Source organism: Periophthalmus magnuspinnatus, chromosome 1, assembly GCF_009829125.3.
Source record: "Periophthalmus magnuspinnatus isolate fPerMag1 chromosome 1, fPerMag1.2.pri, whole genome shotgun sequence".
NCBI classification, from domain to species: Eukaryota; Metazoa; Chordata; class Actinopteri; order Gobiiformes; family Gobiidae; genus Periophthalmus; species Periophthalmus magnuspinnatus.
Genome location: NC_047126.1, coordinates 13717601 through 13789689, shown reverse-complemented (window position 1 = coordinate 13789689; position 72089 = coordinate 13717601). Strand labels below are relative to the sequence as shown.

Sequence of the window (72089 nt, the reverse complement as noted above, 5' to 3'; positions counted from 1 at the left end):
ACAAATTCACTTGTCTGTGTAATCCTGCAGTTATCCAGGCAGATTCTATCACAAGAAACCCAGAACTGAAGAAACTAATTGGTGAATGGTGAAATCTATTAACTTTTTTTGCAGTTGACACAATTACATTTTCTTCATTTACCCTACAAAAGTATGTCAAGTTAGCTGTGTTACATTTACTTGACAAATTTGATTCATAAACAGCCCAAAATATGCAACATTCATGACACAGATGCACAGACTTAATCATCATAAACGGACATAGCTAACCCACTGTTGTTCCAAATAAGAAGTGAGCACGGGCGCACTTCTGGCTCCATCGACCCCTCTCTCTGTAACTGCTGCTGTCACGCTCGTTATTTTGGTCTCAAATGTTTGTATTAACCCGCTCTACATGATTCTGGTATTTTTATGTTGCTCCTGTGTCCTTAAATTAAAGTAACGACATTAACAACAGACAAGTCAGCGTTAGCAACAGGTTTGATTGACAGCGTTGCTAAGTGCCCGCTTCCTGCTAAACCAGCGATGCAGGCAGGAAGGACTGTTACCTTAAACAACCTGGCTCCAAATATGGAACTTGGCTCTAAATTGGCCCCTATAACTGCTATCCCCGACGAGCTTCATTTGACTGGAGCAGAACGCTATGGGTGACGCCACACTCGGTTAGTCCACTTCTTTATACAGTCCATGCACGTAAGCCTCTTTCTCGGCACTCAAGTGTACAACTATTGTTCTGCATAACTACCACAAAATACACATAACACATGCCAAAGTACATACTGGTACTCTCAAAGAAAGTTGCAATGGGGAATAGGGTTTAACTTTTAGGGAAAGATTAAGTATCAATGGGAAACCTATGCTGACACAAGAGCTTTCAAAATCTACAAAGAGGCGCTAACCAGACTGTCCAGAAATCAAAGCAAACTTTTGTCCACTGTGTCATGTCAGCAGCTCAAGAAAAGAAAAGATCCCTACCCAGAGAGATCTTGTATTCATTCAATTATAGGTGTTTTTATTGCTGAAAAAAAAATAATCTTAAATGAGCAGAGCTGAGGTACAGATTTTTCCACAGATCTGACCTACAAATGGGCCTAGTGCCGTTGTCTCCATTGAGATAGATACATAGCTTTAAGGTCACACTGTGGAAAACTTCAACATATCAATTACATATCCAAACAAGCAGATCGTCGACCCTGCACTACAAAAGTTAAAGGTCCTATATTATGCAAAATGTATTCTTCTAAGCTTTAATGCAGTTAAAAAAGATACTTACTGTTGTGTTTTGTTTCAGTCACACGTATTTGAGTAACACTTTATTATTAGTTTATCTACATCTTCAGAACTCAAAATGCTCAACTACCTTTTACCTTTTGCTCAGTAGAGATTGGTATTTCCAGGGCTGAAATTATCCATATGATTCTACTGTAGGTGTACGGAGTTTAAAAACACAGTGGAGCACTTCCTGTATTATCACATGACAGGAAACAACATTATTACATAGTACAGAAAACATCATAACATAGGCTCTTTAATGTCATACAATATAATGGCGAAAACTAGTCTGTTGAATAATATTGGTATTGTATTTTCCCTTATCATAGTTGTATCCTTATGATGTCTTTTCCTTTGTCATAGTTCCAGAACAATAGTGGCTAAATATCAGAGAGATTAACAAATTAAACACAATTCCGATGAAACCCTGTCCTGGCTTTGATTTCCTATTGGCAGTTTTTATTATGACATACTTTGCCAATAAAAAAATGCTTGTTTAATGGCCATGTCCCTGTTACCTCTGTGTGAATATTACTCTATCAAAGGCTCTCTGGCGACTCACTGAGAAGGAGCAAAAGAGCCCAAAGCCAAAAGCCTGGAAACCCACCAGGGAGAAAGCGCTAGTGTTTACCAGCCGTGTACGTGCTGTTGTTCGCTGTGTTCAGTTTGTGTAGACATTCGAGGGAAAATTGCGAAGGAAAGACAATTTGCGGTGCCAATACAAAATGAGAATTCAGTTAGATTTGGTGGAATGCGCTTGAAAGATTCGCATATTTAAATGACAAATGTTTCTGGTGAAAAAGGGACGGGTGAGATTGTGAATAGCGTCGTTTCCAAGGGCTCCTGCAGGGAGGGTTCGTAAGGTGAAGAGGAAGCCACCCACATTCCCGCCATATGCACAGTGTCAGCTCGGAGCCAGAAAAGTGACTGCACAGCCGTAGCCAGATGTACAATGATAATGATGAATAAGCCCCATCGGAAAGGGTTGCATGTTAGTAACCAACCACTTGAGTAGGTTTCATAATTACCGATTGGGTTTTTAGTATTTCAATAAATCAAGTTGTGCTTAATTAGTTCTCAAGGTTCCTCTAATTATTTTTTAATGGATTTTCGTTTTCCTTAAAACTTTTGAATATACCGACCTATTGGAAACACTGAAGACGTTAATGAATATTTATTATAAACACATACTTAATGGATTTTGTAGACTCAAAAGTAATTCTGCTTGTTAAAAAAGTTATATTGCCTGATAATTTACAACTATTAGGAGACCCAACGTTGTACGGCTCAGTACAAGATGATGAGAAAGTTTCTGCAAAAAAAACAACAACTAAATAATATGGATCTTTAGCGCTGCAGGATGTAACAGAGTCTTCCCCACCTGTTTGTCTCCACTGAGGTGTCTTTGCTTTTCCAGGAATGTTCCAAATAATGGCATTTTTGCTTCCACACAGATATGACCCACGTCTGGTTGCGCCACCTTGTTTCCACGAAGATGGTTATACGCCGTACCATGGAACATTCCTGGCAAATCAAGCGCATCCATGGAGATTAGAAACATGATATCAAAGGGTACATAGTTGTCAAAGAATCCTCAACTCCTTCTTCCTCGTGGTGTTTTGTATAATGAAGACACACACATCAGCATAAATTTTAGATGTCATGTTACATCAGTTCACCCTATCGTCAAAAACACCAGTCTGGTTTGGATAACTGAACTTTCATCACACTGCACTGCTAACAAAAGTTCAGACACTTCTTCCATTTGACTTTGATCACTGTTGTAAATCATAGCGATAATGACAGGCTGGTTGAACGAATAATCCCATGTGATCCAATGAGACTCAATACATCCATTAGAAGGAATCAATGATGACACAAGCGGAGAGAAGTGAAAGAGGAGCAAAAAATGTGCACTCAGGAAGGAATTTTGCTCCTAATAAAAATAAATTGGATAAGAAAAAAATAAATCATCCAAATTACTCAACTTACTCTGTGTTAAGTGATTTCTCAATAGAGACAGCGGCTGAGCGTTCTCCCACAAATCCATGCAAAACCTATGCATACATTTGTTGGGTTGGGTTTTATGGTAAAAGTTAATATCCCAATTTTCCACAACACAATTTTATCACAATTCACATGTAGACTGTATATATAATTATACATAACTAACACAGTAGCCGCTGCGTTCTGAATAGGAAGTGATTATCGACGCACTTCTGGCTCCAATTCACTTTACATTGAAAAACTGTCACCCCTCTTGCCGTCATTTTGGTCTCAAAGTGTACGTATTAACCCGCTCTACGTGATCCTGTTGTTTTTATTTTGCTATTTTGTACGTACATCAAGATATGAGCATTAATAACAGACAAACCCAAACTCCAAAACCCAGCCTGGCTCCGGATTGGCTCTTTGGTTGCTATGATACTCGCGGTCGGATTTCCAAATATGGAACTTGTCACCAAATTTGCCCCTCTAACTGCCAACCTGAACGAGCTTCATTTGGCTGGAGCTAAATGCTATGGGTGACGTCACGCTTCCCACTTTTGTATACAGTCTATGGATTCATGTATATATTGTAATTTGATGTTGTGTTTAGGACATATAAACGTTCACAATTCACTGTGATCGGTTAAATCCAGATGTCTTTCACTAAAACTCTTCCAGAGGCTAATCAGTAGGAGAAGTGGGAGGGGAAAAGTGTCTGTGTTTGATCAGACAGCTGCATTAATAAAGAAATAGTGAATCATGACATGAAAATTTCTCCAGAATACCAAGTCGGCAAAGGAATCAGATCATTATTAAACTCTCCTTCTCAGTTCTCATCTCATTGTGCAACCCTATTTGTGTCCTTTAGCAACAAGGATGAGAGAGACTCCATCCCACTTGCCTCCAGTGTCTCTGTACTCAGGTGTGCTGGCTACAGTGTGTTGAATGTCTCATCCATGTTCATTATTGTCAAAACAAAAAACAAATCATGCCGAGGAGGTTTCAGAGGTAGTCATCTGGACACTGTTATTGTGCAATAAAACAACTCTCATAATGTAGAAGCAACAGAGTAAACACACTAACCATCCTCTGGTGTTTATCCAGATTGTTTGGAGAAATATTCCCAAGAAACTGTGTCAGTGGCACAAATTTGAATAAAAGTGCTTGGTTTTGCTGCAGTTTCTTGCTAATCAGGAGTTTTGTGTTGCATCATAATTTTCGTCTGACGTTCTCAGCCTCATTATCCAGTTTTGATTGCAATCAACAGAAAATATCAGTGTAAGGCATTTGTGTTTTTGTCGCACACAATCTGGAGACAAGATGTACACATTCAAAGCAAAGTGGGCAGACAGAGGATATGTCACACAGCCTAATTCTTATTTACAAGTCAAATTATGTTGTGTTTTGGGCAGTGACTTAGGCTCTGGACAGAATGGGAGAAAGCGCAGGTTGTTTTGTCATGACCAACATTATGCTAGAACTTCTCACTGTACCCAAAGGTTTAGCCGGGGGCAAGACTTGAAGTGTGAGTGATTGACAACAATCTCAACACTGCAATGCGCCGAACCTTCCTCACATAGCAAAGACATTCTTAGAGATTTGACGTAAAATGAATCTGCCAGTTGGTGGAGGGATGGCGTTTTAAACTGTTTTAATTTTCATGTTTGCATTTCATTTTTTCCTTTTGCATGCGTTTGACTTTTGTATTTTATGAAGGGACATCACAGACTGTAGAAAGACGTGAACTAAGGGAGCGGCTACAGTCAAATGAAGCTCATCGAGGCTAGCAGTTATAGCACCGAATTCTGACCAAGAGTGTTATAGCAACCAAAGAGCCAATCCAGAGCGAGGCTGTTGAAGGTAATTCCGGGCAGGAAGTGGCAGGGAGCGGGCAGTTAGCAACGCTGTCAATCAAACCTGTTGCTAATGCCAGTGGGAGTGACCTCGAGGAAAGAAGGCGCCTGAGTTGTCTGTTATTGATGTTCACAACTTGATTTACAGACAAAATAGCTTAATAAAAACACAGGTTAATGCAAACACTTTAAGATCAAAATGGCAAGACTCACTGCAGCAGTTACAGAGAGAGGAGTGACAATTTTTCAGCGTAAAGTGAATTGGAGTCGACGGGACCGAAAGCACGCCCAAGACGCCTATAACGGCTAGTGTGTTAGCTATGTCCATTTATATATACAGTCTATGATGGACATGAAGATCCTCCCCCGTTACCAGGACGACCCACATGACTCTTTTAGCCAATCCCTGCAGGTGAGTAATCAACGCACCTGTCCTTGGCACGAAATTGAAAGATTTAAATGCAGAAAAATGGGCACGAATACAGGATGGATTGGAGGAAAAGGGGTGTGGGGGTGAGCCCGGGACATGGCGCGAGCAGTTTTCACCTTGTTTAGTCTCTTGATACTGGCTTCAGCTCTGTGCCCTAAGTTGCCCTGTGGAGGATAGGGCTGTCCAGTCAGCACCTTGCCTCAGCATCAGTTTTAGCTTTTTTTTTTTTATCTTAACCCATTTTAGTTTTAGGTTTTATCCAATTTTAGTACAGCTTTTATTTCCTATGGGCTTGTTTTACTGTTTTATTTTATTGTTTTTATTGTAATTGTTAATAATTGTAATTGTCTTTTGAGTTTTATTGGTAGTATCATTTTAGCTCCGACTTCGATTTTATTTTATTTTATTCTTAATTTATAATTTTAATTCGGACACGGTCAGTTCACCAGTACAATAACCACATTTTAACCAGTGACAAATTTGCTCTTAAATTTTCTACCACTTTATAAAAGCCTTATTAAAGCATGAGCAAAAACTTAACTAAAAACTCAAAATTCAAACTGAACACTGAACAATTTATTAAGAGTTATTCAGGATTAGTAAGTAGCTGGTTAGGGTTAGGGTAATAATTATTAATGAAGCGAATTTGGCCGATTCAGACATGTTTCAAATTATGACTTGATTTGGTGGGATAGTACCTGTGGTTACGTGTCAGTTTGTGAAGAAAAGTAGAAAACACAAAGGTCTAAAACACTATATCTTTACCTATGGCATGAAGTGACATCAGTTCCATCCAAAATGCAGATACAATTTACACACAAGGAATGCATTTTTCTGATTGTCTAAACCAGGGGTGTCCAAACTATGGCCCGGGGACCAAATGCGGCCCTCAGACCAGTTTTTATTAGCCTTTTGCTGAACCAGCCCAACTGATCATAAGCAATACTTTTAACAGCAAATTAAATTATTTCTGCCACTATAACCTCAAACATCACGTTGCACTGTGATACAGATCTAAAATGAATCTGTTTCAAATATTATTAATACACAGCGGCTGCATTGATCACCGGTCTGTGGCCCTCCGCTTCGAATATGTTTTGAGATGTAGCCCTTGATGAAAAAGGTTTGGGCACCTCTGGTTTAAACATTGATTTAACAAAATAGAGGTGTTGTCATTTTTCTTTGTCTAATCATAACTATTGTAATTTAGACAGGTTTTAGCCCTTGTTCACATTATGGCTTCTAGATAAGATACCTCTACGTACAGTATATTCTATCTGCTGCCAATGTCCTTCCAGGAAGTAAAATCTTCACCAAAATTGCAAAACTAGAAAAGACTAGGGCCGTGTCGGAATGTCCACACTATTCCCTACTTAGCGTTTTATTTAGGGGTCACGCCATTTTAGTGGTGTTTGAATGGCTCGTTGGTGAAAAAGTAGTGCACATCGGTGGTTAATTTAGACCACAATGCATTGAGAGAGTCAGAAAAACAACAGCGGACAGTGACATGTCTTTAACCGGACACAACACGACTGAAATCAAAGGAAAGAAATCACGTTTTATCAGAGTTTAGCTGAATTTTTTCACCCAGACGCCAGAGTCACGTGATCCGAAAGTAGTGAGCTGTGTCCGAATTGCTGAGTGAATGAGTGCACTATGGAGTCTGCTAAAGAGTGCAGGGCTGTGTAGTGAATGAGGGGTTAGGGTTTAGAGGAGACATTCAGACACAGCCGAGGTAAGACAGTCAAATCTTAAATATAATTGTGTTAACTGTTTTAGAGAAATGAGTAGTCTAACCTGACATATGCACTTTAACATTACAGGATACATTTACTATGCTTAACTGAAGAGATTCTGGTGAAAAAAACATTGCACTCTGTTGCTTTAAACAATATATGCACAGGTTGGCAGGTGTTGGTTCAGGAGTACATTTATAGCCTGTGTGTGTGTGCGGTTCATAGTACATGCGTGTCTGGAGGCCTCTGTCCTCTCCTGCCCATCTCCCCAGGCAGGAGACCCCTGTCTAGCCTGCCATTTCTCAGTCTGACAGCTGAGAGCCAGACAGCGGAACGGGAGAGGAAGGAACGGAGCGCATGGTGAATTTGAGAGAGGTAGACATAGACAAGAGGTGGCTACTGCGATCTGTAGCCCTCCTCTCTTTGGGGACCAGGTGTTCTGTTTCCGAGGGGGCATGACTGGGGGAGTGGAAAAAACCCAACAGCTTCCCCGCGTGTCTCACTTGGCATCTGTGCACCTGTATCTGCGACCTGCAAAGGTAAAGAGGTTAGAGACAAGGCGTCAGAGGAGGTCGGTCTCCGGAGGCCATGTGCTTTGTTGGTACACCACCCTACAGCAGACCCTGATGCCCTCCCAGCCTCGTGCTCCTGACACATCTCCTTGAAAACAATGCCAGGCGTTTGAGTCAGCAGCTCCCGTATTTCCCTGCACTGTGCGCATCTCTGGGTCTTTCATCTATTCTCTACTCAGCTTTTAGTGCTTTTAGCAAAAATAAATATAAACTTTTTTTGTATACTGTTACACCACCAGAAAAAAAGCACCTTGGCCCCTCTACAGTATACGTTACCAGTAAATGAAGCGAGCTGCTCCATTAATTATGGAAGGCTTTAGCAGCTAATTACAACCTGTCCATTTTTCTTACTGTATATAGTAACATTATATATTCACACACTATAATTTGTAGAGACTGGCACGACAAAACCTTGCTGTGGCTACAATACTAAGGAGTAAATAACAATATTTCTAAAACATAGCATAACCTACCTACTCCAGTGGTTGAGCCAAAAGGAGGAAGACATATGGAAGACACCTGGATGTCTCCTCAAGGTGCTTTGGGACATAGAATCCACTAGGGAAGAGCTGAGACGCACCACAGGGACTGCCCCAGAATTCCTCAGTATAAATTTGAAAAAGATGTATGCAAGTCGTGACAAAAAACTAGCAAGAGACGGAGAAGAGATTTTAAAGCAGCTCTGCTTGTGTACAAGTCTCTCCATGGCCCAGCACCAAAATACATCTCTGACATGTTAGTGCCATATGAACCATCTCACACTCTGGGGACTTCAGGGACCGGCCTCCGGCTGGTGCCCAGAGTCAGGACTAAACATGGGGAGTCAGTGTTTCAGTTTTATACAGCTAAAACCTGGAAAAATGTTGTTTCCAGGCTCAAAACTGTTCTGTTTAGCTGTGCATATGACTTAAAGATTTTTATTCTACACTCTTGTCTTTTAATGCTAACTTTATGATGTTTTGATTTGTTTGTATTGTGATTTTAATGCCGTTCTTATTCTGTAAAGCACTTTGAATTACTGTGCGTACAAAATAAACCTGCCTTGCCTTGCTTTATATGATATTTTATTAATGCAATATCTAAACCCTTTTGTATAATTATGTTTTAATCACCTTTTCACCCTTGCTTCAAAAGAGCTGACCCGTCGCTTCCCTCCTGGCCTGTTCCCTGCTATTACTCTCAGTAACGGTTGCTCTTTTTTCACCGTCATCCCTGCTCGGCGGTTAGCCTGTTTGTCTCTGTCAGGCGCGTTGTGTTAGCGCAGCGCTGCCGGCTGAGCTCTGTCCTCCACTGGGTTGTTCCCCCTCGAGGTCAGGGAGTGAGTCAGAGGCCTGATTCCGTCACCGCGGGTTACCGACGCACGAATCCCGCCTAGAATATCAGATGAGAGGGAATGGTGTCCGGGGGCGAAGGTTTCAGGCCTGGTGTGTCCGCGCTGTGCCTGTGCTGTGTGTAGTGGTGCATGTGTGTCGCATTGTGGGGCAGTTGTGATATTTGTCCTGATAATGCAATGACACATCCTATCTCTGTTTTCAGCTTTTTGTCTACTGCCTGGTAAAGATCATACACACTCATGAATAAATAAAATACTGGTCAAAATGTATGTTTTTTTATACAAACTAGCAAGTATGCAAATTTATTTCTGAAAGACGACAAATTTGGTGGATCCGTCAGTTTTTAAAGCGATTGTGACACGAAAGACATTAGTTAAGAGCAGTGGTGGAAGGTAACAAAGTAAAATTAGTAAAGAACTGTACTTAAGTAGAACTTTTAGGTATCTGTACTGTAAGAAAAGTTTGTTTGTGGTGTAAGTGTCGAAGAGGACCAAGAGACTGACGCATAAAGTCAGAGGGGTTTAATGAGTTCCACACAGGTAAAGTGAACAATGAAGCAACAAACTCTCAGGAAAGGATAGAAGAGAGTCCTGAGATGTGCATGTTGACAGCTTTTATAGTGTCTTCCAATGTGTGTGTTTGTGAGGCGTTCTTCTTTTTTTGCCTGGCGTTACACATTAAGAAACTTTAGGTGACTGTTTTGTAACCCTCTCAAAGTGGGGATCACACATTCCTTAGTCAAAGAAGTGGCTTTAACCAAAAGACCAGAACGTAGGTGTTATCTTATTGTCCACATGTTCTTATAATCCCCCACGCTGCTCTGCATTTGATATAGTGCTTCATTGCTAAAAAAATACTTTACAGTACATTACTTAAGTACATTTTACAGTGGATACTTCTTACTTTTACTTCACTACATTTGAGAGCGGTATCTGTACTTTCTACTCCACTACATTTTTTAACAAGACTGATAAGTAAAAAGTACTTTTCATATGATTTGAGGAATTATTTTTTACTATGTTCATGGTAACAACCTGACTAAAGTTCAGGCTTCAGCTTTGAGCAAACAAATATAACTTTTCTTATGAATTTTGTGTATTTAAGACATTGATTTGTATTGTTACTCTTGACCAAAATATGCATCATTTTGTCTGTGTAATCCCTCAGTCGTCCAAGTGTGATCCATAATAAAAGCCAAAAGTAAAATCTCCTTCTCCTTGACTCCTACAACTTTTTGTCCAGTTGACAGATTTTACTTTTGGCAACATTTTGAATCTTTATCGCTACATTTAACACTTAAAAAATGAACAACACTTGTGAAATACTTTTACTTTTTACTCTTTTAGTACATTTTAAATTTCAATAAGTACAATTTTTCATGCGATGCTTTTACTTGAGTAACTTTTTGACCTCTATAACTGTACTTTTACTTAAGTAACAAGCATCCCCCACTGGTTAAGAGCCTTAGATTTTGCTCAATCTACATATTGATAGAGATTATTTATACAAACTCTCTCTAGCCTACTTCCTATATCATTCACCTTTTCTCAAATTGCCACTATACTGAGGTCAAACTCCCTTAAATAAACTTCACGTTAACTGTGCCGTGATGTGATCCAGCTCCTGTTAGAGTAAAGTTCGTAGTGATAGTATTGATTTAATGTTAGTGACTTAAACAAGAGCCAGCTACTGAGGTAAGCCACATTTGTAACTTCTTATACGACATTGCGCAAACAAATCAATTAGCCTTTAACTTGTATGCTAATGAAGCGATAATTCAGTATGCTAATTGCTACATGAATTAAAAAACGACATCAATAAACTCGCTAATGTTTTCTAACAGGGTTCTAATGATATAAGGAAGCAGGCTTTTTCGATTGGTTTCAGATTTGCAGATACTTTTTTTTTTTTTTTTTTTACGTCAACCCAAATGCAACTTATCTCCAAGAAAATATATAATAACGCTGGAAACCTCGTACGGTATTATAATTTGGCCCGTCAATCTGTTGCGTCCTCATTTGTTTACCATATGTGTAAATATGTATCAGAAACGTGGCGCTCCGCAACAGTGTCGTTTTAAGTAGTCATTATCCCGTCTATTTATCCATGCCGTAAACGTAGGCCACCATTAGCATTCATTTATCTAGAGCCGTGTTCTAGTTGACCTGATTAATGAAATGCACTTCCCCTTTGTATTTTCACTTTCTCAGCCTCATTATTTAGCAGGACTTTATTCAAATTCACCGCTATGTTTAGTATTGGCAAACTTTACCTACTCTTTCTACACAGGCAGTTTCCTTTATCAACCACGCAGCAGCCTTAGATAAGATGAATTAAACAATTTAGTGTGGACTTAAGTGTAAAGTTTGCGGCCATTAATCTACTACAATGCGCTACAAAACACTGTAAAGGAACAAGTCACGCCGTAAGCACTTGACTCCACGTGTGTTCATTTGCGATCTCAAATGGAAAAAAATTGTATTATCAAAGCCAGACATATGAATAAAACTCATTTTTATAAGTGATTAATATAGATAGCAGTACCTGTGGCCTCGGTGGCTGAACGAAGGTCATCTTGGGGAAAACTCACGAGTACCTGTCTCCTTTCATTCCGAGGAGCTGATAAGAAAAGTGCGGATGAAGGTAATTTTGGCCAGGATGGTTTTTCTTGGTCTGGGAGTTATCAGACTGTAAAACATGCTGTCAACTGCATCTTTAATCGGATGGGCCACAACTACAGAACTGGAGCTGAAGCTTTGGTTATGTTATTTTGCAATTTTTTGATAACTAAGATTGCATTTATGGTGACGGTGAAAAGGATGGATAGGCTGGATGGGCTGGATAGGCTGGGGAGGCTCATGGTTCTGCTACTGCTTTGGAGAAGGGCCAGATGGATGACAGTGGAGAGACAGAATACGTTTACTGTTGTTGTTGTTCTTTTTGAGCCATAAGATTGAAGGTGAGATTAGCTGACAGTGACAGACAGGTGACAGAAGCTAGTATTGACCTCATTCTGAAAGTTGCCATGGGAGCTTCATCACGATCATTCAGGTATGACTTTGCGTGGGTCTGCTCATCTCAAGACAACACAGACTACAAAGCCGTTGGCATACTACCAGAGAAAGAGAAAGCATTGTTAATTTGTTGTTTCGCATAAACATCAAACATTTTACATAAATCAACCTACTCTATTATGTCTAAGTACCAAGGCTTTAACTAGGTTTTTCTCTAGTTTTCTATTGAAATGAATTGGATTCCTGGGAGCGCGGCTGCTAAATGGCTGACGCCTCACAACAAGAAGGTTCCAAGTCCAACTCTCAGATCCAGAATACACGCTTCGTCTATATTTTACGAAGATGTGAGTCTGGTCACTGTTGAATCTCCCTGTTTTCAAATAGGTGTGATTGAAATCGGGGACAGGCATGGTCTGTCTGTATCAGAAAAAATTAAGGGAAAAAAAAATAATATCACAGGGGTCAAAACATCACGGATTTCTGCAGAATCAATGAGCAAAGCACTAAACTCTGTTAATCTGAGGCGACATAAATTTGATTTTATTTGTAAATCATAAATGACCTTTGTTTCCCATGTATCATAGAAAAGAACACATCTGATTGGACGATCACGTTTGACGGGGTTGAGACACAACAGTAGACGTGGGGACCAGACTGATATCCTTCTGTATAAAAAATACAGAGAGATGTCACTCTGGATTTGCCAGGCAAGCAACTCCCGAGCCACCCAGATCTTTCTGTGCTGAGTTTTCATGTTTCCGCAGTGTGACACACTGTAATAGCATGTAATTACATTGTACTTGTCTTGGAGTTTGAGAGCTTGGTTAGTGCATTATATTATTTTTAATGGGGTAGAATGTATTAAGTGAAATGTTTGGGGGTTTTTTTGGTTTTTTTTTATAGTTTTCTCATATTTACCAGTATGCTGTTATCCAAGGGTGTTTACCATTACAAAGTAGGACCAACACCTTCTTTGCTGTGCGGAGTCTACCTTTTACAATCTGTCATCCCTTTCTGTCCAGTCAAGTCATTAATTAATTAGCCAATATGCTTAATCAAACACTAATGATTAAACATGTTTTGTCCTGACAGCGGAGTCATTTGTGGAGGGATGTAATTAATTTTTTTTTTTTTTTTAATCTACGTGTGATACTTCATTTTGTATTGCACACTACACTTTGAAAACCAATAGTTATGTGGCTGCAATTGTGCCTTGCCATCCCTGATTAGAGTCCACTATAAACTGAAACTGATTCATTCTGACAAGTCATTACTCCTCTGTAGTATGTTGACACTGTGGCATCACCCAGGCATCTATTTGGCACAGGTAGTGAACACAATGTCAAACATACCTTACCTGGAGGTGAGATGAATAAAAGGAGCAGTAATAAGATGGAAGTTAGTGCGGGGAAAGCTTGCAGGCTTAGCGGTACATTGAGTGAGCGCTGGTCGTCGGGGGCAACAGGGGTAGGTCTCAGGTCAATAGATAGTTGCAGACCAAGCGGCGGGCAGGAGATAAGGAGAGAGATGGGAGGAAAAATGGGCATCAGAGCACACACTGTAATAGCTGTCTGCCTGGCCCTGATGAGGCGGCCTGGGAATAGACCCCGGGCAGCAGCAGAGGAGACTTCTGTGTGTAACCAACAGAGGAATGAGCAGAAGGAAAAGTGGAGCAAATACTGAGTGCTTGGTAGTTTTTGCCTAACAAACAGCTCGGCATACGGGTTCTACTCAGGCCCTGGTCTACGGTGGTGCAGAAGCGTACACTGCAACCTGATTTAAATGTGTTTACACCCTTGTTTTTGGCAGGTAAAAAAATGACATTTAATGGAGAGGATTGTATTTGCACACATTTAGAACTTGGATATAACCTCTGTCAGTTTAGTCTGGACCCAGGCCTGTTTCTGTTAACACAATTATACATATATTATTCAGCATATTTCATTAAAGATGAAGCAATGAACTATTTTTCTTTCTAAACTAGCAAATTTTCTATTGTAAAACCATACCTTTGCAGCAATAATCCAACCTCTGCATGCTGACGTCATTAGAAAACACACATCTTTTCTATCTATAGCTACTTTTGGGATGAGAGCTGAGCAGATGCCCTCTGCTTCACCCGCTTCCCTTCTTCACTTGAAAAGGATGTCCTAAAGCAGTGTCAACACAATAAATGCACGTGAATATGAACGATGTGCCAAAGTGTTTGTGAAACCAGCATGTAGTGTGGGCCCATCCAGATGGTTGTCCCAAGGGCCCACAATTTCCAGCTACACGTCTGTTGTTAATTGACTTTTTGCATGTGTCACGTTGGAGGTGAAAAGGCATTGGGTTTTTCTAACATTTCTGGACACAAATATTGCATTACATTACCGCGTTTCATACATAACCTACGTGGATGATGCACCTAAGGACAAAATGGCAAGTATACAGTGGCCGGAGCGGGAACTTCTGTCTACGACCAGAGCTACTGCGGCTAAATAAATCAACCATTCCCAGAAATCCTTTAGATGTCATATTTTGTCTGGCTATATTTCCTTGTTCTTCCTCAGATTACATCCAGGGGAAAAAAGGCCATATCAGAAACAGAGCATTGTCTCACTTCCACTCTGTCTCCCAATCCGTCTGTGTCCGTGGCGTTTAGGTGAGATGAAGAATGTGTCGCTGTCGGCGGTGTAAGATACAGCCCTCACCAGCGAAAGGTGATAGGGCCGGCCTGTGTAAACGCCGGGCTGATGTGCTCTCTCCTCAAAGTCTATTTAGCCAGAGTAATGAAGTGAATCTGCCGTCAGTACGAATATGAGGTTCACAGACACAGCCAGTCACCTCGATTCAACCCTGAACCGAGAGCCAGAGATGGACAAGATGATTCAGCGCTAATCACTCCCCCGTTTGTACCTTGAAGGACACCCCGAGCACGCCAGGTCAAAGCAGCTGATGAGTGTCGGCAGAGCACCTATGGTCAGTGTGTCTGCCCCCTGCACCCGCGTCACTCGTTATCTCCGGATGGATAGATGTTAGATACATTGTTAAGCTATGATGACTTCTGAGGTCAGGTTAAAGAGAATGTATTATGCTAACAATATTTTATCTTCACTCCAAAAAAAGTAAGATTGATGGGGTTCAGATGACATCACAGCATTCTACAGGCCAGCAATATTTTATACAGATGGTTAAAATGCAGGTTTGTGTTGTAACATAGCGAGTTATAGAGTCCAGTCAACAAAAGAAATGATCAGGCTCAGCAATTTTTTACCAATTTACCTTTGGATAATTCTTATTCTGGACGTCAGTAGGTTTACATGTGAAGAAACAGGCCCATAGATTAAGGATACATCTGGCTTAAACTGATTTAAAATTATATTATTATTATTATTATTATTATTATTATTATTATTATTATTATTATTATTATTATTATTATTATTATTATTATTATTATTATTATTATTATTATTATTATTATTATAGCTTAATTAATTTATACAATAATAATAATAATAATAATAATAATAATAATAATAATAATTATTATTATTATTATTATTATTATTATTATTATTATTTATTTTATTTTATTTATTTATTTTTTATTCCCATCATTAATGCCTAAAGACGAGGATTCAAAAGTCGTGATCAGACAATGTAACCCTGGACAACAGACAGCAACATGGCAGTAAGACCTTCCATTTTGTTTTTTGTAGTTTTTTGTTGTTGTTTTTTTTTTTTGCTAATCTGGATAAACCAGTATACTCAGCCACTCCTGTTTGAGCCATCCGAGTGCCCTAATGACAAGGGGAGTTCAAACACACTGATGGATGTCAGCGCCACCTATGGGTCATCACCTTTGCTCTAATCACACAAACCGCTTATCTTTGGATGAATGGGTTTCAGATATTTTTAAATAAACACTTCTCGTTTGAGTTCTGGCCTTGAGAAGCATTTACAAGTTAGAACTAGGGCTTTTGGTGGTGACCTATTTAAATCAAGGTTATATATGCACACATAATTTTGTTAAAAGAAAATAACTTTCCAATCTTTGGCCTTGTTCTTTGCTATTTTTAAAACATCTTTAAACTGAGTAATGCTTCTTGCACAATCATAATAGACTGGCTTAATGCGATGCAGGATTTAGAGTGTAGAATTGGCTAGAGCGAGCACAATGCAGTACCATACTAATAGTCAATAGTTATATTTATTTGATCACTAGTTATATTTATTTACCCCCTATTATTTGAATATGTCTGTCTTTTAATGTTTTATTCAAATGGCATGATTATTTAGCATTACACATAATAACATTGCCAGCAACAATTGTAAAAACAGATATGAGCATGTCATTTTAATAGAGAAAAACATGAATACTTGGGGCTATATATTCAAATAATTGGGCTAACCATCAGCACATTGTAAAACGGCCTTATTATGACCTGAATGAAGCTCATTATTTGCAGCGACATTTACAGTTCTGAAAAAAAAAACAGATTGTAATATTTGCCTCGGAGAAGAAAGTGCTAAAAGGAACAGCTGCCTTTATTTTTTTTGACCTCATTTTGCTGCTTATAAATAAATAGTCCTGATAGTTTATGAGAAGAGATCTGAATCAGTCCCCCCAAAGGGCACGTATCCAGCGCGGCATCATCTCGTCTGTCACATGCTTTAGCCTTGTGGAGATTTCTTTGTAAAGTGACCCTATCCCATGACAGCCGCCAACAGACCATCACTGTATTTAGGGCGATAAACGCATTCTTCATGACCTCCCACTTTTTCCATTCAAATTTCAAACTCTTTTAATTTTTATTTCATATTTATTTATTTATTTACTGTGTTAGTTAGTTATTTTTGGACTATGAAAAGACACCAGACACCATCAATATTTGGAGTCAACTTTAAAGATTGAGATGTAGGCTAGGTTTCCATCTGGAGTGACATTCACCCAAAAAAAAAGTTTGTTTTTGATGAGCTTTGGTGTTGTGGAGATTTTTTTGTAAAGTGACTCTATCCCGTGACAGCTGCAGACAGATCATCACTGTATTTGGGCCGGTAAATATGTCCCTCCTGACCTCCCACACTTTCCATATTCCAAACTCTTTTATTTTTATTTCAATCTATGTGAAGATATACTGAAGTCAACTCTAAAGGCTGAGATGTGGGTTTCGTTTTCATCTGGAATGGCATGCACTAAAGAAGTTACAAAAAATAAGTTTGTTTTTTGATGAGCTATTGGGGTCATGGAATGAGGGAAGTGGGGCAAAACCATGGTGGCAGCATCTTGAAAGACCCCGTAGAACCACATGGGAGAGCCGAAGATCGTTTTATGACAATCCATGCGTCCAATTGAAGAAATTTGAAACAGCTATTTTCCCAATTGAGATTTAGTCGTCAATTCAGCCAGAAATTGAGCTATTTGTGCTGGTCCCAAGCCTTCATAAATCTTTTAAAGTAGTGTTTTGATTGAACTTGTGTTTTAAGGGTGCACTATATAACTTTCTGATAGAGGACCGCCACCTGCTTGTATCCGTGCATATACCACCGGGCTGAGTTACAGGTCAGATCTGCGGATAGGCGACTCCAGTTATGGTAAGAATGCATGTTTTTCAGTGCATTGTTAAGCACAGCAACATATCTAACTGAATCAATGTTAGATACGGTAAGTGGTCATATTTTTATATAGTCAAGGCAGCAGTCACCCACATTTCCACACACAGGTGGGTTAAGTGTCTTGCCCAAGGACACAACAACAGGATTCATCTGTGGGAGCTGGAACCGCACCGCCAACAAAAGCAGGATTTGAACTGCCAACCTTCGTATCAGTGGACAAACACTCTACCAACTGAGCTACTGCCGCCCTGTAATGTCATCCTGTGGAACATTAGAGGCAGGTCAATAACATCTCCATGGAGACAAGCAGGTGGTGGACCTCCAACAGAAAAAATTCATAGTGCACCTTTAATTTACTTGTTTTGTAACTGTTAACTGGCGTGCTCTTGCTTAATCCTGTACTTCATCGAGTCTGTCTTCGTTGCCTCGGGCGTGACACAAGGTTAACCGTGGACAAACAGCTGAAAATCACAGGGCTAACACATGTGTTCACATCGCTTAAGGATGAAACACACAAGGATGTATTTGTGTGGCTGACTCTACAAATCAGGGTCTACTTCTCAGTGATACTTAAGATCACACTCTAGCCTCTGCCATATTCAACCAGTAAAAAAAATTCAGTGTCTCTACATTTTAAAAACGGTCAGTTTCTAAGGCAGCGTTCCTAACATAGACAGTGTAAAGAAGTGGACTAAGTGAGTATGACATTACCCATAGCGTTCAGCCCCCGTCAAATGAGGCTCATCGAGGCTAGCAGTTATAGGGGTGAATGTGGAGCTGAGTTCTGTATTTGGAATTCTGACTTCAAGTATCATAGCAACGAAAGAGCCAATCCGGAGCCAGGCTGTTGACGATGACGCCCCTATCCCGCCCGCACCACTGGTTTAGCAGGGAGTGGGTGCTTGGCGACGCTGTGAATCAAACCTGTTGCTAACGCTAGTGGGAGCGACCTCGGGGAAAGAAGGATTTGTCTGTTCATATCTTGTCCGTTTATATGTACAGTCTTTGGTTCCTAATTTTTGCATACTTCTGAATACAGTGGAAGAAAACTAAAATGAACCTTCAACGGAGAGTAGGAGGATATACAAACAGATCATACAGGCTGTTCTTGCTGCTTATTTAGATTTTTGAATTTGAGTACCATTTATATGCTTTGTACTTTTTGATTATATTGTACTACGTGAGTAGTACAATATAATCTTGTCTTGTCTCTTGTCTAAACATCTTACTATCATTGTGAAGGGTATGCTCTGACGATGGCAACAGAAGACACACTGGAGTATTTGAATGACACTGTTTATTTATCAGCTCTTGACCTGCGTTGTGTGTTTGTGTGCATTCTCCACTCTCATCATGAACGCTGTGTGGAAATCCCATAGTCATGTTTGTTAAGTTATGTTGGGATAGATCTCCTTGTTCCTGTACATAAACATATTTAGATATAAAAAGTACATAACTGAAGTGGTGTATTTGCTACACACGAGAAGGCCCAGTGAAAACGGAAAAAATAACCATCAAAATAACACCAACTTAGTCCAAGATCAGTGTGACGAGTTTCTGCTTTTTTCAGCTGATTTGAATTGTACAACTGTTGTAGTACCAGATTGAATGACATTATGAAATGTAAACTAACCAATGGGTACACAGATTTCAAAAAAAGTATATTGTATATATAGTTTTATATATGTAGTTTTATATTCATTTATAAGCTTTTTAAAATAGCACAGTAAACACTTTGCACACATGATAAAAACCACTGAGTGTGTCTGATTGTTTATGTATGAGCCAATGCCATCACATCTTGGTTCAGGGTCACTTCACTTTCTGCAGTCAGCTCAGGAAGGAAGTAGCTTCAAAAACATTCATATTTGTGAGATTTTATTGATAAACTGCACATTTAAGTACGACTTTAGCAGTATTTTTTTTTAATGTTCATGTGTCCTTCCTGAAGTGGCTAAACTGGAAAGAGGACTGCACCCGGCTGGAGAAGCATTGTCCTGTCTAACTGTAATATGTTAGAGTCTGCACACATGAACCACACAGAGAACAACAGAAACCAAGAGGAGAAGTTATAGAAAGACAGTCAAGTCAAAGAAACGCAGATACAGAATTTATACTACTGCACATCACCAGCTCTGCTCCTGTCACAAGTACCTGTACAACACCTGCCCCTGCTCATTGTCCTGTCTGGAGCACCTGTCCAGAGCACCTGTCCGAGTACTCCCTCACTGCTGCTGCTGTGATGCTCTCCAAGTCTCTGTACAGTTGTAGTGACCGTAAAAATAGCTAAAGGGTTCTGTGTGAATTTTGTACAGAAACATTTTTGTTCTTCGTGTAAACAGGCACACAGCTGTCCAGAGGCCAACCTTTGTGTTGAGAATAAAAAAGAAAAAGGTTTGAGAGAGGCAAAATTCCCTCAATCCTGGAGGTGGATTGGTACTCCAGTTTGTCGTCTATTTGCTGATGACATTGTGTTCTTCACAGATGCGTCTCGGCCTGTCTCAGTCCTGCTGAGAGGAATGTAAGGCTTCAGATTGCTCCTTTTTCTGCTCTTCATTGTAAATTCCTCTGATTTCCTCCCTAGCGACCACGGCACAACCCAGGCTTTTGTAACACTTGGCCACCCGAGATAATGAAGTTTAACCACGAACGCAGTTGTCCAGGTTACAGTTTCCTATTGTCTTTCAGTCACATTCTTAGTACAGTAATTCACGCTGTTTCCGACAGGTCCACATGGAATGAGCTAGCAAATCCTTTTGCGGGCTGCAAAGACACAAGAACACCTCTGTTAAAACAAATGAGACTGGTCCCCTGAGACTTTTATGTTGAATACTGTCTCCTTAAGGATAGATGCCACAAAGCAGTTATTTCAAAGCTATTTATAGCTCACATATTTAAAGAGGACAATGGTCAAAACTAAATTGGGAACTGGTGAAAACATGTCTATCAGTGAAGATAAATTGTGAGGATTTGGCAGCTGCACAATGCATGGACAGAAAAGACACAGCATTAATTGGCTCATTAATTATCTATAAAAGGATGATTAAACATTGATGGTGGCTTTATGGAGGCAACCCTGGTGATCAGAGCAGTACTGGGGAGGAGGGGGGCTATTTTAAAAGTAGAACATCATGTGTGTTTGTTAATAGAGCCTCAGCCTGTGGGGCCATATCTTCTGCAGACTGGCAGACTACAAACTCGTCAGCATTGCAGCGAAAAGTCAATTTATTTTAGCAGGCTACAAAAATATGAGATATTAAAACAAATAAAGTTGTGAGTTTTTGGACCAAGAGAATGAAAAGTGCATTTATCCTAACCCTGCAAGGCAGACGAGATCTGCAGACACACAGCTATATTTGGAGCGCTAGCACCTAAAGGCTAAATGGCAATTATTTTTCACATTGTCCTGATGTGCAGGAGGGAAATTGCTGTTTGCTAAGACTAACAACAAGTGTGATTTCATTTTAACGGTTTACCAGCTCAATTCAAGAGAGTGTTGTGGGTTCTGTGTATGCATAAGAATACAAGGATTTGATCTTTCCCCAAATAAACACAATAATCTGTTGAAAGTAACGCATCTCAAATGAGTTGCATATGTAAACAAACTGAGATGTGTTACTGCCATCAAATTGAAATATATCTACCATATGCATTTTCACTTTGTCCTCAGAACTAGGCCTGTCACGATAACATATTTTAAAGTCTGATATATTGCTGAAGTAAATATAGACAATAAAGGATCATTCATACCACTGACACAATAACCCAGGAGCAGACTTAAACCACAAAAACTGTTCTAAACCTAGAGTATTGTTGAAAATCATGAGCCGAAATAAATAAAAAGCATAATGCAACCCTTTAGTTCTTAGTTTGCATCTGCAATGAGTCATACACGTTATTAATTCAACCTTTTATGGTTTAAATCTTATCATACAGCCAAAAAATAACCCAAAATTCTCTAGTGGTGTAAAGAAAAAGTACACACAATAAATACTGACCCCAAAAAATATAGTTCTAACTTTCATACATTGAACAATAACTCAATATAGTACTTATCGTGACAGGCCTGCTTCTAACATTTATATTCATTTAGCATTGCACAGTCAACAGTTAGCATGCAGTCTCATGCAGTCTCATGCAGGGTGTGGTGGTTAACATGGTGATGATTTGCCTGGAAATGACTTGTCCACTGAATGTGTATCTCCAATCCATTCTGAACTCTTAGAGCTAATGGAATATTCATGTAATGTAGAGAGGGAGCTGGAAAAGCAATTGAAAGAGGCGAATGCCCTTTTCTCAGGAATCCCTTTCAGCCTGTTCAGAAAGCCAATCTTCATGTTTCAATATCAATGTTTAAAAAAAAAAAAAAAAACAAAAAAAACATCTTATTGTAGTAGTATTCTGACACCAAATTAAGAATGCAGTAGTAAATAAATAAGACATTTCAATACATACATAGATAAAGTTGTGCCTGGAATTTTTAAACAATTCTTATGAACCATTTTGAGATTTTTTTAAATTGGTTTTGAAGTGCAGCCTCCTTTATAAATACATTCTGAAGCTAAAATTGAGAGAAATATTTCAGGTGGTAGCATAGGTCAAGGCTTAAATTGGTAAGTTTTGCTGTGGATCCAGATAAAGATTTAAATATGGAGATAAAACTATTTCCTAAGAGGAGAACATAATTGTGTCACAGTCTGCTCTGGTCCACTCATGTTTTTCCAGTTGTCTCCTCCCCGACCCTCTGTGTCATTTATTTCCTCCTGTCTGGGTGTGGCCACTCACCTATCTGCTCTGCTCACCTGCCTTCTCACCTGTCTGCTCACCTGTCTGCTCACCTGTCTGCTCACCTCCCTGCTCATTTGCCTGCTTACCTGCCTGCTTACCAGTCTGCTCACCTGTCTGCTCACCTGTCTGCTCACCTGTCTGCTCACCTGTCTGCTCACCTGTCTCCTCACCTGTCTGCTCACCTGTCTGCTCACCTGCCTTCTTAGCTGTGTGCTCACCTGTCTGCTCACCAGTCTGCTCACCTGTCTGCTCACCTGTCTCCTCACCTGTCTGCTCACCTGTCTGCTCACCTGTCTCCTCACCTGTCTGCTCACCTGTCTGCTCACCTGCCTGCTCACCTGTCTGCTCACCTGTCTGCTCACCTGCCTGCTCACCTGTCTGCTCACCTGTCTGCTCACCTGTCTGCTCACCTGCGTGCCTTCCAACCACTTTATTCACTATAAATAAATAATTTTGAGTTTCCCTGTATGCTCTGCTTTTTGGGTCATATATCAAACCAGAACAATGTGTTTCCTATGTCTTGGGACTTTTTTTTCCACTAGCTCTTAACTAAACCTGTTCAATATACGCATCTTTGCACAAAAGTTGCTATAGGATATGAAAGAACAATATTCTTAAAACAATGCGGGTGCCAATCTGACAATATGAAATATGTGGCAGTTGGGTTCACGGTTGGATGTGTTCAGTAGATAAGTCATCGAACTCAAGCAGAAGTCTTGTACAAATGGGTACAGATGGCCTAGCATACCATATTATAATCCCTTTACCTCTGTGTTAGTCTGTAGTGAAATGGTTTGTTGGATTAAACATGTGATTCCAGCTCTGGTATAAAAAGACCACGACAAAATAGGTTTCTCTTTACATAAAGCACTCTCCATCCCTTATACCTAAATTATCAGCAATTGCCATAGTAAAGTCAAAAATGCAAATGCAGCTTTTGACTTTTAGGGTGGAACTTTCAATTGAAATTAGCCTTGCATCCCAAATGTGTCTCCACTGGTCTCCATTTTTGAAACTTGATGATCTGTGAGTGCACAATGGGGATGGTTTCCAGAGAGAGCTGAATAAATTGCAGTGGTCCATTATAATTCCAGAGCTGTAGATGTGTTTTGACCTTTGCTTATGAGCATCAGATAAAATGGGTTTAAATCTTTCTGGGGAAATTTAGAGAAGAACTAAAACAAAAACAACAAAAACAAAAAGGCAAATCTAATTCAAATTTGAGTTTATTCCAAATATGTTACAAGGTTACAGACATTTGTTTTATTGGGGTTAGGATTGGGTTAGGGTGATTTAAAGCTGGTTTTTGGTGGAGAGGGGAGTTAGCAACATTATATTACAACACTGTAAAACCCAATAGTGCGTCTTAGACTTAATACTAATTGTTCCATAAAATTATTATTAATTACTGCTAAAATAGATATAGATATAAATGCATACTATTATACTAGTTCTATAAGCTATAATAAAGTAAAAGTTATGATCATAGTATAAATACAGTATCTCTCTGCTTCTCAATATTTTCTTTACATTATTTTAATAATAATAATAATAATAATAATAATAATAATACATTTTATTTGTTAGGCGCCTTTCAAGGCTCTCAAGGTCGCCGTACATACATACGTAAACAATACAAATTGAAACAATTTTTCAAACCCTAATAACTAAATAAGCCATTAAATAATAAATAGCAAATCAACTTTCAACATATCAGAACTATTTCTTTAAACTCAAATGATTTAGGATGGCCATTTTCCTCAATCCATTTAAGTTGTAGTTGGTTGTTGGGTTTTACAGTGCATTTACATTCATCAAGAATATCCAGTTACAAATAAAAAGTACAGAACATAGTAACTTCTGAAAATAGAAGAACATAAAGTGGTATTGAAAAAAAGTCCAGATTGGAATCAAAGAGGCCAATCCCTCCTCTGTTATTCTTTTAGTATCTATACTGGACCAGACCGAAGTCGAGTGGGCCCAGGGACGTTTGATACTGATACTCACAGAGAAAGGTAGGTTTGTACGGGAGCGTCCCCCTATCATACTCTTTCCTCTCTAGCGTGCTGGAGCTGTACTGCGGGCTCTGATGGAGGTGATGGTGTAGGCTGTGGTGTGACTGAGACCTCTGACCGTCCTTGCCAAAGGTGGAGAATGACCTATCGTTGGTCGAGGCTGCCGAGGAGGACAGCGAGGACGGGACGGAGAGCTGCTCGGACAGGCTGACGGGGGCGGGCGGCTGTGGCGACGCTGGTACCTCTGTGTCGGGCAGGGCAGAGTCCATGCCAGGCACGTGCAGGTTACTACGGTAATCGGGCCCCTGGCGACCGTCCGACGCCACAAAGGAGGGCATCCAGCAGCGGTCCGAGTGTCCCAGGGCCTTACACTCCTCGGTGCAGTTGGAGAAGAGGTCCGCACCTGCACAGACGGAAGAAGCAGGTTGTGATACAGGAAAAACTTATTTATATGCAGAGGATAGGGCAGTGCACAAATGAGGTTGGGATGTATAGAAAAAAATCTCCCAACAATCTCAATGTATTTGGGTCACCTGAAAATACACGGAAAAATGCACACAGACAGAGCAGAACGTAAGAGAGCATTTTAATCAAGAATTGTATGTAAAACTTTGTAACATCAATTATAATGTGTCAAAATACACAATGAATTTGGAGTTTCAGGATAAAACTCAGACAATACTAATTCCCCTCTCCTCTTCTCTGGGCATTATAAATTCTCGCTCCTCAGACCAGTATTTTGAGATTGATGATGGCTTCTGGATGGCAGCCAGAATATCTTGATTCCAAAAGCATTGTTCAAATGACTTTTGAAACCTTTTCTACCATAAGTAATTCATTACTTAGAGTTTCCTGGTACATGTAGCAGGTGGTACCTATTGCTAGTGCCAGAATTGCACATATTTTGTTTCCTTGGGCAATACCTTTCGTATACCTTGCACATATAATTGTGATTGGTTAATTAATGAAATAATTATGCATTGGATTTATATAACTCTTTTCAAGACAACCAAAGCACTTCACAGAGCATTATTCACTAACGCCACACTCAGTGGTGGTAAGCTACTATTGTAGCCACAGCTGCCCTGGGGCAGACAGACATGAGGCTGCCAATCTGTGCCAATCGGCCCCTTGGACGACCACCAGCTCTCACTCACACACCACATTCATACTAGGTAATGTGGGTGAATGGTCTTGCCTAATGATACAGCAACAGTTTTTGCCTCTGGCGTCCTGCTGTGACACCTGGTATTCCCAATCATCTCCCATCCAAGTACGAACCAGACTCAGCCCTGCTTAGCTTCTGAGATCTGACAAATTCAGGCTTTGACAAGCCGGTGTGGCCACATAGTGATGGTCAGGCTGTTGTTACAGAACTGTATTCAGATCTCTCTCTACCTGCTACGAGAACAAAGTGATGCCAAAGCTATCAGAATGCCAAGGTCAGCATTGATGAAGCAAACAGTTTGTGTTGGTCGTCACCTCATTAATTCCCAATAGAGTACAATCAGACATGGTGTAAAAACATCCAACGCTCCCCACCCCCGTGTTATTAGCTCATTGCATTCACACAATAGAAAACCTCAACAATTAGACAAAACACAAATCCATATCAAATCTTTCTCACACAATTATCTCAAGGAACAAGTCACAAAAAGAAAAATATTCTCGGGCGGCTTAATCTCGTGCTAATGTCAATCAACTCCATACAAAAAGACAAAGTGTGTAATCGAGACAGAGCAAAAGCAAACAAAACCAAGAAACACAAAAAGATGAAATTACCATCTGAAATGATATAATAGCACAGCACAGACGCTCACGGACACGGCAGAGACAAAGAGGAACTAGTTGTGTTAATTACAATCTGTTTGAAAGAAGAAAGCACAGTCATGAGTGTTACAGGGCTCAGGAACACTGCAGTCTTCTCTGAGGACAAATCTGGAATCACATCCAACAGTTTTCCTGCTGCAGTCCATTTTGAATTGGCTTTGTTAGAGGCTTGTTTTTGTGAACATGTGTGCAAGGACAAGGACGGGAAGTGTGTCTGATGGGATCTGGTGCACATTCATTTCTATCGCTATGTGCCGCCTCCACTGGGCATTGATTAAAGTGGTTTAGGTGGGTTGGGTGTCTTGCCCAAGCACATAACAACAAAATACATTGACTTCTTTGACTGAAATATTCCAGAGTATGACGATAAACTCTGCAGTGGAAAAAATGGCAATGTGTAATAAGCTAGTATGTTAATAAGTGCTTGATTTAAGTATTGTCCTGATTTGAGTGTTTTATTTATTTATCTTTATTTAAACAGGGAGAGCCCGATGAGAGCAGTCCTGTTCAAATACACTAAAAATGCAAACAAAACAGACAAGTATATAAGGCCATTTAAAACATTAAAACAGGTGCAGGTGTGAGTATAAAAAATTTTTACCAGATTATTACATTCCCTTTGTAGCATTAAAGTAACCAATTTTGCTTGTCCTTGAGTGTATTTTGACTTGATCTTAAGTACAGTAGCATTTATAACTGAGAAAATGTTTGTCGCTTTCTTATTTCAAGTAAAACAGAACATTTTGTACTTGTTCTATTGGCAAGGCAAGATTATTTGTATAGCAAAATTCTTACACAAGGTAAATCAAACTTGCCTTTATTTGCAAATCTTATTTTAAGATTTCAGTCAAAATGAACTCAAATGAAGACAAACATTACTTGATTCAAGCACTTATTATCATAGTTAAGATGGTATTTTTTGCAGTGGGAAACAAGCGTGTGGTGCCACCAAGCTCAGATACAGGTCAGATCTGTGGAGAGGCGACACAACTGGCAGTAATTTTTGAGCAACCTGTAGTTGGATAAATGCAAGATAGTTTATAGTTTATGCCATACTGTGGAACATTACAAAGCAAGGCAAAGCAGTTTCTAAATTTATCTTTATTTATACAGAGACTCCATGTCATGAGCACCGTGCCAAACTACAAAAACACAAACATAGAACAAACAAGAGAAATAAGTATATAAGTTCATTTAAAACATTAAAACAGGTGCTGTTGTGAGTATAAACGTTTCTTATTGAATTGCGTTTGTGGCACCAAAATATCCAATTTTGCGCTTCCTTGAAATATATCCCATTTCTGTGAAGCAAAACAGCCACCAGCGCTTTTTCCAATCTCAATTCAGTTGGTGCGGCCAGTGCTTAGACTTATACAATCATGTGATCTGGTATTAAATGTTCCTGTGTCAGTGATTAACAAGCAAGTGAGATATTCAGTGTATGAAGTAGTCCCTTATAAATACACTTTATACAGTGTTGTTCTCTTTTAACAGACAGCAGTGGCCAACCTACTTTTTCATAGAGCGTACAGTGATGGGTTTTAAATTCATCACTTTTAATGGAACGAAGCGCTGTGTGAAAGAGTGTATCTACAATAACACAAGCTGCACGAGGATGTGGTGAATCTTAAAGTTACATAGTGAACCTTTAAGTACAGAAAGATGATAGATTTGAATACAGTGTCTCTCAGATGAAATGTTGTATCTGATTATTTTTCCATTCCACCATATGCAAATCATTTTGGAATATGTTTCTAGACATAGTTTATCCCTGTCCCTATTCCAATTTCCTGCTTCGAACTGTTATTCCACTCTTTTTTTTTTCTGAAATTCCTACTGCCCATTAATTTAACACAACTTTTGGTATAAAATCGAAATATGCTAACACGCGTACAAGACTACAAGACAACAGAGAGGCCAAAATAAACTTTTCAAAACTGAGTAGAGCTCTGGAGGATAGCAGAGCAACAATAATAGTAGAGTATATAAAGTAGAGTGTTCAAAAATAGGAGTATACAGCTTATTTGGGAGGGGGGTGGTTTACCGACATGGCTAGGGAAAACAAAGCTAGTGTAGGATCAGTTATGTTGGATTTCCTGCAGCAGCATAGGCCCTTGGATCAAAGGTTCCACTTACACCAATCTATTGTCTCGATCCTCTCCACTCGCTGCCTTCCCTCTATCACTAAAAGGACACTCGGCACAACACTGTAATTTAAGGACGTGTGTGTAAATAGAAGGAGATCCGCGCAGAGAACACAGTGTGCATCAATACGAGCACCTGGGTGAGTAATATGAGCTCCTAAAATGAGTGTTGATATGTAAGACGCTAAAGATCGGCGGTTTGGAAGGAGTGCCTTATCGAGTTGCGTTTTTAAGCACTGCCGAGGGCAAGACTGAAAACGTGTTCACAAATCACAAGCTGAAAATGATTATGATGGGGACAAATTATGTTTAAGTGCTGGAATGGCATTTTTAAAAGACGGCAGCAGTGTTTTGTTCAGTTGACAAAAAAACAAGACAAAAACGCAAACAGCAAAAGTGCACTGTGTGAAAATCTTAAGGATTAAATGGAAAACAGCTTAAATATTAAGTGGTATGAATATTTAAAAACACATACTTAAGGAGCACTTTGTAACATTTCTGGTGGATGGTCCGCTACCTGTAGATGTTATTGCTTTGCCTAAACGCTCCATAGTATAGCATTCAACTTGTCTCCATAATGACCTTATTCCGGGCGTTGCCATGGGCGCTGCCATGGGCATTGCCATTGTCATTCAGGTTGTATTATTTCGCATGGGGCTGGCGATCTTGAGCTCCATGTGGACTACAGAGCTGTTTTAAAGCCTCCCAGAGAACCTGTGCATTGTGGACTTGTTGGTCACATGACCGTAGAACCTTTTACACAAATCAACCTACTTTATATCAGATTTTAGTGGCAAAACCTTTCCCAAATTCTCCATTGTAATGAATGGGATTCCCGCTTAACAGGAAGTGCAACCACAAAGAAAGCATGGTCTAGTAGCATTTAGAGGCAAAAGTAAGTGGGGCGGAGGCCAAGTTACAAGTCAGATCTGTGAAGAGTCGACCCAGCTCACACTAAGAAAGCCTATTTTTTCAAGGAAATAAAAACACCTGCAACTGAATAAATACACAATGGATACACCCAATGTGATGCTGAGAAACATTCCAGGCAAAGTAATGACATCTCCTTGGACAAAAGCATCTGGCACAGCTTAGAACAGAAAAGTTACATATTGCTGCTTTAAACAATTCCATTTGCACTGTCTAATCAAAGCTATCTGTTTTTTAGGTGGGTGTTTTTGTTGAGTTAGTAGTAAAGACATAAGGTTATGCATGTGTTCTAATCTATACACATAATTAACCATCTCCCATATGTAATAAAAAGAAATTCCCTTTTGGCCTTACATTTGTTTTAGGGGTCAGTACAGTGTATCATTTTTCACGCCAGATGCCCTTCCGGACACAGCCTTCCCCATTAATCTATGCACATAAATAGCAGGCTACATAATATAGAAGATAGATACCACTAAGGTCATAACCATTAACAGAGAACACCTGGGCGGAGGGATACCTATGCAGAGATGAGGCCGTACTAAGAGAATGACAAATGCACGATCATATTAGGTGTTTACAGCTCATGGTATAATACACAGTTTCACACACTGCTATGGATGGTTAAAGCTATTCTTTAGCAGGGCACTGGAGAAAATGCAGGAGAAAACGCTGTAAGTAAGAGATATGGCGGTACTTTATGAGTTATAAGACAGTATATAGGTTTAGGTGGGTGGAGATAGCTAAAATGTAAAAAGCCAGGATAGTTTGGACATGCGCTGTATACAGAGCAGATGTATGGATAAAAATAGATAAGGTTAGAGCTGTCTAGAGAAGAGGACAACCAACCAAGAAAAGACTCCTTCAATTTCCCAGGTATAGCTCTAAACTTTTAAAGGTCGGTAAGGTATTAAACTTACTTATGTGTCCTCGTTTTATTCTTCTATGACATTTATAATGCAACAATTCGTCACAGGTTACAGAATAATTGATGTTGCAACTTGTCAGGACTGCACAAATACCATCATCCAAGTTCTTGTACACACTGCTTGAACAAGAGTGTTTTCCAAAACTTTCCGATCTGTTTACTTTAATTTCATGGCTTGTAATAATCGTAAATGTCATCCGGAACACAAAAAAAATCAGGCATTACAAAAGCTGTCAACAGTATGCAAGCGCTTTCACTTCGTCGGCTGTTTATGTGTAGGATGGCCTCATGGGGGAGCGTTGAGCAACAAGGCTACAGTGACCAGGCAAGCATGTGCCCACTGCCAAAGACCCAACAGAAAGAAAGAGAGAAAGAGAGAGAATATGGATACACAGAGAGAGACAGAAGGCCGGAGGAGCACCAAGTCAGCACCCACCATACGGACACAAGAGGGGAGACCCGAGCGGCACAGATGGGAACAGGAATAGTCCAAAAACAGTCAGAGCAATTGGGGAGAGCCAGGATTTACACAGGGCTTGGAGAGAGGTGGGAGGGGGTTTACCTAGCAAGCCCCAGAGTCAACAGAGTGAAAACGGTACTCCAGAAGAGGTATCAGCTTCACAGGCTCGCAGTGTATGTGTGAGGTAATTATCTCCGCTGATACTGTGAGCAGCTCAGACCTTCTCACTTCATCTCTGAGATTTTAGGTTGTGCTTGTCAAGTAGCAAAATAATGAAAATGGAAATCTCTTCTTTTTTTTTTTGGGTGATGTCTCACTCCCTTAGTTCACTTTTTTAGTCTATGGTCAAGATCCAGGGTAAATGAATATCTACACTCTCACAAAAAAGACAGCTCTAACCTGTTTGAATCAGATTAAGAGTTCAGTAACTTTCCTGGTGTAGGGGTCGTCGACTCCTTGTCTACGCAATGTCATTGCTTTGCTCAGAATGTTCCACTGTATGACATTAAAATTTTATATCTCTATTACACCACGAGGAAATTTTCTAACAGGGCATTTCATTTGCTAGCATACTTTCCTAGCAAGACATTCAAATCAGTCCAATATTGTTTGAATTTAAATGGAAATTGTTGTATGTGGCTTGATTTAATGACCCACTTTGTGTAATACATTCAATCCATTTCAGACCGTAGCAGATGAATATTTGACAGCGAGATGTGGATTCATATATTGGACAGATTTGTGTTTTATTTAACATATTGTCTTAGAATGGGCCGCTTTAAACACTGAAGCTGTCAGTTAAGTCCCTCGTGATCAGTCACAGACCGAGATTCTGCTGCCAGGGCCTTGCTTTTTCTGTATTTCAGCACATACTGGCCCTGGCTCTGGGTCAGTGCTGCTGTGTAGAGGCACAGAACAAAACAAGCAACCTCAACATTTAGCAAAGAAAGTGTGCCAGGGCGCAAGGCAAAAATAAATCCTCTATGTAAGGCCAATGCTAAGTCACAGTTACATAGGGGACAAAATGCAGGCTCAATCAAAACTATCAAAATCATTAGTTCTAAAAAAAAGTAATTGGAAAAGTACTGATACCAACAATACTACAAATACAACAATTAACACTAAGTACCACTACTTTACTACAACTATTATTAGGGCTTGGAAATAGTGATAAAAATGGAGTGGTGCTCTCCTCAATGTGATGATCTGCTAATCTGCTATTCGTCATATTGTGATTCACTAATTTGCATCTGTCTGCTCAAACACAGACACTTTTTCCCATCCCACTTCTTTCTTATAGGTTAGTCTCTGTAAAACTCTGAGTGAGTGACAGCTGGATTTAACCAATCACAGTGGAGAACTTTTAGAAGAAGCAGATGAATTTATTTACCTCTTTAATGCAATCAAAAAGGTGTACATGAAGGAATTGCTGCTTACTGCTTACAACCACTTTTGTAACAGCGGTTTAGCATTGTTTCATTAAGATTCATGAATGAAGATTTTTTTTTTAATATAAAAATGTCCCAAAACATATGCTACTAGTAAATATAATAATTTCTCTCCCCTGCATGGTAACAAGTCTTATTTATGTTGTCTATAGGGTTATAAGGACATAAATCATTGTTTTTCTCTTAATTCCAACCGAACCCCTAACCTTTACCCTTTTAATGGACGTCCTGCAAATTAATTTCCTTCTCGGACACTTGCGGGTGTTGACCTCAGGCACTGCAGATTTATCGGCACTGCTGCACTGATAAGGTGCTGATTTCCCACAATGCTTTGTACCTCTATATGTTACAAGGGGCGAAAATAAATCAGCTCATAGAATAGACGCACAGATGCAAAATGTAATGCACCTGCACAGATAACCCCTGGCACTGAACTAATGCAGGGAGCCATTTGCGGAAAGCCAGCTACTTCCTTATTTCAGATCCGGCGGGGATATTATTAAGCTAGCACGGGAATGTAACGTACTTGGGAAAATGATGTGTAAATATAGTCGAACAGCAGGAAACCAAACCTGCGCCTGATCCGTGCTTGCATGTCGTAGCGCTCTTTGGAGATGCCAGTATCATCGCACGGGATCGTAAGGACACAAGCGCATAAAAATACCCCGTGAATAAACAGATATGTAAATGCGCGAACTGTAGAAGGGGGAGAATACTTCGCTAGGGTGACAACTTTTGCAGCCAGGAAGCAAAACAAGCAGCTAACAGTGAGCGGAGATGACAGGTCGTGGAAATTGGTCCGCACCATTGTGACCGTAGTAAAATCCCCCTCCCCTTCCCCCCGCATGCATAATATATAGAAGAGAGAGAAAGGACGATGCAAAGAAAACGCAAAACATACATAAACTACCTGCTAATAAGCAATTAGCACTCGCCTTCTATCTCTTTGCGGCTTGCTGCATTTCTCAATTCCCGAGTTGGTGTGATTTATCTAATTGCGCTGCACTGACAAGCATCAAGCCAGTCGGAAATAGAGGCAAACAAATCCTGTGGAGAAATCTGTGAACCTGGAGCTTGGTCCGTGTCTGCAGATCCCTGGAGTGTAGCTCATGAAGAGTGTGCTAAAACAGGTCTGCTTTGGTCTTAAGATATGCTCATTAGTCTATGTTGTTAAGAGGTCAGGACAAATAAATACATTTATTAGGCATGCGATTTTTATTACACATTCCCTTTGCCACTCAGGGTTCCCTCTAATCAATTCACTTGATCTCCCTCTTCCTTACATATTTTATTAAATGTATTTAATTTGAAGATAAACCAGTGACACGCTGTGATTGGAATACAAGATGCATCTTTTCTTGGAACCAAATCATGATTTTGATTTTTCTCGCAATTCATGTACAACAACAAGTATATCAAGTCATGTGGTGGAGTTCATCCATCACTCGGTTAATTCTACCCATCACTCACATGGAGCCTTTGGGAGTTGGGACAATAGGGAGAAAAACATCTGTGTGGTCATAGAGCTGCAGTGAACAAAGAATTACTGAATCGTGATCTACCAGTAAAACAGCATTGTTACATGGATGGGATAAAAAAAAAACTGTACTACCTCATATTGTATATATATGTACTTTAAACCTCTCCTCTCATGAGCACAAACTGCCTTATACCTGCTCCACTGCATTTCATCTTGTCTTGGAGCGTTCCATAGAGAATACAGACACACAACATCAATATTTGCAGCAGAAAGCACCAGGAGAGTACCTCTGCATTTGTACACCACTAGACCACCGAGTCTGCCATGACCAAACTACAGATCTCCCAGGACCAAAACGCACTAAATGCTTTACAATGTATCCCGTAATAACACGCAATCAAACACTTAAGAGTTTCCAGTAGGTAGCTTCCAGTTCACATGCTAGTTTCTTGGGAAAATGACCACAGATAGAAGAGCCAAGATGGCCGCGTGCCCCAGCCCTGTCCTTTTGATTAATATCACCTCTTATATATCATAAAGCCACTGGGCCTGGATGACCATGGCTTGTTATATTCGGTCCGCAGGCGACTCCTCTATGAAAGCCAGGAGCTGCAGACAGTTCAGTATATAGTTCTGGCATGAGAGAGTGTGCTGCTACTAACTGTTTGGGTCTTATTCTTGTTGTTTGGTACCAAATTACCGGTAGATAAAAAGAAAGGAAATCAGTACTATGCCATACTCATAACACTTTTGTAGCTTATTCACAAGACAATTGTATATTGAACATATTTTACCACGTATTTTTTTGTGCACAGCAATCCCACTAAAAGCGGCTTACAACTGTGGACCATGTTTTGTGGTTTTCTGCAGTAATTTTAGAACTGTGCCTCAGGCTTCTGCTCAAAAGCCAAGCCACAGATGAACTCGCTCTAATATCTTGAAGTTGCTACAGATCCCACTGGTCATGACTCATGCTAAAATTTAACATATGAACACACATAGCACATTGTTAGAGAAATTACATTTCTATGCTCTATCAACCTACCGCCAGCACAGTCCTTGTTACCATAGCCTGCATCATCAGAGATATAATACTCCCTGCAAGGGAAGCACAGCCAGACTGGACTGTACTAGACTGGAATGGACATCACCATCACAATATTTTGAGAGTGCTCTGTCCCGTATTGATGCTTCTTCTCTTCAACTCTGGGGCTACTTCAATTTATTCTGTGGTTGGTGTCACAAACAAAAGGTCTACAAACTGCTTAATCTAGTAAGTGCAAATGTTTCTTTGGGAATACGGAGGGAGACGTTGTTCGTGCTTGACAGACAAATAGGGTGTGTGATGGGAGTTGGAACATATCAGTTGAGTCTACGGGATGGTATGCTTTTATTTGTACAGGAGGTAAAGAACAAGACTAACTGGCTTATAATGGGAATAATATGCTATTTACAATTTATTTGGTTAATTTAATAAATGTTATTTTAACATGAGGTGTTCGGAGCTACTGTTAACCTGGATATTCTGATGTACAAAGCCAAGCTCACATACATACAGAGAATACACTGTGCGCTCCAGATCATGGCTGAGCAGGGTCTGATTGCTTCAGCCTCTTGGTGTCTCCTCCTCAAGCTGAACCGAATGGTCACATTACCGGGACTGGCTCTGCTGTTTGTGTAAAAACACTGTCTGAACATGGCCACCGCTACCGCTGTCATTGAGAAACTGAACTGAAACACAGAAGGTTCTGAAGCTCTGTGGATGGGCCCCTCCACTGGTCACATGTCAAATGAATGAACTGAACCAAAGCCTACAACACCACCTCTGCTCCTCCTGCTGTTCTATATGGCCCCTCTCGCTGAGTGCATGGCGACTGTGTTTTCTGAGTTTACCTGACTTAGACCACTGAAATCCACTTTTTTTTTTTTTTTTTTTTTTTAGTAGACTTGATCTTGGTAAGATTTTTTGGTTTTGGTTTTATTTTTGTTTGCTAACACACAATATTGAAAATTTGATTTTATATCATACATTTATTTATGTGGGACAATAAGAATATCCAGTCAAAGATCAAAATAAATAGACAAAAATGTATTTTATTAGGACACACAAATTTGAATAGATTAACACAGATTGTGTTAAGGAGAGGCTCAAAAGGACTTTTCACAGAGCATTACTGAAACCAGCGTGAATGATGTGATGATGTTTTTGTAGAGTTATGCAATTTGTTTTTTATTAACATTATTACTTATTTATTTATTTAAGATTTATTTTGTTATAGACTAGCTAAAAGTGATAGGGCGAGGTAAACTACATCTTAACCTGTAACAATTAATAACAGCTTAGTCATAATCAAATGCAATTCAATTACCAGAATATTGAATGAAATCATGACTCGTTTAGTCATAGTGGCTTCACTGTAGTGGCTCTCAGACTTTTACACCAAATACCACATGATATTTTCAGATTGCAGTTAAAGCACATTGGTTTTGTGTTGTGAGCCACATGACTTTTTATGGACCACATTATACTGAGGCGTGGACATCTTGTACCTTTACTGGGACAAACCGTGATGAACAATTTTCAATGGATGGTTGGATCACATTTTAGCGTCTTTGACAGCAACTTTACGACAAGAGGATTTACATAATGGACAATGGAAATCCATGGGCTTTTTACGACACCCTGGGATACTCAAGGATATTTAAAACGGTCCCATACTGACGACTTGATTTGTTACTGAGTGGATGCTCAATAATTTCGTTTTAGTGGTTAGTTGACGCACTGGGCTCTGTGAACACACTCCATTGTGCTCTGGGTTGCACCTTGATTAACATTTTTTGCGGTATATCGTTGATTCTAAAACTTCCACGATTAACATACTGTAGCCATTAATATTTGCAGCATTTGGGAAAAAATCTTAATATCTCTAATCAGAAGCCCTGGACTAGCACTATGACTGAAGCATGTCAAAAATAGGGCTATACCACTAAGGCTAAGTCACGTCAAATGCCTCTGGTTGGACGCCTTTGCATTTAAGAGCAAACGCTTGAAACTCGTTGACGTGCTCTGAATTTCACCAAAACTTCAGATTCGTCAACTCTGGTTTCTGACGCCTGTGGAATCAGTTCTCAAACACGCCCCTGACCCTGCAATCTGAACACAACGCAAGTTAAGATGAACTGAGAGTCCACGTACCATCTCAAATACACATGCCACAGTTTGAGAACCACCGTTTTATTAGATTCAAAATCATCCAAGTTTAGTTTTTGAAAGCGCGTCTTGAATCATTACACAAAGGCTGACTATGAACAGTACAAGAGGAAGGTTTAAGGAATGGGAGGTTGTTTTGAAGCAAGCTGCAGTGTCTTAGGAATGTCTGTGTCTGTTAACATACTTTCTGAAACTAGGACTTAAAATGGTAAACCTTTTATAATTCAGAAATGCCTTTGCAAAATCTGATGCATAAAATTGTTCCATAAATAATCCAAACAAAAATTCTAATTGTATTTTTAGCAACCTATATTTACAAATCGAATGCACGGCTGAGTGTCCTGTGATTAAGTATAAGACTTAACAAATACAGTATTTCAGTTTGGATGGGTGGTGACAGCGTGGTACAGATGCATTTTGAATTTGGAGAATTGTTTTGTGATAAACAAAGTGTGATATAGTGGTCAGTTACACTAGATATGTCGCGTACTGATGGTAAATTAAAAAAAACTCTTGTCTTAAAACTCTTCTCAGCTACTACAAATTATATTAAAACACACGTTACAAAACAGATAAAACATAATTTAAATAAGTGAATTATCACAAAATTAACATATTTAATTTTTATGTTTCTTTTTTTTTTTCTTTACCATTTTAAGTTATAGTTTGTGTGAAGCAAATTAAAAAATACTGTATCCTTCATAATTCCGCCTGATTTTTATGTATTTGAGAAACTTGAAAAACAGAACTAGCAGAACTAACCTTACATAGTTTGCATTGGTCCAAAGTTTTCCCTTACTTACCTTATGATTCTTAACACCCTAATTATTCACTGCGATGACTTTATAAGCACTTTTCACAAGTTTCAGAGGCCAGAGCGGAGTTTTGCCGACACGGCAATATGCTAACATCTAGCAGACAATAAAATGCTTTATATTCCGATGCAGACAGTACACAGCAGACGTATTTTGACCTCAAGAGCTGCTTATAAAATATGTCTGTACTGGGGAAAGACAAATTTTGCTCAAGCACATGGGAAAAATGGGCACAGCTGGCCTTTAAACATTCAGAATTTATGTTGTACTTTTGGGTGGTCCACAGATTACTGATAAATGCTACATTGTGCTCTCAAGTGGACTTATGGAAACCTGCAGTCAAAAGGATGTAGCAGTAAACGGTGTGGACATGGCCTTATGGGAGATTTATGACTTCCAGGCGTGTACTTTCTGAAGCAGAAACTGTTACTAATGTCAACATGTTTATGACCTCTCTCACTGGTCTTAACAGCAGGCTGCTTCACTTTAGTCGTAAATACCCAAGGCCCACTTTGAGAAATCGCATCTCTTTAAACGTTTTGCTTTATATTTCATTATCACATTTCATTCTTTTCTCTGATTTCAGGGTTGGAACACTCAAAACTCTATTCAGCTAATTCAGCTCTTTCATGCCTGAACGATTTACATCAATGCTCTCTAATGCATTAAAGAGAATACTTCCCCTATCCTTACCTGGTCTTTTGATTATAGCACACCATGTACTGTGTGTCTATTTGAATAACTGTTGGGAAACACATTTTATCTTTAACAAAATGTACTTTCAAAATCAAAAGATATAAGGACAGTGTGTCTGGTACAGTCATTTGCCCAATTACCTTTCAATGATGGATTTTTTTCTATAATAAAAAGTTGTAATCATAAACTATATCGGCCATTTAAATTAATTTTCCAAGTTTATATCATCCATCTGTTTCTAAAAGTAATTTCTGGTAGAACACTGTGTACTTGTTTTGGTAGATTTCATGCCCTTTCTCCACTTGTTTTAAAAAATGTGGGTGACCCAGAATTTACAGATTTATATCTTCTGAAACAAAACTCAAAACTTGTCTGGACTTGGGAATTCTGTGCAGAGAAATAGGATGAGAAAATGACATTGTAGCAAGATCAAATATGCGAGTGATGGGTGGTAGAGTGCATATAGTGGATTTATAAATATAGTACAGCGCAAAAAGAACTCTGGGTGAAGCAATAGCCTGAACATAATACAAAAAGAAGTATTGAAAGTACATACCTAACATGAGGGTCCTCAGAATGATAGCATAAACATAAACATCATTTGTTCCCGCTCCAAATGCAGCCAAATGAGTAAGATTATCTAAGCCCATTTTAACCTATGGCATTCAGAACTGTTAAAGTGAATGAATGCAACTAATGATCTGTAGATTGCACCGTTCAATGAGTAATGTCACGATTGATTCAGACAGTTTCCCATCTAAAACTGTGTGTCATAAGGACGCATCGACAATGTGGCCACAATTATAACTATTGGATATTGATTTCCTGGTAAGAGAGGAGAAAGGAGCAGTTGCATTGTCAGCAGATGTTAGAAATGAATGATTTTTAAGCACTTAAGGTCATAGCTGCTGGAATCCACAAATAGGGTTAGTTGAGCTATACATAAATATTAAAAATACAAAAAATACAAAAACTAAATCCACAAATTGACACTAAGAGAAAACACTTTACTGAAAGTCTATCAAGTTCTGCTTTTTTATGGTAGATGGTCACATTTTTATAAAGCACTTTTCCACCTTCAAAGCACTCCAAGAGCTTTACATCAAGGAACCACTCACCAATTCACACACAATGATGTTTATGTCGAGAGCGGGATTCGAATTGCCAACCTTCGGATCAGTGGACAAACACTCTACCAACTGAGGTATTGTCGCCCGTTATATTATGCCAAAAAGGTTGTATATACCAGGATAATACTGCTACTACTACTTTCGTTTGAAGAAGACATTCAATTGCATCTCGCCGTATTTTCAGAAACACACAAATACTTCTGCATACTGTAGAGGGTGAGTTTTTCTACATGTCTAAAGGTGATATTTTTGGAAAGCAGGTCCTCTGGGCACTGCACATCTCTGGAGGCCGGAGTTTGGAAGCCTGGCGTGATAACTTCCTGTGACAGCCCGGTGACATGGGGAACCGCAACATGCAGCCTGCCACTAATTCATAATCAGCCATCTAATTCAGCGTTGCCACGGTGATTTAATTCTGCCATTTGTCACGGCTGTTGTTCGCACCAAAACAAACGTCCCGATAATGATCATTTCAACCCCCCACCAGACTTTCACAGCTGATCGAACACTCCACAGACAATTATTCTTTTGAAGATTTTTTCTTTTCTACCATGGCGGATTTTATATTTGATTTAGTTTTTTGTTTTTTTCATCTGAGACTTTTTACAGATGTGTTTTCTCTTTCCAATCAAAGGTGTGGCAATGAGTAACTGATATTTTACTCTTTTACTCACTTTGTATATTATATAGCATGAATTTTGTCTTTTTTTTTTTCTCCTAGTGTAATTATTACAAAAGCATTACATGTTTACTAATTTTGTGTAATTTATGTGAACCTAATACCCAATCTAAGTTTTAGGATTAGTGTAATCTGACAAAGAAAGCATAAATCAAGCTGTCAATCAAACCAGTTGTTAACGCTAGCGAAAGTCGGCACCGGATTTGTCTCTTATTAATGTTCATATATTGATTTATGGACAAAACAGCAAAATAAAAACACCAGGATCATGTGAAGCGGAACCATACGATCAATTTTAGACCAAAATGACAAGGCTCACTGCAGCCGTTAAAGAAAAGAGGGGTGACAAATGTTTTAATTAATTATTGGTGCCAAAGTCGATGGAGCCGGAAGCACGGCCATGAGCACTTCCTATTTGGAACGGGGCAGCTATCACGTTAGCTATGTCCATTTATATATACAGTCTATAATAACAACATCCTTAATCCTTAGCAGTTTTGGCTGCTGTTCCCACTTCATTTCGCGATAATACAGAAAAGTGTGAGAGGGTAGCGGAAGGTGCGCCATAGTCAATCTTTAGTATTCTGGCACCTGACACAGCAGACAGACGCTCTCAGAAAAGCCATTTGCCTACTTTTGAAAGTGTATCTGGTGATATCCCAGCAGCCCCACTTGCGGTGTCCCTTTGATTTAAAACCACGTCAGGAGAGTTATTTTCTAAAGTGTCAGACGGGCGGCCGAGCGGGAAGCAACGGCAGGTGTGGTTGATGATATGCCAACTGGAAATGGTCTCCCCTTGATTTGAAATATTCGGAGGTGCACCAAAAAAGGGAATAGCGTGCGTCGCGTGGTCCCATGAGGAAGGAACCCCTCTCAACCCTGCTTTGATAATTGCCATGCAAAAGGGTCCAGAAATGAATTACGGATCAGCCGAGTGTTGCGGGGAGAGAGCCAACGTGTGGGGGGAGACAGGATGAAAGATGAGCCCATGCCACAAACCACCACCAAGAACAAGTGCACGACAAAAGTACACTAAACACACAAAAGACACACATGCACACGATATATGGGCCTTTCAAATCTGTCTGTGCTCCTAAAGGCATCCATTTTGAACCAGATCCCAAACTGTTATTGTACCATTCTTCATGCCACCAACCACCTTCACCTAAAGCATAAAGGACAGAATGAAACTCTGGAAAAGACCAAATCCTAAACCGTACACCAAATTAAAAAGGTTACTAATTAATTGGTTGCATGTATAAGTATGACAACAACTGCTTTTTTTTTCTTTTTTTCTAACCCAATATTCATGTAATGCAGCTTCCTGTTATACGCAACACTCCCATTCAAAAGATATATTTGTTTTTTTATTGTTAATTGCTATGCCAACGGTCCTAATGTTGTACTATTTGGAAACACATCGATAGGCATAAAAAAATAATGTGTCTCGCTTGCTGTTTAGTTTTTACAGATGCCTTTCAAGACAACATAACTCTCTATTTAGATACACTTGGATCCTTTAGAAATGGTCTCATAATGTATACAGTAGAATGTATAGTAGAGTTTTTATTTGGAGTAGTAGTAGTAGCGGGGTTGTAGTATTATGCTATTGTACTTCTAGAATTGCATTTTTATTTGGGCACATATTTGAAGCACTTCTCACGTCTGTATTGCATATCAAGCTGTTGTAAAAGCAGTGAATACCTATGTGGTTTGGGTCTGACCACTTGTGGCGTACGTGTGCTGAAGCTGCAGAGACATCTAAAAATACTCCATTGTCCTGGTCCTGGAATCAGCATAAAATTCATCTAGACACACAATAAACACAGCCACATGAGACAATCAGCAGTATTCCTCCTCTCTATATTTACACACTCAAACAGTCACACATACATACGCAAATGAGACAGGGGCCTATACGGACCCTGTGTACACCTGGATGACTGCCAAGCATTAGCACTACCACTCTGCTGCTCCAAAAGTGAATCTCATTTCAGCTTCTCTTAGGCCTGTCTCAGAGGAGGGCTGCTTTTTAATACAGACATCATTACCTATCTTGGCTTTCTCTTGCTCTAAACACACAAGCACACTGGAGGATTACGAATAGGCATCACATGTAGCTTCAGATTACAACTAGACAAAGAGATACTCAGATGTGGGCTGCAGTAAGTTACGAAGACTCTACCACTCCCTTGCATTGCATTTTCAATCACTGTAGTCTTCTATCAGTAATATAAGTAGTTTTGGCGATTAAAAGTTATGCATTTAGGATCCAAATGTCGTAAAATATACCGCATACTCAACTTACATTCATTCAAATGCGCTGCTAACTGGCCACTGCCCAAATTCTACCTCACCTAAAGCGTGATTGGCTTCATGGTAAATGGTCACATTGTTATAAAGCGCTTTTCCACCTTCAAGGCACACAAAGCGCTTTACATCAGCTAACCACTCATACATTAATGAGAGCTGGAATTGCAACACCAACCTGTGGGTCAGTGGACCGCTCAACCACCAGTTAAGAGCAGGATTCAAGCCGCCAACCTCAGGATCGCTGGAGAAACAGCTACTGCGTTTTGTGTGATAATCATCTTTAAAGCTGCATTATTTTCAGCCCGCAAAATGAGGAAGTAGGCGTTTTGTTTTCCTAGCTTTCGCAAACCTTTCATAGCTTTTTTCAGTCGAAGTATGTACGAAGTGAAGCAAGGGTCAACCGCGAACACTGACTCATTCTTAGCCGTGTTTATTATTTTTTTATTATTATTAGATCAGTGGTCCGGTTTTGTCATTTGTTACAGTAGGTCCGATGGGGAAAGATGAACTCATTTACGAGAATAAAGTCAGATACCCCACGTTGAAATAATGGTAGAAAGCTCCAAAAAGTCGATTTTGCACGACACCTCCTCGTAAAGTACTTTGGATCACTTCCTTTGATACTCGAGTACTATATCAAAAGGATACTACTCCTCTAACTTGTTAATTTTAAAGCAGACAATGATATACCTACAGAGCCATCCACACACGGTCTCACACACAAGGCCATCTGGGTTTGTTTACAAAAGTCGGCAGAACCGGAGTGTCTCTCTTTCCAAAATACCAGTGGCGTGATATTACCTCCCGTCGCGTGGTAAGCTGTTCCTTTGCTAAATCCAACATGAGGAACAAATGTTGGGTGTCCTCGCGCGAGAAGCAGGGACCAGCGCTGACTGCGGGTGCTCCGAGCAGACCCGTGCCAAATGAGAACGGGCGCGGGCCAAGAATCGCTCAAGAGTCTGCACTGATGACTTATAAGTGGAGAAAGTGAAGGACAAATTTGTGCAGTTTGATTTTGCACAACAGTTGTCGTCAAAAGTGCGAGGCTAAGTGTGAGGTTTGAACTTATGGTGAAAGTTTAGTGAAAGCAAGAGAAAAAAAAAAAGTGAATTGAAATGTACTTGAGTTACAGAGATTTTAAGGAGTAAGCTCAGGTTAGTGCGCAAATATAGTCCAATTCCACTTACACAAATCAATATTGTGATCTACTGACGGTTCAAAGCAGTCGTATTGGCATCCCCTTTAAGCAAATGCATTATCATATATCAAATGTTTTGTGTTAGCCTATTTTTCCACCCAGTCCACCAAAGTATTTCATGTTTTTTTTTCCTAGTAGGGGTCTGGCGTGATCGGCTTGTCTCCATGGAGATCTTTACTCGCTTTGCTTTAATTACTGTAACCAGGCTCAGCTCTCCACAGATATGACCTGTTAAAAGACCTAGAGACATCACCTACTTGTTTAAATAGAGATAGATAATGCAATACTATGGAACATTTCAGTCAAAGCTATAACATCTCCATGGAAAGACACCCAATCCCATCAGAAAAGATACATATTACAGCTTTAGGTAGATTAACTCCCAATATTAAAAAAAAAAAAATTGCATAGTACACGTATTTAAAAGCTGTGCAAGTATTTATCAACCCAAGAGAGACATGGTCAGCACCTGCCAGATTGATTTTGGACTGTTTTTTCTCATTAAATACGATATTAAACGTTGTTACAGCTCACCCTGAACAACACCGACTATTTATGCAATATGAATTCCCCCGGTACACTCAAAATCTAAACTAATTCTCATTTTGGCATTATCTCCACTTGGGAAAATAACAAAATCAGTCTCACAATACACCACTGAACCAAGTGACATTATGTATCAGATACTGCCTGGAGCCTCTGAAAGGTTAAGATGCATTTCATACATTCCTAATGGTACAGTCTGTGCTCTTTATCGTGAAACGTTTCAAACCCAGCCAAGCTCCCTCCCTGTCAGCAGCGGACATCCAACTCCATATACATTTTTAAACTAGTTTGCGTTTACTTTATATGTAGATAACTCTAGATGTTGATAAAAGGAGAGATAGAGTTCACCGGCGTCATTCCAAATTCGCATCTCAGTCCTGGCGTGGTCTGACCTTACCATCCCGTTCCATCAGCGAGGGCCAGGAGTGGTGCACCCTTATCGTCTCTTTATTTTGTTTGGCTTGTGTAATAATGCCAAACAGCGTTGAGCCTGCTGACTAAGACTATTCACTCCCCTATAACACCTATCCTATCTAACCTATTTGTATTCCTCGCACTCTTATGATATTTGGCAGCCAGTGGTCTAGACAAGAGGGTCTTACATGAGCTTGAACAATCCCTCAGAAAGAAAAGGGCAATTCGATATGAAATGAGATTTTGGATTGCTTCACTTTTTGTCTGTCTCCACGGTGATCAATAAACAGGTACTAACCTAATAGCATTCCAGAGCAGGACATGGAGAGGGCAGATGATAGGATCTGGCCATTTTGTAAAGGTAGTGTTTTGCTTTAAATGGGGACTACGTGGTTGTTTATTGGATTAGGGGAAAGCTGCGCAATTAGCTAATAGTTTACTGAAGCAGGATTTAACTGAGGAATAGTTCAAACTAGAGACTGTTTTATTCCCATGTTACACCCACTGATTTTGGATTACAAGTTACTATGGCTACCATCAGGAAAACAAACAAAATCTTTATAGTATCTACACTTAAAGTCACAATATGTAATGTTTTAGATGCAAAATAGACACAAAAGCACCTCCTGAGAGTTACACACTATATCAAAACTAGCCTTAATAAAGCATGAACAAATATTTATATATAATTCATGAAAAATGCAGTTTGTTATAGGTCCCATATTACACAAAATGGATCCGCGTGAGCTTTAAACCACGTTAATGTTGTTACCTCATCAAAAACATACCTGGAGTTGTGTTTTGTTTCATTCACACATGTTTGACTAACCTTTTATAATGTCAGGTAGTTGTAGTTTTCAAGTTAGCAGCTACTTTTTATCTTTTCTTCAGTGGAGACGGGCAATTCCAGGACTAAAATCATCCAAATGTTTCAAGTGAAGGTGTATGGGGTTTAAAAACACAGTGGAGCACTTCCTGTATTACCACATGATGATGTCACAAGGTGGAACAGAGTGTTTTTCATCTGAGAGAAGATAGACATAGACTAAATATGCAAGATTGTGTGTTAAACATGTGTGAATGAAACACAACACAACTCCATCTACATAACATAGATCAGAAAATAGACTAATATGAGCCTTTTAAGTATTCTTCAGGCTTAGTGAGTACTTCATCAACTCCCTTACCCTAAATCCTAACTCTTTAATTTAGTTACTACGCTTGAATCATTCTTAATAACAATTTGTCTATTACGAATTAAGGCTTATGCTTTAATACGGCTAATGAAGGTGTAGATATATAAAGGTATAGAGAAAAATCCCATGCCACCAGTTTCAAAGTACTGTGTTTTCAGATTACAAACTGGTTCACATTTACATTTTGGCAGTAAAATAAAATCAAAGTTGTTGGTCTGTGGCAGGGTTGTGGAAGGCATTAGTAAAATTGGGTAGCACCGCTTTATTAAGAGATCATAAAGAAACAGTCACTAAGTTCATAGCCAACATCTGCATCTACCACAGAGCACTCATACCCCTGATTGAAATGCATCTCATTACATCAATTTAACTTCCATGGCTTCCCTTTCCACTTGAGTGAACCTATTGATTAGTGCCACTAAAGCTCTATGGGACTGCCTCCGCTTCAAGTCGCTGTCCTTTTCAGCACCACTCTGTTGTTAGCCAGACACAAGCAAGGAGAAAACAGGGCCAGAAAAAAATAAACAAAAAAAAAACTTCTCCAACAAATTTCCTCGCTTCCTTTCAACCAAATCAGCACCTCCGAGGTTGTTCCCTCTACGCACTCAGCCGGCAGCCCCACCACAGACAGGGCCAGGCACAAATTAAGGAAATTAAAAGCCAGCGATCCGCACCAACAACCCTGCATTCCCATCCCGTACACATTTGCAAACTATTGGAAAGACATTGCTGGAAGGAGAAAAGTGATGATTTGAAATGAGGTTTATAACTCACCGGCTGAGTGGCCCCGGTTGGTGGCATCGTGGTCACTGTCGCCCTGTTCGCTGTCTCCGTGACCGCTGTCCTTGGAGCTGACAATATCTGCCTCTTGGAACGCAGAGCTGAGAGGAGAAGCAGAGGGGTTGGTGAAAATGAGGGGAATCGGGCTGGATTAAATGAGACACAAATTAATACAGTCACGGTGGTGGTCATCAGGCATCCAAATTGGGTGTTACACATGGCATGTAATGAAATCCAGTGCTCTAATAAGTGCTGTACTGGGACACGTGCCAAACTAGAGATACTGATACAATGGGATCTGTAGCCTTGACAAGCTGCTGGGAAGCAACAAGTTTGAAGTACATTACATTTTTGAGCATTGTGTAATATTTAAAGCAACATTTTTTGGTGGCGGTAACATGGCAACGAGCAGGTGGAGGCCCTCCCCCAAGCCAAGTTTGAGTCAGGTTTGTGGAGACGCAAGCCCACACACTGTAAGAATGGATGTTTTTCGAGGGTTTTAGTGCATTAAACCCAAAATGAGAAAAAATGTTTGGCTAGAAAGTTATGCAATACAGCTTTACTTTGCCCTTTAAACATATTGGCTACATTATCCTCTTTATAATACACATATTTAATTTCAAGCCAGTCCTGGTGAGATTGTGTCTTGTGTTCTTAAATATTCTCCTTGTGCCACCAATTTTTTGTTTTTGGACCGGCACCATCTTGTGTTATAGCGTTGTTATAGAATTATTAAAAAACACGTAAACAAAATGTATATGACTGGTAGTTTTATATTTTAATTTATACCTGTTAACACGTCTGGGTCTATCCACCAAATAGCTCAACTCTGCTCGCTGGTGTTTGGTCTGAAAGATAGAGACACATATTATTCGATTAGTAGTCAACAACAGCTTAGTATAATGTAATGTTCATATAGCCATCAGTGAGGGTGCAGCAGTCCTCTGTGGCTGAAGAAGTGGGTGAGTGGAGTGGAGAGAGTGGGTTTGGGAGAGCCAATGAATGCGTAAATGATTGAGCCTCACAACACTGAAACTGAACAGCCTTTGTCCGTGTGCTGCCATGCCGGCTCGTGTGGGGAATAACTAAAGCAAAGGCAGGGGGCTGCGACTGGGCTGTATGTCCCTACCACAGCAAGAATCCAACCAACGGAGAAAGCCCAGACAGAAGTATCTCACAGTTTACTTAGATTTGAACAGTTGAACAGCTGCATCAATAATTTATTTTGGACAATTGTGATATTTTCTGTTGAACCAAAACCCAATCTCTGTGTTTGAATGTGACTAGGCCTGTCACGTACTGAGATATATATATATATATATATATATATATATATATATATATATATATATATATATATATATATATATATATATATATATATATATATATATATATTTTTTTTTTTTTTTTTTTTTTTTTTTTTTTTTATTTACTTTTTTTACATGACCTGTGAAAAAAATGGCAGAATGAAGTGCTTTAGTACTTAGTTTGTGCCTGTAATGACTCATATAAGTTATTAATTCAACCCTCTACAGCTCAAATCTTATCATATAGCCAAAGAATAACCTCAATTGTTTCAGTAGTGCAAAGAAAAAGCACAGCCGATAAATAATGACCTCCCCAAAAATGTTGTTTTATCTATATTTTATCACACTTCATAATATATTATTAAGACAGTTCATAGTGCCATTAACAAAAAGAGGGTAAAAAGAATGAGCCAGAATGTCATGCACAGTCCTCTCTCCCCCTCCCTCTCCCTCTCTCTCCCTCTCTCACTGTTATGTTTATTTTACTCATTTGAACTTGATTTTAGTTCATTTTAATTGTCCTGACCACTGACTGTGACAATTAAATATTAAAGGCCAGTGGGCCTATATATATATATATATATATATATATATATATATATATATATATATATATATATATATATATATATATATATATATATATATATATATATATATATGGATCCTACATGGTAGTTATTTACACAAATAGTTGGGTAAACTAGCAAGAAAGTTCTGAATGAAAGGACAAATGACTAAGGACAAAGAACTCTTACCTCACTGGACAGGATGCTGCCGTTGGATATGATATCGGGCTGCTGGTCACTGTATCCGGTGACGAGAGCCCCGCAGGGGTTGGTGTGGTCCGTGTCGGTGCTGCGGGACGGGCTGCAGGGCTTCAGGAACATCAGGTCGGTCTTGGCAGATTCTGGAGTGAGACACACTTGATAACAGTAGGAGTTCTGGTTCTGATGGTGATGAGAGCCAAATCCCCCACCCACTCCGCCCACGCCCGACTCCTCCACGGGCACCTGTCCCACGGGCCCCACCCCTGACGTCACGTTGGTGCTTTGGACTAACATAATGTCCGACTTACTGAGCTTCTTCTGCTTGCGTCCTCGAGCCTGTCTGCTACAGCACGCGCCACAGCACAGGCAGCACTCCCCAGCCAGCAGACACGTGGACAGGCTCAGCTTTTTGTCCTTCTGGCAGCGCACAGCGAGCACAATCATAGCCAGAAGAAAGATGAATGACACAGAGCCCAGGGCAATAATGAGGATGAGAGTTAAGTCCAGAGAAGTGTCTTTGGCTTTCGAGGTGGAGGCGCGGTCGCCACTGCGGCCCTCTACCACACTGTCCACCAGGATCACACTGACGCTGGCTGAGGAGGACAGAGGCGGCTGCCCGTGGTCCCTCACCTCTATGAGGAGATCATAGAAGCCTTGTGGGTCCCGTTTGGGAGATATTCTTCGTGCTGTCCTTAGCTCACCCGTCCTCCAGTCCATACGGAACATCCCCATCTCGTTTCCGCGCAGAATGCTGTAGGACAGCCGTGCGTTTTCTCCATCATCCGCATCCATAGCCACAATGCGCGTCACCAGGTAACCAGGCTCAGCTGAACGCGGCAGGTGCTCCTTGGCCGTGCCATTCTTCCCTATGGGGGCTATGACGGTGGGGGCGTTGTCATTTTGATCCACTATGATCACATTGACAGTGGCGTTGGAGAAGAGCTCAGCTGCGCCAGAATCTTTCGCTTGAACCATGAAACTGAACTCTTTTAGCTGCTCATAGTCAAAGGAGCGCAGCGCGTAAAGGTAGCCTGTCTCCTTGTTTATGGACACATACGTTTCCACAGACATGCCCTGGATATCACATTCCAATATGGAGTATGTAATGAGCGCATTCTGGCCGATGTCTGGGTCTAGTGCGCTCACCCCCTGAATGAAAGCCCCTGGCACATTGTTTTCTGTCACGTACACGTCATATACCGCCTGCTTAAAGCGTGGTGCGTTGTCATTCTCATCTGATACGTGCACTTTAATTGACTTACTAGTGGCCAGAGAAGGCTGCCCCTTGTCTTTAGCCACTACTGTTATTGTGTACGCGTCTGTACTCTCTCTGTCCAGAGGGCCGTCTGTGACTATGGTGTAGTAATTCTTAAAAGATAATTTCAGTTTGAAAGGGACGTCTCCGAGGATCTCACAGCTCATCTGGCCGTTCTCACCAGAGTCTCTGTCAGAAACACTGAACAGAGCGATAACTGTCCCCGGCGCGTCCTGCTCACTCACAGACTCAGTCACTGTGCTGAAGCCGATCTCTGGTGTGTTGTCGTTCACATCCACTAGTTTGACCAGGACTTTGCAATGCGCAGGGACTGCGTTAGCCCCTAGGTCTTTAGCTTGGACATAAATCTGATGCGTGCTGCTCTCTTCATAGTCAATCTCCCCTGACACTTCTATTCTGCCTGTCCTGTCGTCTATGCTGAACAAGTCCTTTATTCGTGGAGCGTTGTGGTTGCTGAAAGAGTAAACTACCTCCCCGTTCTGCCCCTCATCCACGTCTGTGGCGTTGAGTTCGATTACTAAAGTGCCCACGGGAGAGTTTTCCTTCAGATTTACGCTGTACACGGACTGGTCAAACGTGGGCGCGTTGTCATTTGAGTCCAGTACTTTGACCACTAGCAGAGCAGTGCCTGTTCTCTGTGGGACGCCTCCATCCACAGCAGTGAGCACGTATCGGTGCACTGCCTGCTGTTCTCTGTCCAATGGCTTCTCCAGAACGAGTTCTGCGAACTTGTTTCCGTCGCTCTGCGTCTGCACGTCCAGATAGAAGTAGTTATTGTTGGTGATGGCATAGGTGCTGAGCGCGTTTGTGCCCACGTCGGGGTCGAACGCGTTCTCTACAGGGAAACGCGTACCCGGGATAGCGCTCTCTGATATTTCCACTGAAATGTCCGTCTCAGGGAAGCTGGGTGGGTTGTCATTGATATCCATCACTTCTATTTCGACACGGAAAAGCTCCAGCGGGTTCTCTAAAAATACCTCCAGGTGCAATAGGCACGGGACAGTCTGCTTACAGATCTCTTCACGGTCTATTTTCTCCTTTACAACAAGCGCGCCATTCTCCAAGTTTACCTCCAGATAAGGGGTCCGTGAACTCGCCACAGTTTGGAAACGGCGAGCGGAAAGTTTAGTAATGTCCAGTCCCAAATCCTCTGCAATATTCCCAACCACGGAGCCTGGCTCCTGCTCCTCAGGCACGGAGTAGTGCAGCTGAGACGCAGCTCCATTGATGATGGAGAGCAGCAACACTAAGCACAGCATCTCCCCGTGGCAAAGTGCACTTGAAAATGAAACAAAAAGTAGAAAAAGTTAATTCCAGTTTTTACAGCAAAGTCGCATTTCTCATGTCCCCTGGCCGCGTAAAGGATCGTTTAGCAGCAGCAATGCTATCCCGATGTAAAATTCCTCTCCTTTGCTGTGCGTCAGTGGAACATTTTGTCGTTTCACTTGTGAGAATCAAAGCCATTTGATCCAAGCGCCTCTGTTTTAATCAATTCTGCAGAGTTTTTGGCGTCAGCGAAAACATTGCAAAACTGGAGCCAGGGCGCACAGCCAACACTCCTATAATGAACATAGGCTTCATATAAAGTCAGAAAAAAACAATTTCAAGAAATCCCACATGAATGGCAAAAGAATCCAGGAGTTCCTTTGACGCAGGGTTGACGATGAAACTACTTGAATAAAATGCAGGACTTTTCCCGTATCTTTCTGTGCAGCAGTTCGCGGGAGAGACTGGAATCACTGCACTGTGAGCGAGAGGATGTGCGCGGCTCAGCTCCTGTAAGGCGAGTGAGAGCGGCGGGGTTGGTTTTGCGCACAGCTCCTTTCTCCAACAGCCAATGGTAGCCTCAAACAGCGGGTGTAATGGCACCTGATTGGGGCTCTGCGACGCCAGCTAGGGCGCACATCTTACCGGACTAACAAAACCAGTTAAGCGCAAGCTGCTCTATCTCTCTCCACCCGGCAGGGAATGGGCTGTGAGGGAGAAATTAAATGGTTTACACATTTAGTGAATGAATAAAGTTGAATATCAGCACTGCTTAACGTTCTATTACCAGTATCTAAAGTATTTATCACCATCCATCCTATATCTTTAACAACAGATAATCTACATTGTATTGTAATGTTTTCTGTTGTAAATATTTTCATTTTAAATAGTCCATCCTATTTTTTTATTCATCTTAGTAACAGCCTTTAAATAGGGCCAGACTGCAGCCATGGGCACAGTCAAAAATTGATGCAACAGATACTTTGGGAAGAAATGCAACATGCAAAGACCTAAGTTCATTAGAGCTTGTAGTGAGCACCAGTGTTGCCTATATTAGATTACACGAGTTGCTTTCATCCAGTGCAATGAAGCGTCATGGTTTGGTCCTATGCTGCTAATAGACTGAAGCCTATTAGTTCCTCTATCTCCTCGATCTTATCATTAACCCCCTCACATGCTGGCCTCGACTGTTCACGACTTGCATCATACTCCGATTGAATTCATAACGCGTGAATTAAAAATGCAAATGGACCGCTAGGAAATGAGACAGATAGCAGGGGTCTAACTGTTGAAAGGATGATGACAAAAAGATGAAAACGAGAGTAATTGAGGCTAATTAACATAAGTCGGATTCGTAGAGGAGCTGGAGAAGTATCAGGCGTTAATGCAAAGCGACGTGCCCATTGTGGTGCGCATTCAACACCAAGTTAAACGCGAATCCCGCATCTAATCATAAAAGTCAGGAGAAACAAAGAGCAGACGTTAGATGAATTTGAAGCCATGTCTGAGCTGTAGCCGTGTGACTGACTCGAGCTGACACGAGAGAGTGGGATCTCAGAGAAGGAGAGACGAGAGAGAGAGAGAGAAAGAGAGAGAAAGGGAGCGCGCACACGTCAGAGGCTCCTCTCCATCCTCTTCTCGCAGCAGCCGTGGCGTGCGTTACGGAGACCAACGTCGCCCCCTCGCGTCAGCCCCTTTTTCCTTCCTTTTTGAAATGCATCCACGTGGGCAATGAGAAACCCGAGTAACTCCTTTTCACTGCGAACGAGGTAGGCATTAATTAGATCACACAGTTTTGATAGCTAGTGGTAATTAAAGTCGTATTTGCTTAGCTACTGCAGATACCATGATGCGTAAACCTGCTTGTAGTACGTGCGCCTTGTGACTTTTGCAAGGTGTTTATTTGTTTTGGTTCAGGCTGAATAAATATCAGTGGAGCATAAACAGTTCAAGTATGATTTAATGCATGTAACTTTTGTGGTGTAGACTCCACAGGCTGCTTGTTTCATGGAGATGCCATTGCTTACCAGATTTTCAAAAGTAAAAACACACCCAGAAAACAGAGTATAACATTATCCATTCTTGACAAACTTGTGGGTCAGTATATAAATTGTGGCACTTCTGTAGATTTTATTTATTTTTTTGCCTTATGCTAATTTTCAACCATGATTTTCCTTATTTTAGCGAAGAAAATGTCAGTAAATTGCCCTTTTTACTGTTGGCGGGGATCAAATTGGTAAAAAATGGGAACACCTGGGACATTTCTTGCATAAAACTGAGACAAATCAATGGTTTTGGATAATCTAGTCACCCTACCATTGCTATAGCTACAATGCACCACAGTAAGAGCTTAAACGTGTCTATTTACATCAAGACAAGCAGGTGACACCTTGTTTATGGACACATATGTTACAGATCAGATCTACAGGGTGGCGACGCTATGTCTAAGTCTATGCGTATCTTTCTTAGGCAATAACAACACCTGTAATTGATAAAACGCAAGCTAGACTCCATACGGTGAACATTCCAGGTAACATATCCATGGAGACATGAGCTGGTAGACCCCTCGCCTCCTCCTCCACCAGAAAAAATTACATAGTGCACCTTTAATATATGAAGTCATGTCTCACAAGAAAACCTTTTCTGCTTGGAGTTCACACAGCCCTATAGCGTCGTATGGATGAAACAAAATCATTACTATGCACTATGTTAGACAGGCTGTTATGGCACTTCTTTATTTTCTAGATAATGCAATGACAAAGATGAGAATGTGTCAGCTTCCTGTTCCTCGTCTTATCAATCACAAGCTAATCAGTGCCTGTCCACTCAGCTGTGAAGAGGGAGGAGTTTACCAAGGTCAGTCCAAACTCTCTTTATTGAGTCCTTCTTATAGATGGACTCAAGACACATTCCTGATCATGTTGTAAAGCATTTTAGTTTTGCCTACACCTGTCTTAAAATTCATCAGGGAACGGACATGTAGTATTTTACTATCATTTCCAATTCCATTATTATCACCTAAACATGTAATAGCATTTTGGAAAGACTTTTTACTTATAGAACAAAAGTCTTTTAACCCTTAGTAGCCGAATCATACTGCATTGTGTTTAGGTTTATTTACATTATATATTAAGTTTGAACCATAAATAAGAATCTGTCTTGTTTTATCTGAAATCTTAGATTTAAGATATAACATCAGTTGAGTGCTCTTGCATTTATGCTTACATGATTAAGTTTTAGTCTCCATTTATAAATTGCATTATTGAGATTTTAAGTGAGTCACTGTGCTGTAAATGTACCAGAATACTAATGAAATGAGGCCGGTATCCAGTTGCCATAGCGTTGCTTTTTATATCCACACTTTACATGATGCGTTTTGTCTCTGTATAGCAAGAATACAATCTTAGATTGTATCTTCACTCCAAAGATGATTTAGTGTAAGTGACGACATTGGCAAAGTCTTCAGAGAGTTTATGTAAAAATCTGTTCTCTGGGCTCACTCCTGCTTAGCATGAAAAACCCACACAGCATTCATTTCAGCTATAAAAACGTCCTCTGCACTTTGAGCTTTTGGTTAACTGCATGTGGCCGCCTCTCTATTTCATTCTGGGTTGTTTCTTCTTGAAAAACACGAGTGGTCATTCCCCATTCACCAGCGGCGCATTTATAATTTATTGGCTCCAAATGACAAATGGGACATAATTTTTGACAAATGACATCATAACTGGCTGTGATGTGAGGGGCTAACAGACTAAGGCCGGTCTGTAGGTAAAAGCTTGGCAGGCCATTAAAATTTCATAATATGAACAAAAAGCCAATTAAGATATCATTAAGAGGGTTAGCACCCGAAGGATAGAGCGCAAGTCCATTCCAGTGCCCTTCAATAGACTGTGCCCAACCACTGCTCACAAATGCGCTTCTGAGACACAATAGAACTGAATTGTAACCCAATGTCAAAGTATAGTAAAAGGAAAAGAATAGTGTCTTTTAATATGTCAGTGAGTCTCTGTTATTCAGATTTAAGCGTACAATCACCTCTGGAAAATTAGCTTGTGTTTAAATGTACTCCTGGTGGTCGCTAGAGACAGAAAAGTACCTTGTTAAATTCAGAGGTATTAACTCATGGCACACGATGGAGCTTCTTGGTTGTAAATGTGGGAAAACACTAAAAATAAGATAGGAACTCAATAAACAGAACACACAGTAATAATAAAATAAACAAAATGCAAGCAACTGCATTATTCACTTTTATGTGCATGCATTTATTTTACTTGTTTTGTTAGTTTAAATGGAATCTAAAGGTAAAAGCAGATTCTTAGAAGCTGTCAGTGCTGAGCTGGGCTGGAAAATAAGCCATTAAAGTTGGTTTCATTGTGCTGTACAAGTACGGGAGGCTTCATCACAGCAGTCTTTTTTTTTTTTTTTTTTTACAAATGTAAGGGGCGTTCCATTCTTAAGCATTAAGCCATCCTCTTCTTGTCTGTTGTCTGAAACTTTAGTGTTTGTGAAGTTTGCTTGCACATTTACCTTTAATGAGGAGTGCACCACTTGAGCTTGTTGTAATTGCTGGAGTTGAGGAAGTCCAGTGCACTCTTGAGCATGACGAGTGCCATGCACAAAATGGATGGCTGTGCCCTGAGCCCAAAGTGACTGTGTGTGTGATCAGTGTCCATCGCAGACAGCTGCAGGGTGACTCCCCGCCCCCATGGCCATTACTCAGTCTGATGGATGAGGGGACAGGCGAGGGAGTGGTGCCTCTGCAAGGAAGGAAGGAAGGAGGCAACCAACGACGGGGCTCTAAGGGAGGAGTGGAAAGTACATTAGGACAGAAAGAGTGAAGGAGCATGAGAGTCAGGCTGAGGATGGAGGAGAGGGCCTCGGGAGGGCGAGGTGTTAAAGTGACAAGTGCAGGGGGTGGGGTGATGGCCATCTGAAACACGGTCATGACGGCGGGGAACAGTCCTGATAAGAAATGAAGGAGACGAAGATGAAGCTGATGATGCTTTAGGTAATTGGTTTATTTTCACACAAAGAATCCATCACCGTTTTCACATTTGCAGCTGCCACCTTTGGGATTCTCAACTGCAGACATCAGTGTAATGTTTAGCATAAAACTTGTGGAAGAGATTAGATAAAAGCTCGTTGACATCACACGTACAAAGTTGAGGGAACTGCACAAATGCTTTCCCCAAACATATACACCACCAGTCTGTGAAATATAGTGTTTGCTGTGGATCTGGAGTTCAAACACCGGACTGGCCACAAATTAAGACTGTGATCCTCCTGCATGTTTTCTGGCATGAAATATGTAGCCCTTGCCTGTTGTAAATCAGTGCTGCTGTTGAGTTTGTTTCTGGCACTGCTGGATCCCATTTGAATATAGTTCATCATGGCCTTATAATGATCAACCTTTCGTGAATAGCTTTAAAATGAATTTGAGCTGTATCAGTACAAGTATAAGACTATATAGATTAGTATACACCATTGGACCACTAAGGAACCTACTGGGACGACTGAGGGATTACACAAATACAAGACCACATGGGAATATACGTACAAGTGAGTGTTTTTAATTGTCAGTGTGGTATTCTTTATTATTGAAATTGAGTTTGAAGTTTTAGTATTGTAACAACACTACACTGAAATGATGAAAACAAATACTAAAACTAAAATAGTCACTAAAGTATCACATTAATAGGTAAATTAAAGATAGCAGGACCCAAAACGATCTAATCATGATGACAAAATGATGATGTAATATTGTCACTGACTAAGGAAACATGAAATAATAAGCTAATGCGTGATGACCTTAAGGTTACGGGTGCTGTAATGGGACAAAATAAAGACAGAAATTACATTCCATTCTATTATCAACATGATTTATGCTATTATAGCTAGCTCTGTCACGATAACAAACTTTGAAGTGCGAAATATTGCTGAAGTAAATATAGACGATAAACGATAATATTGAAACCAAACCATAAAGTTGAAATATCCTCTAAAAATATTATAAAGGGACAGTTAAAAAAAAAAATCCCCCAAAAATATTATTAAAAAAATCTCCCAAAAATATTATAAATGGACAGTTTAAAAAATCCCCCAAAAATATTATAAATGTCAGTTAAAAAAAAAATCCCCAAAAAATATTATAAATGTCAGTTAAAAAAAAAAATCCCCCAAAAATATTATAAATGGACAGTTAAAAAATATAAATGGCAGAATGCAACACACGTGTAAAGTATATGCATAAAGCTTTATTTGAACACTTTAGTCCAAAGAGGATACTGCAGAAAAAATGACTACACTGCTCTCCTATCCAGTTTGTAGTACAACAAGGTATTGGATGAATAGACTACTAAGAGAAAATTACCAAAACATACATCAACTTAAAAAAAATATCGGCCATAGATTCCTCTTGATTCTACACAGTCGGTATCAGCATCATCCAGGAAAAAAATGCATGTTGGTCGATCTCTGCATAGAAGTTAATAATTCAACCTTCTACAGCTCAGATCTCTTCGTAGTACAGAAAAATAACCAAAAATTCCCCAGTAGCACAAAGAAAAACATCTCATGATAAATATTGACCTCCCCAAAAAGTTTTGTTCCATCTAACATATATTGAATGATAAGTCGATATAGTATTTACTGTGACAGGTCTAACTATGGCACAACACATCCTGTCCAGTGCGTAGACTTGTGCCACGGAGACCAAACCCTTTTGAGGAAACTCCATTCATAGGCTGCTGCTGTTGCTGATACCGTCACTCCAAAAACAGCTCAATAAGCAATCTGTATGTGTCTGCGCTTGCCCCCCGGCTCTGATGTGTGCCGCTCTGGGTCTGTTTGGTTATTCAGGGATCGCCGCCTCCTCAACACACACACACATATCTGAATTTGTGTGTCTTTCCCCAGACAGTAGGCCAATCTACGTGCCCATATTCATCTTAGCTGGAACTGATCTATTCTCGAACTAATGCACTGGCCTTTCCCGAGGGGTTAGGCGAGGGCCCCGGCATATTCCTCCCACTCTCCATCTCTCGGAAAGATGAAAGATTAAATCCGCAAAAGTCGGCATTGGACACTTAAACAAATACAACCATCAATATTACTGTACAGAAACTGGCTAGCGCTGGATTGATTGACAGGAAGACAGCTCCAGACACATCGTATTGTCGGAATCAAAAGCAAAGCGCGTGGCAGATTCAGACAGGGTGGATTGCTATCAAATCCTTTTTAAAAATGGATGAATTGTCTAAATGACTTCAGAGACCACCTGCCCCACCCAATCCCCCATCAGAAAATAGATGTTTATGTTCAATATCCATGCTCCCCCCCCTTTCCTCACTCACTACCCCCCAACCACTCTTGGCTCGCGGCTTCTAAAATTGTTTTGTTATGCGGTCGGCATAATAAGTCATGATCGATCGGTAATATCTTTGTGTGTATGCGCGGGTGTGTCTTGGGATTGTCCATAAAATCTCTGATAAGCAGTCCGTATTGCAAGACAAGTGGATAGATTAATGTAACCCGATATGATTGCTTGCGTGATAAAAGGGTTCATGGTTTAATGAGGGTTCAGAAGATAGTAGGGCAAAAAATTCATATCTGGTTAAAACATCCTGTATTAGTCTACTTGTTTCGTTAGCCTGTTTGCAGTTTTGAGACACAACTCCGTTTGACTTTTGTAAACTAATCTCATTCATTATAATACATCTGCCAATAGAGCGGACCATTTCCTTTTGTAAACGTGCTTAGATTTTACTTTCACAAATTTGCAGGGCTATTTGAGTAAACAATGTGAATCTCCGGCTATTACGACACATCGAAAAGCAGAGGTAGCGCTGTCGTAATAACGTATTTTGAAGTTTGATATATATCGCTGAAGTAAATATAGACGATAAACGATAACATTGAAACTAATGTATGGCACTGACGCAACCCAAGAGCAGATTCAAACCACAAAAACTATTCTAAACCTATAATATTGTTAAAAAATCATGAGCTGCAATAAATAAACAGCAGAATTAAACACTTTAGTACTTTGTTTGCATCTGTAATGAGTCACAGAAGTTATTAACTCAACCTTTTATGGCTTAAATCTTATCATATAGACAAAACATAACCCAAAATAGCCCAGTAGTGCAAAGAAAAAGTACACGTGATAAATCTGGACTTGAAAAAGTATTGTTCCATCTTTTATATTTTGAATGATAAGTTGATATAGTTATTATTGTGAAAGGTCTAAGCAGACAATATAAAATAATTCTAGGGTAAGAGTTTCCAGGAAGAACGGCACAGAATCTCAAAGAAAAGATGTATAGATACAGTGAAAGTGTTGGTCTGAGAAGGACGATCTGAAGGGCAAGGAGGGTTGATTATTCACTTTTGCTACCTTCAGAAAAAAAAAAGTTAAAAAAAATGGTTTTTAAAGCTAAAAGTGCTTTTTATTGTGTTCTTATCTTGTGTTAGTTTAAGAGTACAAGGCTGGTAAAGGCTAGGGACCAGGAATTACTGATCTTGTAAAGTAGGTTACAGTTATATGTAGCATGTCCAACACTATTCACTAACATCGCCCTGCCCAGTGGAGTATCTAAGGTCAGTTTTTAACCAATGACTCCAGTTTGTTTAATTAACACTTTGCTGGTTGACTGTTCCACCATTATCTCATGTGCCGCAACCGTAGACTGTATAAGGAAGTGGACTATGTGAGTGTGACGGCACCCATAAAGTTCAGCTCCAGTCAAATGAAGCTCATCGAGGCTAGCGTTTATATCGGAGAATTTGGAGCCAAGTTCCATATTAGGAATTCCGACTGCGAGTATCATAGCAACCAAAGAGTCAATCCGGAGTGAGGTTGTTGAAGGCAATGCTCCTTCGCACCCACACCACTGGTTTAGCAGGGCAATGCTGTCAATCGGACCTGTTGCTAACGCTAGATCGAGCAACTTCGCTGAAAGAAGGTGCCTGATTTGTCTCTTATGAATGTTCATATCTTGATTTTTAGACACAATAGCAAAATTAAAATACCAAGAGCAGGTTAATACAAACATTTTAAGACCAAAATGAAGAGCCTGACAGCAGCAGTTATGAAGAGAGGGGCGACAGTTTTCCAATGTAAAGTGAATTGGAGCCAGAGTCGATGGAACCGGAAGCACTCCCATACTAGCTAGCGGGTTAGCTATGTCCATTTAAATATACAGTTGCAAACTAAATTATTGGTTACAAGAAGTGTGGTCTCTTCAGGGAGTCTGAGATTATTCAAAGTAAATTTGTAGCATAGATTTTGCTGACCTTGGTTGTTCTCTTTCCCTACATATCGACTGAAGAGCTTGAAGAGCGTATCCAGTCCATTCACTATTGATAGGAAAGTGTCCACATGCTGTGTCTGGTATCTGTACATTTTTTGCTGTTCGCAGACATGACAAGCTCCTGAACAAAGAGCATTATTTTAAAACGCTGCAGAAGTGCGCACTTGGGCTATGTCTTTTCTTCTAGTTTTAGTATTCACAGCAACATCGAAAATACAAATGCAATAGCTTCAAGCAGCCGTATAAATGTTGCTCTAGGTTTTTTTAATGTTTTGGGAACATCTTTGTTTATTCAAGTCTTCCTTTCTTTCGGAGTTGGTGACATTGGATTGGTTCTGCAAGAATGTGCTTTATGTACCGTCGTATATCTCTGAACCTCATAATCGCTAAGGTACAGCTTGCTCCTTTGCTGTATTAAAAGCTCACAACTGCTGGCAGTCAATTAGAGGCTGTTGTGTGTGTCAACCAAGCGGGAAGAGTTTTCTTGCTGATATTATGGCTAATTAGCTCAACTGGGCTCCCCCAAGACGGAGAGGAAGGCACTGAGGTATTGTTGCGGTCCCAGGCAAAATCTCTTAAGTCTTTTCTGCCTAATCCTCTCCTCGACTTTTCTAGGCTAAACATGCAGATATTTTGTTCAATAGAGGCTTGGGTGTCTTCTGGGGGTATGAGACAAACAGGAATAATTGGAATTCAATATATTCTGTACATATTTGAGCTGCCACATAAAAAGGAGAGCTCCAATTCCTTAAGCTTTCTTTGAGTTATTGAAGAGTGCCAGCTGCTCCTCTATTGCAGCACAATTTAGTAGCAATAGTAACTTGTATCTAATGTTATTATGTTTTAATCTTGAGCTTCTAGAAATTAGTTTAAAAAGTAAAATAGATCAAACTCATTGATTTTCAGAGAAGTTATTTGTTTACGCATCTCTTTTTTATGTACCTTTTTTTCATTTGCGTTTTGTCTGTCTTGAACTGCGTCTTTGAGTCTCATGAAAAGCACTATTATTATTAAGCAGACTGGCACATGAAATACCATGAAAAGACTCTGTTGCTTGAAGTATTTAGGGGTCTTATATTACACAAAATTGATTTTAATGAGCTTTAAGTCATGTTATAATGCTGTTACCTCATAAAAAAACACGACTTCCTGTATTACCACATGACGTCACAAAGTGGAATGGGGTATTTTCTGTTTGAGAGACGAACACAGCCTAAATTTGCAGGGTCTGTGTGTTAAACATGTGTGAATGAAACAAAACACAACTCTACACAAAACACAACTGTTTTTGATGAGAAAACAACTTTATAATATAGATCAGAAAGTAGTGTTATATGAACGCTTTAGACACTAGCAATGTAATTATATAAACTATGACACTCCCATACACATTTTATTGACCCTGCATGTCCATATGTACTTGCTGTTGTGGTGTAAATAATCATTCAGAGAGCCTCTGTATCCATTTAACCTCATCCGGAGCATTGCATTAGTACATTCTTTTCTTGTATGCGTAAAATAAGATGTCTAAGTTGTGCTGGTTGTTCTCTTTGCCATTAGAGTGGAGTAAGGTTGTATAAAGCACTACAAAGATGCAAACAGGAGTCAATATTGTTGCACTGGCAGCAGCCCTCGCAGTAATCTCTCTGTTCTCATCTATATTAGAGGCAGTCAATTAGTATAGATCGGCGGCAGTGAATAAACTTTGATTAAGAATAAAGCAGTAGGTTGGATCCCATGTCTCGTGTTTATTGGCAGCTCATGTCTCCGCAGATTGTGATCCTCTCTCTGCAACTTATCAAAACAGCACGGCAGGAAACCGCGATGGAAGGCTTTCGCTCTTCTCTCGAGGTACATCTGATAAAGATACAGAGAAAGGAGGCAAAACACTGACGGACAGAAAATTGAAAATGATTTCCACACATAGCTGCTGTCACACTGACATTCATAGTGCTGAATACTGGTGCTACGTGCTTATATGTAAAAGTATTAAAAGTATTTCTTCCTAAGGCCCAATTTTGTGTAGGCTGATATGAAATCTGTGTTTGCGCACAAGGCCACTGACTGGCTCCAGGAGCAAGTGAAGCACAAAAACAGCTCTTTCTTTTGAAAACGGAAAGAAAAATGATGAAACAGGCCTGACACACTGTAGTTTTGGTTGGCTGAGTGGGATGAAGGAAAGGCTAGAGACGCAGTACAAAGACCCAGGTAGAAAAATCAGGGCTTTCGAGTGTGGCCTTGCCAACGTGTTCCCGTCAAACAGGGTAAGTGGTGAAGCAGAAGGAGCCCTTTGGAGTGCTATGTTGGTGCATCTGGTTTGTCATAGATTAGTGTTAACCCAACTGTGCCTGTAGTGGAGGCATTGGACTCTTTCTTTGACTCCAGCCCACTGTTTTGAGATCAGAGCTACGCTGGGAAACTATAGTGAGGTTAGGTTCAGCAAAGGGTCGGATTTAGTCAGAAAAGAAACAGAGCCAGTGATAGTACATGAGTTTTAAAGTATATAAGAGTGAATTATAGTACGTTCGTATAACATTTGGACTGAAAAACCTCTGAACCTTAATATTACTCATCAAACAAAAACAAGTATTTATTGTGAAACTGGTTTAGGCTACCAACATGCGCGACGTCTTTTGATTTGACCAAGCTCGACGGGCCAAGTTAATAGCTCCACAACCTCCAAAACAATTATTTTAATCTGTTCATGGGCACTGTTCCCAGATTATAATGGTATCTTACTAAAGTGGTGTACAGAAAGAACAATAGTGAACTGGCAACAGGTTATGCACACTGGAAATTAATCAATCAAAACTGTTGAAGTTGTTAATGGCAGTTCTGAAAGAAAGAGCCACACTCAACAAATGACTGTACAGTATTATGATATTAAGATTTATTAGTATGCACCTTTGGTTTTGGGGTAGAAAAACAACAGAAATATTTCAAAACTGTCTTTAAAGCTACCATCTGTAATTTGATTGGCTGACCTGGCCCCACTGTATTCTCACAACGCCACTAGATACTTCTATGTGATAGTGTGCCAGCTTTGGCCTGACAGAGAGAGATCAGAGAGCACAGGTGAGCACGAGCAAAGGCCAGGTGAGGAGAACAGGTTTCCCATCTGCCATCTACTAAAATCTAATAAACTTACAGATGGTAGCTTTAAATATGTTTGTATAATTCCCCATAAAAGTGCTGAAGTATCACTTTGTACTCTAATTTTAACATTTTCATTTTTAATCAGCTCTTTTTTCAACATTATTTAATAAACTGTATCAGTGGTGAAAGGTAACGAAGTACAAGTAGTAACATACAGTACTTAAGTAGAATTTTTAGGTACCTGTACATTTTCCAGTGGATGTTTTTTACTTTTACTTCACTACATTTGAGAGCAGGTATCTGTACTTTCTCCTCCACCCCATTTTTGTTAGCTGGACTGAAAAGTAAAAGGTACTTTTCATATAATTTGAGGGGTTATTTTTACCATGTCCACAGTAAAAGCTTGACTAAAGTTTTCAAGTTCAAGCTTCGGCTTTGAGCAAACAAAATAAATACACAAAATTCAGGAGAAAAATGAAGAAATGTATCCGTATTGCTACCGTTGACCAAAATATGCATTCTTTTTTCATCAGTATCACTACATTTAACAAAAATTAACAGCACTTGTGTGAAATACTTTTACTTTTTACTCTTAAAGTACATTCTTCAACAGGTACTTAAATACTTTTGTTGACTTTTGCATGTGATACTTTTACTTGAGTAACTTATTACCTCTGTATTTGTACTTGTACTTACAAAATTGAGTACTGTACTTCATCCACCACTGCTCATGATTCAAATTCTCGATATTTCATGATAATCTACCCACTTCTGCTTTGGTAACAATTATATAATAGGTCAGGTGCTACTAATATTAGCATATGGACTTTGTTTTGACTTCAGAAGTGAACCTCAGAGCAGTCTCACCAGTACCACGGCCTCTTCTCTTAATTAAAGCCACAATTACCACCCTTATCGAGGTAATGTGCGCAACACCGGACTGCCGCTGTCACTGTTAACAGACCAGAGTAATCACTACCTCCCCCCTCAGTGCTCCACTCCTCCACGTTGACAACCGGAGCGTCCCAAAGTCTCTGCATGTGTGTGAGCCGCTACCACCGCAGCAGTAACAATCAACAAGAGGACAATCCATCAGCTGTCAGGCCCACTGTGAAGTTTTAATTAATTACACGGAGGGAGACAAGGTCAGTCGCGCACACCCCGTCGGACTGGCAGGCTTGCCTCTCTGCAGGGGATCAATAGGGCTTTACACGCGCCTGTAGACTCCTATACACAGTTATTAAGGAAGTGCACACTGGCCTATTGTGCGTCCATCGCCAGCCTTGTCAGAGCTCAATGGGTAAAGGAGGTCGTCTTGGTTTAAGTTCGCAGCAAGGGAGACGGTGAATGGGATTGAATGGGATTTAATGGGGCTAATGGTCGTGAGGAGGGAGTGGTGAAGACCCTAAGAGCGGAGTGATGAGTTATTATGCATATATATTGCGTCGGATGCATTTGGACGTGTGGGTTTATCCAGGTAAAGAGCTTTATTTATCATTGCGCATACAAATTTTACAACCGATGTCTGTCTGTCGGTCATGTGGTGTGTGTTTTAGCTATACACCACCCTAGGACCATGATTTTAGTAGGAGTAAACTGACATGTACACTCCACACCAAAAGGCCTGGACAAACACACTGAGGAAGAGCATCTGGTATAAAACCTAATCTGAATCAATAATCCTTTGTCCAATCCAGGAACACAGAAGCACAAACCACAGTAAGGGTTGTGTGTGTTCCAGGCCTGGATAAATATTTAATTATCTTAGGAAACATCCACTTTACAAACCTGTATGTGAATATGTAGACAAATCACTTATCTCCTAGAGGCTGGTGCTGTGTGAACATAGACGGTATAAGGAAGTGGACTAAGTGAGTGTGACGTCACCCATAGCATTTGGCTCCAGTCAAATAAAGCTCATTGAGCAGTTACAAACAACCAATTTCGCCAATTCTGAGCGAGGCTGTTGAAGGTAACGTCCCTTCTCTTAGCAACAGGTTTCATTGACAACGTTGTTAACGTATCGGAAGCGACCTTGGGGGAAAGAATGTGCCTGGTTTGTCTGCTATTAATGGTCATATCTTTTAAAAAAATGCCATTGAACATTTTAAAATCAAAGTGGCTAGCCTGACAGCAACAGTACTGGAGAGAAGGGTGACAGTTTTTCAATAGAAACTGAACTGGAGCCAGAGTCGATGGAGCCGGAAGCATTCCCATGATCACTTCCTATTTGGAATACGGTGGCTAGCAGTTTAGCTATGTCCATTTATATATACAGTCTTTGTGTGTGACCTAAAACTATCAGGAAAATGCACTTACAAAATTAGGACGCCATGATATTAAATCTTAATATCTGGTTTCATATCGATATGTCCTGTATATAGACTCAATGGAGGTCACTTTATTTATTTTATTTTGTTTATTTTATTTTTTGCTTTATTTATTTATTTATGTATGTATTTATTTATTTTTAACTTACTATATGATCACGTTTAGATTTATTTAGTTCGTTTTTGCCACATAGCTGCTCTGAAGGTTACATGAGTTGACCTTTACTGTGGCACTGAAATTAGGGGTAATTGAAAAGTATTAGGTATTCTAGAAAGGATTGTCAGTCAATACTGCTGTATAATATGTGGTTTCATAAATATTCTGCGCTGACCTAAAATGAAATGAGCAAGAAAAAAAATCTGTAGTCTGGATCCTATTTTCAATCATTTTAAATCCATATCATTACATTGCAGAAGTCTTGCTTAAGGCCGTGCCATCCTCATCAGTCAGCCTTGCAAGATCGTTAGCAAAAATGAAGTAGCTTTGTTGGAACAGGATCAAGACCTTCACTTTATTATGAAGTGCAAAGGTATGAAAACACTTGAGACGCGACGCCGTGCATTACAAACAGAGAGCAGAGGAGAGCGAGCCAGAACGGCAGGCAAAGAGGGGGAAGCTGGTGCGTAGGGCCAGATGCATTATTCATTGCAGTAAAGCACACAGCTCATTGATTTAATGGAAATACGATTCTTATCTTTAGATCTCTCAAGACAAAGGCCTTATTTCTCACCATATGTCACTGTCTGATTGGATAATGCTCTGACCGACAAGCACAGACAGTAAATGTCATCCAGCCGTATATCGCAGAGGCCCGTAACTGGAGAGTACCTTTCCAACTCTCAGGCTCACTCCTCCGGGCTCACATGGAAATCTGCCCCTGCTCAGTGCATGCCAGATATGAAATATGAAATTATTCAGACTGCACTCAGACACTGGTGTAATGCAGTGTATAATGTGTTTAAAGTATCACTCTGTATACTTTCTCAGTCACTATCTCAGAGAATGCAAATGGGCTCAATACAAAGATTGTCCTAGTAGAAGATGTAATTGTTAATCTGTTTCTTTATGGCTATTGGACTTTTGAATTCACTAATGAGGCAGTAGAGTTGGTTTGTTTAGCAACGAACGAATGGATCAACAAATAAATTCCTGGTGGTTTGTGCAGACTATTAAAAGTGGAGATAATTGGTGGAAACAAAATAACATTTGGGCACTGTTTACATTATGTTTAAAGGTTGCATTATGTGAAATGTACTCTTTTGAGCTTTAAGCCATGTTGTTACCTTATCAAAAACATACTTGGAGTTGTTTGAAGTTTTGTTTCATTCACACATGCTTGAGTAATCCTGCTCTATTAATCTGTCTACATCATGCTCAAAATGCTCTGTTCCACCTTCTGATGTCATGAAGCGGTATTTTTTTAAGTTAACAGCTACCTTTTACCTTTACTTCAGTAGAGATTGGCAATTCCAGAAATTGAAATCCTACAAATGATTATAGTGAAGGTGAATGGAGTTTGAAAACACAGTGGAGTACTTCTTGAATTACCACATGACATCACAAGGTGGTAAAGAGTGTTTTCTGTTTGAGGGAAGAACTCAGGATAAATATACAGAGTTAGTGTGTTAAATGTGTAAATGAAACAAAAACAAAACTCCAGGTATGTTTGTGATGACTAAACATCCCTAACTTAGATAAGAAAACAGCGTAATATGAGCTTTTTAAAGACTGTAGATATTATAGCACAGTTTAGTTGTCTCTCATGTCAAACCGATGAAAAAGTCATTTTTTTATCATTGCAAATGTGTATGGTACCAACCGTAGACTTGTTTAAACTGACAGTATAGCATCACGAAGCCGTCTCACTGCTACATTTGTTTGCAGTTGATTGATGTTTCCTCCAAACAGCAGATAAATTACTGTCTCTGAAGAAGCAACAGCCAAAGGGAAGTAGACTGCCTGTAGCTATTCTTGCAGCATTGAGTTGTGTTATCTGCAATGTTAATAATATTTATTTAACACCTGTTAGAAATTCATGGATGAATAATTGAATTAGCCATATTTGTGGATTTATCTTGTGTTAGAGAGCACCTCTGCGCTTTGTGGTTGGGTCCAGGATTTGCCTGTATTTTGGATAATAAGAATGCATGCGTTTTAAGCGGTTTATTCCGACATGAAGTTTCTGAACATGAAGGATTATATTGGGTAACTCTATTGGTGGAGAATGTGTGCTGGGTGTGTGTCAATATTGACAGATCCAGTTAGATGTTTGGCTCTGGGGGGCTTAGCCAGGCTGAGACGCACTAAAGCGAGGAGAGCCAGGGGGCCGTGCTCAACTGTTGGACTATTTATTGCAAATAGAAACCCACCGGATTTACTTGTTATTGACATTGCGTACACATATCTTATTAGCTCATGCACATTCATCAACGGCTCACCATCTCAGCTACAGTGATTTTAACCATTTAAGACGCGGGACCGACTCGGGCCTATTTTCCCTCGGTTTTGCCTGCAGGCTTTCCTGAAACCAGGCTTAACCCTTTCAGAAACGAGACACATTTAGCTCTGATCCCTCTATCTCTCCGACAGGCGCTTACCCAACAGGACCTGAGGCGGTTGATGCAAAAGGGCCTTCTTTGATTCGTCCGTGGGTTCATCGGCAGGTGGGTGTAATTCTCCGGTGGCTCTGACTTCTGAAAGTGGCGTGGAAGGTGAAGTGGTAGGTGGAGAGTAAATGACACTGGGGGAGTGAGAGATGGGGCTGGGACAGATCAAGTCGCTGTAGATTCAACCACATTGGACAGTGACTACATGCACTGGAAAATGTATGAAATATATTTTAAACTGCATTTTTTTTCTTTGAATGTTGAATACATCGTGAGACTAAATGGCAGCTTGTAATTTCTAGATTTAAGAAGGCCTGGCTATTGATAAAAATGCCATTAAACCTGCCACACACTACAGGATAATTTGCTCGATTTAACATCCGATTCGCTTCTTCTTGAGTCCGGGTCACTTTGGATGCACGTATCCAATTTTTAATCCACAATGCTCCTTATGTGAGTAGTGTCTTAGTGACTCTGAGCTGCTCTGACATATGGCAACCACAGAACATCACCACCACTGCACCAGCCAATGAAACAGAGCATCAGTGCAAATGGAGTGATGGACACAGAGGCACAAGATACAAACAAACAAAGAATAAATAGGTTACTTTATTACTCACAACTGCAGCATTCTTATCCATATTATCCAGTAGAATAATGTCCTCAAAACAGTCCAGTTTGAAGGGTTCCATAAAAAGTGAAAAGGTGAGAGTAGATCCTCACGTGTTTACATCCACACAGCAAGGATTGAGCTTAACCTTCCATAGATTAGCGATAGTGACTTTACTTCCTGTGTGATTTATCGCGAGCCTTCTGTGCATTAAAAGCATTTATCTGAACTATTGCACCACATTTTACCTCTAAACGTCTGCATCTAAACTAGACTTTTTACCCAAACTAAAAGTGCAATGCTCTGATCTTTTGAAATCTCAAAGCCAGTTGTTTTAGTCTAGACAGGAAACAGCTGACACGAGGTGCACTTACAACTTTTAGCTTGTGGTGCGCGGTCTCTTCGCTGCCATGTCCCGCCACAGTCTTTAAAATCACATCTGACTCTCTTTGCATTTATTTTCACATATTTAACATTCTTTAAGAGCGAAAAGTTCTGGTGGGCTTTACTGAACCTGGATTGCCAGTACCTCGAGCTGCTTATAGAGTACACATACACGTTTTCCTCATGTGAAGGTAATTCTGCTTTCTGATTGTATTGTCTTGAGAACAAAAACCCCAAAGGATAACATAAACAACTTGGCCATCATATCCAATGACTTTTCTAACTAAGAATAAATCAGTGTTGTAATCGTTATCATTAAAATCACTATTTGATTTGAATATGTGCCTTTTATGAAACTTAATATCACAGTCGTATTTGGTGTCCATTTAATTCAGCTACGTATAACACATAAGAAATCAAATACATTGCTAGCGTTCCATTGTCAGCATATTAGAAATCTCATTCTAAAAGATTAAAAGTGAATTGTGCATCAGTGCAGGGCTATCAGCGGCAGCCCCCTAAGGTTGGATGAGTACACACAGGTAAGCCCTACTCAGAGAACCAGCAGTCATCACATATTACACCCAGGTAATTACAAGACTCAAATCTCCAGGTTAAAGACACACTTCAGTGGCTTCGATAACTCCCCATCTTTTCTGTTGCCGTGCCAACAGAAAAGACGGAGGGAGCTAACAGGTTTTTTGACTTTCTTCTACTCTCTAGAGCTTTGGAAACAACGACACCAAACCTTTCTCAAAGCATCAAACCAAGCATTAGACTGCACCGTTCTCATTTATATAAGAATATTGGTGAAAAATGCTTTTGTTTTCATTTGGATATTCTCTTGAGGTCGCTGTATAAAAAGGGGAGAGTGGTTATAACAGTAAAGGCTTTGGGTGAGGCACAACATGACCACCATCAGTGTCCACATAGATGTATATAGGGTTAACAGATAAAATATAAGGAAGGGGGAGTCTTCCGAGAAAACGCTTTAACCCTTTTAGTCCTGGTCTGAGCTACGTGGGGTTTTATAACGTCATAGAGCCACTTCTAGCCTCACGACAAGAACACATTTCAAATAAAACTTGCGGTTTGCATTTTCATATATGTATTTCCACGATCTAAATGCATTTTTTATATTCCACTGGGCACGTTTTCTAGGGAGTTGTGGTGTACTACAGTAAAAAAAAATGTACATGTCGAGACTGCACTGGCGAGAAGACACACTTTTGCCACTCTGGATCACAGCACTCTGTCATTGCTGTTGATTGGTTTGTTAGATGGACGTGTGAAGCCCAGGACCTTGCAGTACGCCTGCAAATGAGGCTGCCCTGTCTGGCCCCCAATAAAAAACATATAAGAATAAAGTAGATACGATTATCAAAGGGAATTGTACAAAACAGCAGTCTGCTTCATGTCTCTTGTTACGCTGCACAGCTTTAAATAGCTTTATGTAATGATTAAAAGCATCAAAGTCCTTATTTGCAAAATGGCTCCATTGAGTTGAGCATCTGAATGAATTGGCGTTGTTGTTTGTGGCTCCTTCTTCACATTAGTACTGTTTCTTGTCAGCTGGTGCGCGCTTTCATCAGGCGCAGAAGTTGAAGTTCACTTGACATTAACAGTGTTGATCAGTGAAGAGGGTAAATTGGGCCCTTCACCGACACTTTGGTGATCATGCTGGAGCTGTGTCCTTATTGTCACTTGGTTTGTCAATAATTAAAAAAAAAAAAAAAAAAATCTCAGGTTGTCCTGTTTGTGTTCACTCTGACTGATTATGCTTTCAGTGAAACATGTATTTTTATTGTGATGAGAAAAAATGTACTTATAATGCAGGTTGTTGCTGGTGAAAAGGTCAGATGATATCACAGGGATGAAGATACACATTTGTTGTTTCGTTACTGCAGATCCACCTGCGCTTATTCCTTCTCTGACTGGAGACTGTGATGTGGGTCAGACATAATTCATGCATGCAAGCTGTTTTTGCAACCCGAAAATGAACATGTCGGCACTTAATGTTGAAAAGAAGTTGTCTACACATCACAATAAACATGGAACTAAACTCTTAAGGTGCATCTTACACGTGAGGCTCCTCTCTGATGTTACACCTGTGACTCACTGTGAGCAGGTGATAAGCCACTTTTCCTTACTGCTCGCTCCATTTGGAACAGCACTAAATGTGGTGGCTACTTCGAGGAATCCTCAAAATAAGAATTAGTGCTGAGAAAGAGGCAGGAGAAAGAGGTTTGGAGAGAGAGACTTTCTCATCACATGAAGAAGGTCCTGATTTTGAGTTTCAGACAGGACAGGGGCTTTCAGTGAGAAAA

General features: G+C 40.1%; 1 protein-coding gene across 4 annotated transcripts; it reads right to left on the bottom strand.

Moving 5' to 3' along the window:
- Positions 1–19112: 19112 nt before the first annotated feature.
- pcdh10a (protocadherin 10a) lies at positions 19113–51927 on the bottom strand. Of its 4 annotated transcripts, none has more exons than XM_033971472.2 (5): positions 48871–51927; positions 47592–47650; positions 46797–46903; positions 24597–25007; positions 19113–20564 (listed from the first exon to the last, which is right to left on the bottom strand). In XM_033971472.2, the coding sequence occupies exons 1-5, from the start codon at positions 51415–51417 to the stop codon at positions 20545–20547; spliced, it is 3144 nt and encodes a 1047-aa protein (XP_033827363.1). In that variant the 5' UTR covers positions 51418–51927; the 3' UTR covers positions 19113–20544. The 4 variants fall into 4 exon arrangements, with proteins under 4 accessions (XP_033827363.1, XP_033827386.1, XP_033827370.1 ...); XM_033971495.2 differs by having other exon boundaries at positions 24847–25007; XM_033971479.2 differs by lacking the exon at positions 19113–20564 and having other exon boundaries at positions 24432–25007; positions 48871–49022; positions 49191–51927.
- Positions 51928–72089: the final 20162 nt, after the last annotated feature.

Excerpts from the sequence above, each read along its gene's own strand:
- pcdh10a (XM_033971465.2), bottom strand. The coding sequence starts at position 51,417 with ATGCTGTGCTTAGTGTTGCTGCTCTCCATCATCAATGGAGCTGCGTCT. Across the intron at positions 47,651-48,870 it reads GCAGCATCCTGTCCAGTGAG|ACCAAACACCAGCGAGCAGA; the intron begins GTAAGAGTTCTT and ends TCTATCTTTCAG. Across the intron at positions 25,008-46,796 it reads CAACCGGGGCCACTCAGCCG|GTGCGGACCTCTTCTCCAAC; the intron begins GTGAGTTATAAA and ends CCGTCTGTGCAG.